A 72,089-nucleotide genomic window follows, 5' to 3' on the forward strand; every position below is an offset into this window, starting at 1 on the left:
AGCCTCAGTTCTTTTCTACCTACACGGGATGGCCATAACAGGAGTGACAGAGGTTAAATACAGAAAAACAGTAATGGCGTCTTTTTGTAGGCACTAACTCCTCCATGTCTCATTGGACAAAGTTTGTGTTTTTGTAGGTCTTTTAGATAAACTGTGAAAATAAGGTCTGTGCTAAACACAGGCTTAGGAGATCTTATACGTTTTCTTCTATGTGATCATCTTCATCAGCTAACGTCACTTTTTGTCAATTTTGAAGCATTTATGCAATAGAAAAAACACATAAAGCACATAAAGGCTTGATAATTCATAAAGGTCATAACTGAGTGATATTATCTCATAGAACAGAACATTTAAGATCTCCTAAGCCTGTGTTAACCTCAGACCTTATATTTGGCGTTAATCCCCAAACCCTATTCTTTCCCTATTCATTTTCCCCATAGGAATGGCTTTTAGGACTACAAGTTGGCAGGCTCATAGAGATTGATACAGGCCTCTAGTGGCCAAAAGGCCGTACTAGAAGGGACAGCGCCATTGAGGGCTTTCATCATTTCATAATGTAGTCAACTGGGCGGGACTTCCAACTTCATTGGCTGATCCCTCCTGGTGACCCTGTTGGAGTTATGTCCAACTGGGTCATCAGGTGGGATCAGCCAATCGTGAAGAAGAAAATTGACTACTTCAAAATGGAAACCGCCTCATTGTCGCTGCCCATGCTGTCACAGACGCTATAATGGCTCTACCTTTACCTCAAGGCCTCACCTTGGAAGATGCCATTATTAACCAATCAGAAATAAATGGTCATAAATACACTAACCATATAAAGGTACATATAAATTCCTAAAAACATGCACATTTCAATTATAAGTGTAGAACCCTGCATTAAGTAGAAATATACCGGCAGGGTACATATTAGGCTACTCTCCTTGGGATTTAGCTACATTGCATCCCTCAAACACACAGGATAATTGGCGCTCCCGAATGTCGATGCTCTGGTTGACACCCCCCCACCCGAGCATGGTAGAAGGAACAAACAATTCACCTCTTCACTTAAGAGGAATAAAGGTCAATTTTCAAACATTTCTTAATGTCAAAATAGCAATCTAATTATCAAAACATGCACTTTGTAGTGGTTCAATTTAATGACAACGGGCATGATAAGAAAGAAAGAGTAGTCTAGCTTAAATAGCCTACAGCCTACACTGAGCAACAAACAAATGGTTTGTGTTCTAAAACCAAATGCCGTCATCCAACTACAAATTCTAAAGCTGCGTTTTTTTACTCTTTTACAGGTAATGATCAACAGCACCGGGAACAGCACTACACTTATGAAATAATCAATTATTAAATGTGCTTCTAATTAAGCAATAAGGCCAGAGGGGGTGTGGTATATGGCCAATATACCCCGGCTAAGGGCTGTTCTTAGCACAACGCAACACGAGTACCTGGATACAGCCCTTAGCCGTGGTATATTGGCCTTATACCACAAACCCAGGAGGTGCCTTATTGCTATTATAAACTGGTTTCCAACGTAATTAGAGCAGCAAAAATAAATGTGCTATACGGTCTGAAATACCACGGCTTTCAGCCAATCAGCATTCAGGGCTTGAACCACCCAGTTTATAATAATCAATAAACCGTTGCAATGTCTGGTTATTCAATAAAAGGCTATTAAATAACAGAGAGAGAGAGAGAGAGAGAGAGAGAGAGAAAGAGAGAGAGAGAGAGAGAGAGAGAGAGAGAGAGAGAGAGAGAGAGAGAGAGAGAGAGAGAGAGAGAGAGAGAGAGAGAGAGAGGGCAAGATGACAAACTCATGGGGGGATGGATGGAGAGAGAGAGAGAGAGAGAGAGAGAGAGAGAGAGAGAGAGAGAGAGAGAGAGAGAGAGAGAGAGAGAGAGAGAGAGAGAGAGAGAGAGAGAGAGAGAGAGAGAGAGAGAGAGAGAGAGAGAGAGAGAGAGGGCAAGATGACAAACTCATGGGGGATGGATGGAGAGAGAGATTCCAAATAGAGCAGCAGCTGCTGAAAAATGAGCTCCTACAAATATTGAAATTTATATGGTTTTTAGAGTGAAGTACATCGAAAAATAACAAAAGAAAACTGCAAGACTGAATAACAGACAAAACAAGCAACAAACAAAGAAGAAAGGCTTTTGAAAAAGTAACTATTTTTCATAAAATTATCTTAGCTAGCTGAATTGTTTACCAGTTGCTAAGCAGTTGCTAGGGACTCTCCTGGAAGAAGCTAGCTAGCTAACAAATAATATCTAGTTAACAGAAGAAAAGAAAGACAAAATAAGACAAAATAAGGACAGAAGACAAAGGACATCAAAGTAAAACAGTTCTCTAAAAGACACAAGAATAATACAAGAATAATACAAGAAACAACGCTTATATTGCAACATTGTGTACAGCGTTGCTATGGAAATTGTTTACCCACCAGGCATCCAGACAGAGAAAGCTAAGAAAAGTTTCAAAGGTTTGATGATGGGACAGAACCATGAATGCCTGTTTGCAGATCTTACCAGTTGCAAAACAAGAACAAATTTAATATTTAATACCAAACGAGGGCACATATGGAAAAGAGTTATTTGCAACACTTTCCCTTTCTCAAAAAAGAGAGGCATCAGCCAAGGATGTCAGATCAGCATTTTTGAAGAAGCTAACCAGAGCAACACGTATCAAACAGTAAACTTATATAATAATGGAACTGTATTGATACAAGGCAATGATTCAAGCCTCCAGGCTTTTGAGAATATGTTTGCTACCCTAAAAGCAGAAGCTGAACTCATCTCAGAAACTGGGGAACAAGTCAAGGAGGGAGATGGAGAAAAGCAGGCCCCAACAGTCTCTGTGACCCAGCAAGAAGCCCTCAGTGTCCCTCTACCTACCTCACCTGCAGCAGACAAAGCCAAGGACATGCCTATAACACCAAGAACACCTGCTATGCAACGTTTCCACAACACCCTCTCTCTCGTCGAAGCAGAGGTCATAGAACTCAGAGAGAACAAGCTTCAAGAGGACAACACTGTCCAGAAACTAAAAGAAGAGATGAAACAGTTCAGGGAGGAGAGCAGAGCATCTATTGCTAAATTAGAAAGCAGAATGGACAAACTGAGTCAGACAAATGATGACCTCAGAGACCATCTGAGCACAACAAGAAAGGAGCTAGAGCAGAGAGAGAGGTACATTGACACCCTCAACCAGCAGCTAGTCAATATGTCCTCTGCATCTAGAGAACATGTCCACCAGCCTGGTACAACACAAGCAGAACCTGAGACCAGCATGGCCTCCACCACACAGCCTGATGACACTGCACCCGCCTACCAGTCTGCTCCAGTCCAGATCAGCCAACCAGCGTCCCAGTGTGCTCCAGCCCAGGTCAACCTATCAGCCTCTAAGTCTGCAGCCCAGGTCAGCCAACCAGCCACCCAGTCTTCTCCAGCCCAGGTCAGCCAACCAGCCTCCCAGTCTGCTCCAGCCCAGGTCAGAATACCAGTCTCCCAGTCTGCTCCACCCAGACAGTCACCCACAACTGCAATCCTTATTGATTCAAATGGGAAGTTCTTAGTCCAGGAAAGATTATTCCCTAGACACCAGGTGTATAAGTTCTGGTGTCCTACAACTGACAGTGCAATGCAGCTACTCAGTCAGATCAGGATTGACACCCCCGACAACATCATCATCCACACTGGCACAAACGACCTTCATGCCAAAGGTGAAAATGTATCTGGGGCAGTGAGAAGAGTAGCAGAACGGGCACAGGCTATGTTCCCAACAACCAATATAGTTGTGTCCACCCTCCTACCAAGAAAAGACTTCCCAGGACAGTTGATCGACAAAATAAATCAACAGATCACTGTGGACTGTGCCTCACTGCTCAACGTTAGAATGGCTCACCATCCCACTCTGACATGTGAACACTTATACGATAATGTACACCTTGATCAGGACAGTGTCAGAACTTTTGCTAAGGACCTAAAGGATGCAACACTTGGCAGGGACCCACACACCCATCACCCCAGCAGCAGAGCCCCCCTGCCCCACCGTCTGAAACAACAGTACCCCCACCATCCCCAGGAGAGAAGAGCCAGACACGGCTTATTACAGCACAGCTCTACAAGACCGGGCCCAACACAGCATAGATTTACCAGACCAGACCCTCCTCAGGACAGCACGACCAGACGGGGCCCGCCTCAGGACAGCACGACCAGACCCGTCCCATTACAACACAGCTCTACTAGACCCGGCCCATCACAACACAGCTCTACCAGACCCAGCCCATCACAACACAGTTCTACTGGACCCGGTCCATCACAACACAGCACTGACCACTACTCCAGGGTCGGGCAGAACACTGTCCTTCAGAGAAGTACACCACATGATGCAGTCCACACCATGTATCATTCAGATCATCAGCCTACATATGCTGAGGTAACCTCTGGCAAAAGACACCTAGAACAATCAGAGATAGGAGAGGTGCGCCAACTACTGCATCTAATATGCAGACTACTGGGCTAGACAGACCCTTTAATTCACACACACACACACACACACAGGGTTGCAGATTGCATTGTACTTATTTTTTGGGCCATTCTTATTAAGTTGTTTACAACTATCCTTTATTTTATTGGCACTGGTATTATAATAATAGTGATGTGTAATGGTGTGTGTGTGTGTGTGTGTATATATATGTATGTATATGTATATATGTATGTATGTATGTATGTATGTATATGTATATATATATGTATGTATATGTGTATGTATGTGTATGTGTATGTATGTATGTATGTATGTATGTATGTATGTATGTATGTATGTATGTATGTATGTATGTATGTATGTATGTATGTATGTATGTATGTATGTATGTATGTATGTATGTATGTATGTATGTATGTATGTATGTAAGTATGTATGCATGTATGTATGTATGTATGTATGTATGTATGTATGTATGTATGTATGTGTATATATGTATGTATGTATGTATATATATATATATATATATATATATATATATATATATATATATACTATTATTATTATATATATATTTTTTCAATGTACTTTACTCAAACCAGTGAATATCACTTACTATAAATGAGATCATTAACTATCAGCTCTTGGAATATCCAGGGCCTGTACTCTTCACATTTTGGTTATAAAACAACAAATCCAGAATTGATTAAAAACATCAAGGGACAGGACATCATAATCCTACTGGAAACATGGTGTCGTGGAGACATAGGTACTCAGTGTCCCTCAGGCTATAGAGAAAGTTTACTACCATCAATCAAGCGTAAAAATGTTAAACGGGGCCGAGACTCAGGTGGAATCATCATTTGGCATAAGCAGGACTTAGCACTGAATGAAATGAAAAAAGGTACTAATCACATTTGGTTAAAACTTAACAAAGGTACAATCTATTGTGACAATGATGTATACATATGTGCAGCTTATGCTCCTCCTTCAGATTCATCATATTATGATGATCAGTTTTTTGACAATCTCCATACAGAAATCATTCAATTTCAGGCAGAGGGTAAAGTGCTTCTTTGTGGAGATTTCAATGCGAGAACAGGTTCTGAGCCTGACTACACTGATGCGGGAGGTAACCACCACATATTGGGACACCCCTCCTTGTACAGTAGCCCAATTATAAATAATAGAAACAGTCCTGACCAAATACTGAACAAAAATGGGAAGGAGTTAGTGCATCTCTGTCGAGCCTTAGGCCTGTACATGCTTAATGGTAGAATCAGAGGGGACTCTTTAGGTCAGTTTACTTACTGCTCAGCTCTTGGGACAAGTGTAGTCGATTATGCCATCACTGACATTGACCCCTCCTCCATTAGTGCATTCACTGTCAGACCACAGACACCATTGTCAGATCACAGTCAGATCAACGTGTTTCTGAAGAAATTAACCGGCAATATTCATTCAAAAAACAGCCGAATAAACTCTACAACATGAACCAATCGTACAGATGGGCTCAAAACAGTGCAGAGAGATTCATTGAAACATTGAACTCAAATGAAATGATGAACTCTATACAGTTTTTCAATTACTCACAATACCAAAACAATAAAGAAGGTGTCAATTCGGCTACTCAAAACATAAATAACATTTTCCAAAAAGCAGCATCGAAAGCAAATTTGAGAAAACCAAAGAAATGCAACATCAGAAACAAAAAACAAAATGTTTCTGAAAAATGGTTTGATAACGAATGTAAAACAATTAGAAAACACCTAAGACAAATTTCAAATGAAAAACATAAGCAGCAAAACAACCCAGATCTACGCTATGAATACTTTGAAACTCTGAAACAGTATAAACATACACTAAAACGCAAGAAATTGAATTATACCAACAAGACACTTGATGAAATTGAAAGTGCAATTGACCAAAATCAGTTCTGGGACATGTGGAACAATTTAAGCATGACAAAGCCACAAGAATTAGCCATACAAGATGAAGGAATTTGGAAAACTTATTTTGATAATCTATACAAAAACATCCCACAAAAAGAATTACAACAGAACCAATTAGAAATTCAAGAAAAATTGAACATCCTTGAATCGGTCATTAAAAACAACCAAAATCCATTAGATTACCCAATAACCCAACAAGAACTAAATGAAAAGCTAAAATCTATAAAATCAAAGAAGGCTTGTGGTCTAGATAACATCAGAAATGAAATGCTGAAAAACAGCACACCTGAGTTGCAAAATGCTGTGCTTAAGTTGTTCAACATAGTTTTATCTTCTGGCTGCTTCCCTGATATCTGGAACCAGGGGCTCATCTCCCCTATCCACAAATGTGGAGACAAATCAGACCCCAATAATTACAGGGGAATTTGCGTAAACAGCAACTTGGGAAAGGTTTTCTGTAGCATTTTGAATTCAAGAATTCAAACCTTTCTTCAAGAGAAAAATGTAATAAGTAAATGTCAAATTGGCTTTCTCCCTAACCATCGCACTACTGACCATATATACACCTTACATACACTAATTAATAAACACGTACACCAAAAAAAAGAGGGCAAAATATTTGCTTGCTTTATTGACTTTAAAAAAGCATTTGATTCTATTTGGCATGAAGGGCTATTCTACAAAATTCTCCAAAGTGGGCTTGGTGGTAAGGTGTATGACTTAATAAAATGTATGTACACAGAAAACAAGTGTGCAATAAAAATCAAAAACCAAAGAACAGAATTCTTTTCACAACGTCGAGGTGTGAGACAAGGCTGCAGTTTGAGTCCAAATCTTTTCAACATTTATATCAATGAGTTAGCAGACATGTTAGACCATTCTCCAGCCCCAGGACTTACACTATTTGACACAGAGGTAAAATACCTGCTATATGCTGATGACTTGGTACTTCTATCACCAACCAAAGAAGGTCTTCAACAGAACCTTAACATTCTAGAGCAATATTGCAATAATTGGGCCCTGGCAGTAAATTTCAAAAAAACTAAAATCATGATTTTCCAAAAAAAAAAACAGATGTCAGAAACACAAATATAAATTCACCCTGAACAACACCATAATTGAACACACTAAAAATTACACATACCTTGGTCTGACCATATCTGCATCGGGAAACTTTAAATTTGGCAGTGAATGCACTCAAAGAAAAAGCCCGCAGAGCATTGTATGCAATAAAAATGAAATTATTCAAAATCAATATCCCAATTAGAATTTGGACCAAAATATTTGACAGTGTAATCCTACCAATAGCTCTTTACGGAAGTGAGGTTTGGGGGCCACTCAATAAACTGGACTTTAAAATATGGGACAAACATCCAATTGAAGCCCTACATGCAGAATTCTGTCGGAATATTCTTCAAGTCCAGAGAAATACACCAACTAATGCATGTAGGGCAGAATTGGGCCGCTTTCCAGTAGTAATAAAAATACAGAAAAGATCATTAAAATTTTGGCTACATCTAAATTCAAGTCCAAATTCAAGTCTGCAATTTAAAGCACTTCAAACCCAAGAGCTGAGCCCAGAAACGAGCCCTCTCAGTCAGCTGGTGTTGGACCTAACCAACCAAGCTGACACCAGCACTGCTTCAAAAGAAAGAATTCTAATGAACAAAATCATGAACCAATCAAAGGACTCATATTTACAACATTGGAAAAACAAAACAAAATCCCAAAGCCGACTAAATTGCTATCTGACCCTAAACAGAGAATATGAATTGGCTGATTATCTCTACTCTGTCAGAGATACGAAGCAGAGACAGATCCTTACCAAGTACAGGCTGAGTGACCACCAATTGGCAATAGAAACCGGCAGACATAAAAAGACATGGCTACCCAAAGAGGAGCGTATATGTGGTCACTGCATGACAGGGGAGGTAGAAACAGAAATGCACTTTCTCCTTTACTGTGATAAATATTCCTCACAAAGACATTCATTATTCACAGAAATGACTAGAATTGTTCCAAATTTTAACTTATTAAACCCAGAGGAAAAACTAAAAATACTCATGGGCGAAGGAGCTATGGCTCCTCTTGCAGCCAAATATGTATTTGCCTGCCATAGCCTGAGGGACACTGAATAATAACATCTGCATAGTAAATAGTAACGTACTTAATATTGTTATTTAGTTATAAGTTAGTTATAGTTTCATTTTCCATATTTAGATTTGTATATTTATTATATTTATACTATTGACTGTTACCATTTTATTGTTGTTTTTTATTTATCATTATTTACTACCATTTTTATTATTATTTGTTATTATTTATTATTATTTTTTTACAATGTATATTGTATACATTGTTGCTTTGGCAATATTGACGCAATGTTTTTCATGCCAATAAAGCAGCTTGAATTGAATTGAATTGAATTGAGAGAGAGAGAGAGAGAGAGAGAGAGAGAGAGAGAGAGAGAGAGAGAGAGAGAGAGAGAGAGAGAGAGAGAGAGAGAGGGAGAGCAAGAGAGAGGAGAGAGAGAGAGAGAGAGAGAGAGAGAGAGAGAGAGAGAGAGAGAGAGAGAGAGAGAGAGAGAGAGGAGAGAGAAGAGAGAGTGAGAGAGAGAGCAGAGAGAGAGAGAGAGAGAGAGAAGTGAGAGAGAGGGCAGATGACAACTCATGGGATGGAGAGAGAGTGAGAGAGAGAGAGAGAGAGAGAGAGAGAGAGAGAGAGAGAGAGAGAGAGAGAGAGAGAGAGAGAGAGAGAGAGAGAGAGAGAGAGAGAGAGAGAGAGAGAGAGAGAGAGAGAGAGAGAGGGAGAGAGAGAGAGAGAGGAGAGAGAGAGAGGAGAGAGAGAGAGAGAGGGCAAGATGACAAACTCATGGGGGGTGGATGGAGAGAGAGAGAGAGAGAGAGAGAGAGAGAGAGAGAGAGAGAGAGAGAGAGAGAGAGAGAGAGAGAGAGAGAGAGAGAGAGAGAGAGAGAGAGAGAGAGAGAGCGAGAGAGAGAGAGAGAGGGCAAGATGACAAACTCATGGGGGTGGATGGAGAGAGAGAGAGAGAGAGAGAGAGAGAGAGAGAGAGAGAGAGAGAGAGAGCAGGAGAGAGGAGAGAGAGAGAGAGAGAGAGAGAGAGAGAGAGAGAGAGAGAGAGAGAGAGAGAGAGAGAGAGAGAGAGTGAGAGGAGAGAGAGGGCAAGATGACAAACTCATGGGGGATGGAGAGAGAGAGAGTGAGAGAGAGAGAGAGAGAGAGAGAGAGAGAGAGAGAGAGAGAGAGAGAGAGAGAGAGAGAGAGAGAAAGAGAGAGAGAGAGAGGGAAAGACGGTAGGAAAGGGAAGAGAGAGGACTGGGGGAGAGAAGAGGCAGAGAAAAGAGAGCAGGAAGACAGTGGGTAAGACAGGGGAGACAGAGAAAGAGGGGGAGAAAAGAGGGAAACAGTGATGCCAACTTAGCAATTTTGTTGTTAGATTTAGCAACTTCTTAGACTACCCTGGCAACTTTGTTTTCAAACAGCACCTAGCAACAAATGTAGCTACTTTAAAAAATGTATTTGGAACATTTAGCAACTTTTGAAAAGTGACTCAAACGCTAAAATGCACACATTTTCCCTTTAAATAACACAAAAATATTTTTTCTGTCACAACACACGTGCCTGGCTGCAAAAGTGCATTGTGAGTGACGTCAGCAGCAGGCGCTCAGCTCGTGCACAGGCAGCAGCAGGCTTGCCAAGCAGCACAACAACCTGGAGAGAGCTGGAGAGAGATGCCTAGGGAACACATCATTAAGTTGCCTGTTCAATAAGATAGCATATATACTATACTGTAAGTGAATTTGTCCTGAAACTTTGGTCCCCTAAAATGGGGGGCTATGTACAAAAAGTGCAGTTCACCCGATATGGATGAAAATACCCTCAAATTAAAGCTGACAGTCTGTACTTTAAACCTCATAGTCATTGTATAATTTCAAATCCAAAGTACTGGAGTACTGAGACAAAACAACAAAAAATGTGTCACTGTCCCAATACTTTTGGAGCTCACTGTATATGAGCCCTGGATTGCTGATGCTATGTATTGGTCAATGAAGTGTTGAAGCCACTGGTCGGCCATATTGTCACTCCCCAGAAGGAGCAGTCCTCCATAGGAATGAATGGAACTGTGCAGTATTTAAATTAAATGTTTCAAGGACAAAATTACATTTTTCTTGTTGTAGTGGGGAAAGTAACATTAGAACTTTCAAAAAAAGTATACTTTAAGGAAAAAAAATTCAGACATTTATTAATTTCTTATTTTTATATTTAGCTTCCTGGGGTCCAGCAAAATTAAGGCAGTTATAAAGTAAAGGTGTCTGTAATAGAATAAACGTGGCAAAAACCAATGTAGACATTAATAAATGCATTTATATAGCTTCCAAAATATTTTTTACAACGGTGGGGGAGTGCCAAGATGGAGGCGTGGTGGCTTCAAAACAGCGCCCCCTGTCAGTCATCTAGTGTATATATAAATTATTGGTTCAATCCCAAAAACCTTAACTGTTACTTTAAACATTCAGAATTAATGCCTAAACTTAACCCTCAAGTTTTTTCTGTTGTAGACCTATCCTGAACCTTAACCCTTAACTTAACCATTAGGTAATAATGCCTCAACTTAACCTTCCAGTTGTTTCTTTTGTAACTGTAACTCTATCCCAAACTTAACCGTTGAAATGTAACATTTGGAAAAACTTTAAAATGTGAATTTTGGAGAAACATCGACAAACGTCGAAAATCTGAAGTGAAATTGGTAAAACCGTGAGATCTTGTTAGCATATGTTTGTGTGTGCGTGTGTGTGTGTGTGCGCGTGAATGCGTGCGTGTGTAATTTAGGCCCTGCTCTTATAGATGGATAATGTTTGTGTTTGCTCCTCTATCCTTCTCCCTCCCACACCACCAGTCTGCTAGCTCTGGCTTACTGGGTGTCTAAAGAAGCACACACACACCAACTCTGGGATAAAAGCCTATAATGCTATTCTCCACCTCCCTTCTACTCTTTAGAAGGCCAGTGAAAAAAAAGTGTCTGGTTGTGTTGAGATCGGTAGAAAAGCTGAGTTTTAAGCGCTGTTTGACGAGACTGAAGTGTGTGTGTGAAAGAGCGAAGGGGTCATGAACACAACATGCTCTCACAGTCTCACTGCAGAATTAGACGTTTCTCCACGTTTCCCAGAATATCAAATTCCTAAGTTGCTCCAAACATCAAATTTCAAAGTGTTTTTGACATCCTGCGTTGACTCCTCCTCACAGTATCGTTCCGTTTCTCCAAATGTCAAATTTCGAAGTTGCTCCAAACGTCAAATTTAGAAGGTTAAGAGTTAAGGTTTTGGATAGGGTTAAAACATTACGTTTAGTCACTCATTCTGAATGGTTAAGGTAAGGGTTAAGGTTTGGGATAGGCTTGAAACAAAAAAAAATGTACGAGTGTCCACCACTGGGATGGAACACGTGACCTTCTGATCCAGAGTCATGGGCTAGGCTTAAAACAAAAAACATTAAAACCAGTGTCCACCGCTGGGATTGAACATGGTCAGTCATGGGATTACGCCCATCCTCCACCCCATCCACAATGCCCTAGCAAAACCCAAGCCTACTTGATGGTAATAGTGCTCACTATTGCCCCCAGTGGCTGGTTTTGAAGGCATTTCCCGACATCCTCAAGACAAGGATAGACGTCCAATTTCGAAGTCACTCTTGAGCGATCTGCCTGCATAAACAGGCACAATAGTGCTACTGCTCTCCCTTGGGGAAAGGAAGAGGGGGAAGAAAGGGAGGCGATGGGGAGGAGGGGAGGGAAAGATGAAAGAAACTGCCACCTCCCTGTCAGGGGGTGAGGCGAGGGGGAGTGGGGGGCTATTTAAGACCCCAAAGTGCCATCAATACACCTCCCCTTTTATCTCCTGCCCTCCCTCTCTTTTCCTCTCTTCCTCTCCTTTTAAAAACCCTCCATTCTGTGATTTTAGAGGTGTGATGATGACGTCTTGCTCTGGTCATTTCACTGTTTAGTATTCCTTCTCTTCCTCATAGACTGGCCCAGTGTATTAAACCTCAGCAGAAAGTAGCATTACACATATGTGTGTGCCCGTGTGTGTGCTCGTATGTGCATCTGTCCGTGCGTTCGTATGTGTGTGTCTTTCATCTTGTGTTGTAGTAGTCTTTAATAGTGCATTGTAGTAGTCTGTAATAGTGAGTTGTAGTAGTCTTTAATAGTGAGTTGTAGTAGTCTGTAATAGTGAGTTGTAGTAGTCTGTAATAGTGAGTGTATGTAGTGAGTTGTAGTAGTCTGTAATAGTGAGTTGTAGTAGTCTGTAGTAGTGACTGTATATACAGTGCCTTCAGAAAGTATTCACACCCCTTGACTTTTACCACATTTTGTGGTGTTACAGCCTGAATTTAAAATGGATTAAATTGAGATTATTTGTCACTGGCCTACACACAATTCCCCATAATGTCAAAGTGGATTATTATTATTTTTTTATTTTTTACAAATTAATAAAAATAAAAATAAGCAAGCCTAAATAAGTTCAGTAGTAACATTCTGCTTAACAAGTCACATAATAAGTTGCATGGACTTACTCTGTGTACAATAATAGTGCTTAACATGATTTTTGAATGACTACCTCATCTCTGTACCCCACACATACAACTATCTGTAAGGTCCCTCAGTCGAGCAGTGAATTTGAAACACAGATTCAACCACAAAGACCAGGGAGGTTTTTCAATGCCTCTTAAAGAAGAGCACCTATTGGTAGATGGGTAAAACAATTTTAAAAAGCAGACATTGAATATCCCTTTGAGCATGGTGAAGTTATTAATTTGGATTGTGCATCAATACACCCAGTCACTAAAAAGATATAGGTGTCCTTTCTAACTCAGTTGCCGGAGAGGAAGGAAACCACTCAGGGATTTCACCATGAGGCCAATGGTGACTTTAAAACAGTTACAGAGTTTAATGGCTGTGATAGGAGACAACTGAGGATGGATCAACAACATTGTAGTACTCCACAATACTAACCTAAATGACAGAGTGAAAAGAATGAAACCTGTACAGAATCAAAATATTCCAAAACATGCACCTGTTTGCAACAAGGCACTAAAATAATACAGCAAAAATTGTGGCAAAGCAATTCACTTTTTGTCCTTAATACAAAGTGTTATGTTTGGGGCAAATCCAATACAACATTTTCCATATTTTCAAGCATAGTGGTGGCTGCATCATGTTATGGGTATGCTTTGAATTGTTAAGGACTGGGGAGTTGTTCAGGATAAAAATAAATAAATGGAATGGAGCTAAGCACAGGTAAAATCTTAGAGGAAAACCTGGTTCAGTCTGCTTTCCACCAGACACTGGGAGATTAATTCACCTTTCAGCAGGACAATAACGTAAAACACAAGGCCAAATTTACACTTGAGTTGCTTACCAAGTAGACAGTTAATGTTCCTGAGTGGCTGAGTTACTTAAATCTATTTTAAAATCTATGGCAAGACCTGAAAATGGTTGTCTAGCAATGATAAACAACCAATTTGACAGAGCTTCAAGAATTTTGAAAATAATAATGGGCAAATGTTGCAGAATCCAGGTGTGGAAAGCTCTTAGAGACTTACCCAGAAAGACTCACAGCTGTAATCGCTGCCAAAGGCACTTCTACAAAGTATTGACTCAGGGGTGTGAATACTTATGTAAATTAGATGTTTATGTATTTCATTTTCAATACATTTGCTAAAATTTCTACAAACATGTTTTCAATTTGTCATTATGGGGTATTGTGGGTGGATAGGTGAGAATAAAAAAAGTTAATTATAATAATACATTTAATCCATTTTGAATTCAGGCTGTAACACATTTTTGTATATATATATATATATATATATATATATATATATATATATATATATATATATATATATATATATATATAAGTCATGGGGTATGAATTTTTCTGAAGGCACTGTAGTAATTTTAGTAGTCTGCAGTAGTGAGTGTACAGTATATAGTGTAATATGTAGTGAGTTGTAGTAGTCTGTAATAGTGAGTTGTAGTGGTCTGTAATAGTGAGTTGTAGTAGTCTGTAATAATGACTTGTAGTAGTCTGTAATGCTGGCCATGGTCACTCATTAGTGCTTTCTTTGTTTACCCATGCTGCTAAGCTGAGTTTAGCCGTCAATTTGTGTGTGTGTGTGAGTGTGTGTGTGTGTGAGTGTGTGTGAGTGTGTGGTGGGGGCGAGCCAAGCCGAGTAGGCGGTCTAGGTCAGGACGACCTGACTGTGACTGTGGAGCTGATTGTTTATTGAGCTGGAGATTGTGTGTGTGTGTGTGTGTGTGTGTGTGTGTGTGTGTGTGTGTGTGTGTGTGTGTGTGTGTGTGTGTGTGTGTGTGTGTGTGTGTGTGTGTGTGTGTGTGTGTGTGTGTGTGTGTGTGTGTGTGTGTGTGTGTGTGTGTGTGTGTGTGTGTGTGTGCCAGAGTCCTTTTCTGAGGAAAGGGAAGTCTTTAAAAGCTGATCGTAAAGACCTTGCTTTTTTCCCCTATTCTCTCTCTCTCTCTCTCTCTCTCTCTCTCTCTCTCTCTCTCTCTCTCTCTCTCTCTCTCTCTCTCTCTCAATTCAATTTTCAATTCAATTTCAATTTCAATTTAAGGGCTTTATTGGCATGGGAAACGTATGTTAACATTGCCAAAGCAAGTGAAGTAAATAGTAAACAAAAGTGAAATAAACAATAAATATTAACAGTAAACATTACACTCAGAAGTTCCAAAAGAATAAAGACATTTCAAAGGTCATATTATGTCTATATACAGTGTTGTAACAATGTGCAAATAGTTAAAGTACAAATGGGAAAATAAATAAACATAAATATGGGTTGTATTTACAATGGTGTTTGTTCTTCACTAGTTGCCCTTTTCTTGTGGCAACAGGTCTTTTGGTTTTTCACCCAGTAGATAATTGGGTTTGTTTTCGAATTATTTGTGGATCTCTGTAATCTGAGGTAAATATGTGTCTCTAATATGGTCATACATTTGGCAGGAGGTTAGGAAGTGCAGCTCAGTTTCCACCTCATTTTGTGGGCAGTGTGCACATAGCCTGTCTTCTCTTGAGAGCCAGGTCTGCCTACATCGGCCTTTCTCAATAGCAAGGCTCACTGAGTCTGTACATAGTCAAAGCTTTCCTTAAGTTTGGGTCAGTCACAGTGGTCAGGTATTCTGCCACTGTGTACTCTCTGTTTAGGGCCAAATAGCATTCTAGTTTGCTCTGTTTTTTTGTTAATTATTTCCAATGTGTCAAGTAATTTTTCTTTTTGTTTTCTCATGATTTGGTTGAGTCTAATTGTGTTGTTGTTGTTGTCCTGGGGCTCTGTGGGGTCTGTTTGTGTTTGTGAACAGAGCCCCAGGACCAGCTTACTTAGGGGACTCTTCTCCAAGTTCATCTCTCTGTAGGTGATGGCTTTGTTATGGAAGGTTTGGGAATCACTTCCTTTTAAGTGGTTATAGAATTTAAAGGCTCTTTTCTGGATTTTGATCATTAGCGGGTATCGGCCTAATTCTGCTCTGCATGCATTATTTGGTGTTTTTTGTTGTACACAGAGGATATTTTTGCAGAATTCTGCATGCTGAGTCTCTCTCTCTCTCTCTCTCTCTCTCGCTCTCCACCTCGCTCTCTCTCTCTCTCTCTCTCTCCACCTCTCTCTCTCTCTCTCTCTCTCTCTCTCTCTCTCTCTCTCTCTCTCTCTCTCTCTCTCTCTCTCTCTCACGCTCTCTCTGTCTCTCTCTCTTTCCACCACTCTCTCACTCTCTCTCTCTCTCCCCCCCCCCCATTCAATTAAATTCAAGGGGCTTTATTGGCATGGGAAACATGTTTACATTGCCAAAGCATGTGAAACAGATAATAAACAAAAGTGAAATAAACTATCAAAAACGAACAGTAAACATTACACTCTCAGAGGTCAGCTGACCAAGGCAGGGGTCACAGAGCTGTCCTGAAGTGACCTTTTATCTGACCTCTTGTCATTCGGGCCAAACACACTGTGCTGCAAGGAAGTTGTCTTCACAGAATTGTCAACATATCTAACGAAGAAAATCACATGAAGAAAATGACATTTATTTGACATGTTTTGAATGTTTATGTTTTCTTTCTTTTTTTCTTTCTTTCTGGGTTCTAGTTCTGAAAGATATTTTGCTTCTGGCTCTGCTCTTTGTGTCTGTCTCCTATTGCTCTACTGACCTGAAAAGGTGTTAGTTACTGGTTCACCTTCTCACCCTGTCTAAGTATTGATAGGGGGAATTATGACATGCCACAAAGGTTGCCATAGGTGACAGATGAAGTGACAACAGCGCCATATGTATTATTGAGAGAGAGAGAGAGAGAGAGAGAGAGAGAGAGATGATTCTGGAGGAGTGTGGTCATGTGCGTGCGTGTGTGTGTGTGTGTGTGTGTGCATGTGTGTGTAGGTGGGTTATGGTAAACTGTTAGCAGTAATGTACGAGGTCATGTTGAACTTGTGTGTTTCATCCTGTGTGTCTAGGTGTGCGATGGGGAACTCGTATGCGGGCCAGCTGAGGACCACGCGTTTCCAGGAGGTGCTTCATAACTCCATCGAGGCTTCGCTCCGCTCCATCACTGTGGTCTTCTCACAGCTCTACCTGGAGGCAAAGCACCCACCCCCATACAACGGTGTGTGTGTAGGTGTGTGTGTGTATATGTGTGTGCTGCATGTGTGTGTTTGTGTGTGTATATGTGTGCCACAGGGGGTTGGTGGCACCATAATTGGGGAGGATGGGCTCGTGGTAATGGCTGGAGCTGAATAGGTGGAATGGTATCAAATACATTAAACACATGGTTTGATACCATTCCATTTGCTCCGTTCCAGACATCATTATGAGCCGTCTTCCCCTCAGCAGCCTCCACTGGTGTATGTGTGTGTGTGTGTGTTATAACACTGTAATGAGAATGTGTGTGTCAGTAGGCCAGGTGGAGAATGAGGATGTGGAGGAGGAAGATGGCTCGGAGTCCAACAGCCCCCCCGTCCCGTACCAGACGAAGCCCCCGCCAGAGGGATGCTGCACCACGGACGGTACAAACACACAAACGGTTCCCTCAGTTCTGCCCCCTCACTGTCTTAGGCTGCCTGGCCTGCTTAGGCTTCTGTCTGGTGGAAAGAGATCTCTGTCTGTCTGGTTACAGGTCAGGGTAACATTGTTTAACAGTTTGTGTGTGTCTGTGTGTGCATGCCTACCTAAGCGTCCGTGTGTGTGTCCCTCTCAGGGTTCTGCCAGGCGGGTTGAGACCTGCGTCTGTCCTCCCTGGTGTCAGAGCCTCGAGACGTGCCCCCAGGGTTCCTGCTGGTAGGGGCCAAGTCTGCAGGCGCACCAGACACCCTGCTGGTGTGTGCAGTCGACCGTAGGTTCCTGCCCGATGAATGGGGGCGCAACGCACTGCTAGGTGAGACACACACATACAGATACACACACACACATAGGCATGCACACACACACACACACACACATTCACACACACACACACACACACACACACACACACACACACACACACACACACACACACACACACACACACACACACACACACACACATAGAAATCCAAGTCTATAGCAGGGCTAGGCAACCCCTGGTCCAGAGGAAGGGAAATGGAAAAGTAAGGGTGAGAGGATAGATGGATAGGTTTGCAGTTAGATGGATGGAGAGAGGGAGAGTGGGGTTAGCAGGAGATACAGTGAAAGAGGGAGGGAGAGTGGGGGCTGAAGAAGGAAAGGGAGTGAGTGAGGCATTGAGGAAGCTGAAATGAGAGAGGCAGAGAGACAAAAAGTAAGAAAGAGAGAATAACACAGAAAAAGAGAGAGAAAGAAAGAGAGAGGTTATAGAGAACAGGGTCAGGGTACCCTGACTGCAGTCACACACACATTATTAGTCCCTCTACCTGGGCTCTGCTACACACATACACACACACACACCCGGAACACCGACCCACAGCACAGCTGTAACCATGGAAAAATCATCACTCACACACTCTTTCTCTCGCTACAGGAGAAAAGGGTTATTGTTACTCCACTGAGTCACCACATGATATACACACACACACACACACACACTGACCCAGTGTTTGTGTGGTCCTCCTCAGGGTTCTCGGGGAACTGTATGGGTTGTGGAGAGAAGGGTTTCCGCTACTTCACAGAATTCTCCAACCACATCAACCTGAAGCTGAGCACCCAGCCAAAGAAACAGAAGACCTTAAAGTACCACCTGTACAGGAACAACCAGCGACAGCTGGTCAGAGGGGCTGCTATCTGCTAAGACGGGGGGAGGTGGATCCTCTGCATTATCATTAACAGCAGACTCGTACATTTCCTCAGTGAAAACAATATACTGAGCAAATGTCAAATTGGCTTTTTACCAAATTACCGTACGACAGACCACGTATTCACCCTGAACACCTTAATTGACAAACAAACAAAAACAAAACAAAGGTATTTGGTATTTTATTAGGATCCCCATTAGCTGTTGCAAAAGCAGCAGCTACTCTTCCTGGGGTCCACACAAAATATGAAACATGACATAATACAGAACATTACTAGCCAAGAACAGCTCAAGGACAGAACTACATAAAACATTTTAAAGGCACACGTAGCCTAGATATCAATACATACACACAAACTATCTAGGTCAAATAGGGGACAGGCTTCTCATGCTTTGTCGATTTCAAAGATCTTTTGACTCAATTTGGCACGAGGGTCTGCTATACAAATTGATGGAAACCAGTGTTGGGGGAAAAACATACAACATTATAAAATCCATGTACACAAACAATAAGTGCGCAGTTAAAATTGGCAAAAAAACACACATTTCTTTCCACAGGGCCGTGGGGTGAGACAGGGATGCATCTTGAGCCCCACCCTCTTCAACATATATATTAACAAATTGGCGAGGGCACTAGAACAATCTGCAGCACCCGGCTTCACCATACTAGAATCTGAAGTCAAACGTCTACTGTTTTGCTGATGATCTGATATTTCTGTCCCCAACCAAGGGCCTACAGCAGCACCTAGATCTTCTGCACAGATTCTGTCTGACCTGGGCCCTGACAGTAAATCTCAGTAAGACAAAAATAATGGTGTTCCAAAAAAGGTCCAGTTGCCAGGACCACAAACACAAATTCCATCTAGACACTGTTGCCCTAGAGCATACAACAACAAAAAAATACTCGGCCTAAACATCAGCGCCACAGGAAACTTCCACAAAGCTGTGAACGATCAGAGAGACAAGGCAAGAAGGGCCTTCATTGCCATCAAAAGGAACATAAAATTCAACATACCAATTAGGAACTGGCTAAAAATACTTGAATCAGTTATAGAACCTATTGCCCTTTATGGTTGGGCGGTCTGGGGTCCGCTCACCAACCAAGAATTCGCAAAATGGGACAAACACCAAATTGAGACTCTGCATGCAGAATTCTGCAAAAATATCCTCAGTGCGCAACAAAAAACACCAAATAATGCATGCAGAGTATAATTAGGCCGATACCCACTACTTATCAAAATCCAGAAAAGAGCAGTTACATTTGAGGTGGAAACTGAGGTGGAAACTGAGTTGCACTTCTGTCACGCTCTGGCTCCGGGACTCTGTAATTTGAGCCAGGGTGTGTTCATTCGTTGGGTGTATTTCTATGTTTGTATTTCTGTTGGGTTTATTTCTATGTTTGGTCAATGACTCCCAATCGGAGGTAACGAGTGTCAGCTGTCGGCTCGTTATCTCTGATTGGGAGCCATATTTAATCTGTATGTTTTCCTGTGGGTGTTGTGGGTTTTTGTTCCGTTTCGGTATGTTTAACCGTTGGACTTCACGAGTCGTGTTTTGGTTTGTTCGTTAATTAAAATAAAGTCATGTTTGTATCACACGCTGCGCCTTGGTCCGCTTCCTGTAACGACGATCGTGACAGAAAAACCCACCAAGATGGGACCAAGCAGCGTGTCCAGGAGCCATCGCGGGGAGATCCCTCACAGATCTCCTTCGCCTCCTGGACTGGGTCAAGCCGAGTGAGGAAGAGAGGGGCTTGACATTATGGCAGAAGGGCGAGAAGCTGGCGAGGGACATGGAGACCTGGGCCACGGGTAGGAGAGACGCCCGAAAATTTTTAGGGGGGCTCACGACGGCGGACCAGCAGGAGGCCGCGATAGAGCGGTCCAGTGGGTTGCCGGAGAAGGCCGCCGGGTTACGGGGGCCACTGGTCAAAGAGGGGATGGAGGAAGTAGAGGCACGGCGAGAGGTACTGGCGTGTGTTGCCAGTCCGGTCCGGCCCGTTCCAGATCCCGGTGTAGGGCCAGTGGTGTGTGTCGTCAGTCCAGTCCGGGCCATTCCTGCTCCCCGCATCAAGTCTGTGGTGCGTCTCGTCAGCCCGGCTCTGCCCGTTCCTGCTCTCCGCACCAGGTCTGTGGTGCGCGTCGCCAGTTCAGCCCGGCCTGTCCCTGCTCCCCGCATCAAGTCTGTGGTGCGTCTCGTCAGCCCGGCTCTGCCCGTTCCTGCTCCCGCACCAGGTCTGTGGTGCGCCGTCAGCCCTGTCCGGCCCAGTCCTGCTCCCCGCACCAAGTCTGTGGTGCGTTTCGTCAGCCCTGTCCGGCCCGGTTCCGCTCTCCGCACCAAGTCAGGGGTGCGCCCGTCAGCCCGGTCCGGCCCATTCCTGCTCCCCGCGCCAAGGCAGTGGTGCGCGTCGTCAGCCTGGTAAGGCCCGTTCGTCCTCCACGCACCAAGCCAGGGGCGCGTGTCGTCAGTCCGGCTCCGGCCAGCGGGGCTAGACAGGACCAGGGGTACTTTGGGGGGTGGGAGAGGAGGTGGGGATCAAGGCCAGAGCCAGAGCCACCGCCGAGGAGGTATGCCCACCCAGCCCTCCCTTGTTTAGCCCGTATTGAGGCGCGGTCGCAGTCCGCGCCTTTAGGGGGGGGTACTGTCACGCTCTGGCTCCGGGACTCTGTAATTTGAGCCAGGGTGTGTTCATTCGTTGGGTGTATTTCTATGTTTGTATTTCTGTTGGGTTTATTTCTATGTTTGGTCAATGACTCCCAATCGGAGGTAACGAGTGTCAGCTGTCGGCTCGTTATCTCTGATTGGGAGCCATATTTAATCTGTATGTTTTCCTGTGGGTGTTGTGGGTTTTTGTTCCGTTTCGGTATGTTTAACCGTTGGACTTCACGAGTCGTGTTTTGGTTTGTTCGTTAATTAAAATAAAGTCATGTTTGTATCACACGCTGCGCCTTGGTCCGCTTCCTGTAACGACGATCGTGACAACTTCCTAACCTCCTGCCAAATGTATGACCATATTAGAGACACATATTTCCCTCAGAATACACAGACCCACAAAGAAATGGAAAACAAATCCAATTTTAATAAACTTCCATATCTATTGGGTGAAATACCACAGTGTGCCATCACAGCTGCAAGATTTGTGACCTGTTGCCACAAGAAAAGGGCAACCAGTGGACAACACACACCTTTGGAAATACAACCCATATTTATGTTTATTTATTTTCCCTTTTGTACTTGAACTATTTGCACGTCGTTATAACACTGTACATAGCCATAATAGAACATTTGAAATGTCTCTATTCCTTTGGAACTTTTGTGAGTGTAATGTTTACTGTTCATTTTTGATTGTTTATTTCACTTTTGTTTATTATCTATTTCACTTGCTTTGGCAATGTAAACATATGTTTCCCATGCCAATAAAGCCCTTTGAATTGAGAATGAGAGAGAGAATGAGAGAGAGAATGAGAGAGAGAGAGAGAGAGAGAGAGATAGAGAGAGAGAGAGAGAGAGCGAGAGAGAGAGAGAGAGAGAGAGAGAGAGATAGAGAGAGAGAGAAAAGAGAGAGAGAGAGAGAGAGAGAGAGAGAGAGAGAGAGAGAGAGAGAGAGAGAGAGAGAGAGAGAGAGAGAGAGAGAGAGAGAGAGAGAGAGAGAGAGAGAGAGAGAGAGAGAGAGAGAGAGAGAGAGAGAGACAGAGAGAGAGAGAGAGAGAGAGAGAGAGAAAGAGAAAGAGAGAGAGAGAGAGAGAGAGAGAAAGAGAGAGAGAGAAAGAGAGAGAGAGAGAGAGAGAGAGAGAGAGAGAGAGAGAGAGAGAGAGAGAGAGAGAGAGAGTGGTTTAGTGGTTTACGCTCTCCATGTGTATCTCTGCTGTAGTTTTGTAGACAGGGCTTGTCTGGGGGAGGTGTGTTTAGGAGAGGAGGGGTCTGTGACCCTACCTGTCTGTCCAGGTGTGGAGGGCAGAGGTCTGGGGTCAGAGTTCAGGACAGGGGTCAGAGGGAAAATAGGGGTCGGGGTCAGTGTCAGAGCCTGTGGCTAGACTTACTGTGTTATTGATAAAGCCTGTGGTATTTCTGAAGGACAGATACAGTTAGTCCAGCTATAGTTACAGGCAGTCTTCTTTACCCTGGCTGATCAGGAAGGGGGTTTGGGATGAGTCTCTACTCTACAGTAACTAGAGTAGAGGAAGTACAATTAACATTACCATAATCACTGGAGGGACTCATGGAGAAACTTGAGTCAACTTAGTACAGGACCATTGACTGTGTTTTAATGGTTTTGACTGTGTGTGTGTAGCCAAATGCTAATCTGTACGTGAGTGTGTGTGTGTGTGTGTGTGTGTGTGTGTGTGTGTGTTGCTGTGTGGCTGACTATTTGTTCTGTCTTTACAGAGAGCAGAGGGAGACAGACAGTGCCCAATGCCTCTGACGGGCATGTAACCTCAGACGATCACCTCCTCAACCCAGCGGTCACCGCTCACTCTGCACACACACCCAGCAGCTACACAGGTACACACGTGCACGCAGGCACACACACACAAATACACACACGCACACACACACAAATACACACACACACAAATACACACTCACACTCACAGACATACCCACACACATACACATACCGTACACACACACACATACACACTCACATGCATACCCCCCCACACACACACACACACACACACACATACTACATACAGTTGAAGTCAGAAGTTTACATACACCTTAAACTCAGTTTTTCACAATTCCTGACATTTAATCCTAGTAAAAATTCCCTGTCTTAGGTCAGTTAGGATCACCACTTTATTTTAACAATGTGAAATGTCAGAATAATAGTAGAGAGAATTATTTATTTCAGCTTTTATTTATTTCATCACATTCCCAGTGAGTCAGAAGTCTACATACACTCAATTAGTATTTGCTAGCATTGCCTTTAAATTGTTTAACTTGGGTCAAACATTTCAGGTAGCCTTCCACAAGCTTTCCACAATAAGTTGGGTGAATTTTGGCCCATTCCTCCTGACAGAGCTTGTGTAACTGAGTCAGGTTTGTAGGCCTCCTTGCTCGCAAACGCTTTTTCAGTTCTGCCAAAACATTTTCTATAGGCTTTTCTATAGCCCCGTGTAGCTCAGTTGGTAGAGCATGGCGCTTGCAACGCCAGGGTTGTGGGTTCGATTCCCATGGGGGGCCAGTATGAAAATGTATGCACTCACTAACTGTAAGTCGCTCTGGATAAGAGCGTCTGCTAAATGACTAAAATGTAAAATGATTCAGGTCAGGGCTTTGTGATGGCCACTCCAATACCTTGACTTTGTTGTCCTTAAGGCATTTTACCACAACATTGGAAGTATGCTTGGGGTCATTGTCCATTTGGAAGACCATTTGCGACCAAGCTTTAACTTTCTGACTGATGTCTTGAGATGTTGCTTCAATATATCCACATCATTTTCCAACTGCACATGGATCTTTGTCCCCATGTGCAGTTGCAAACCGTAGTCTGGCTTTTTTTTTATGGCACGCAGTGGCTTCTTTGCTGAGCGGCCTTTCAGGTTATGTCGATATAGGACTCGTTTTGCTGTGGATATAGATACTTTTGTACCTGTTTCCTCCAGCATCTTCACAAGGTCCATTGCTGTTGTTCTGGTATTGATTTACACTTTTCGCACCAAAGCACGTTCATCTCTAGGAGACAGAACGCGTCTCCTTCCTGAGCGGCATGACGGCTGCGTGGTCCCATGGTGTTTATACTTGCGTACTATTGTTTGTACAGATGAACGTGGTATCTTCAGGCGTTTCGAAATTGCTCCCAAGGATGAACCAGACTTGTGGAGGTCTACCATTTTTTTTCTGAGGTCTTGGCTGATTTCTTTTCATTTTCCCATGATGTCAAGCAAAGAGGCACTGAGGTTCAAGGTAGGCCTTGAAATACATCCACAGGTACACCTCCAATTGACTCAAATGATGCCAATTAGCCTATCAGAAGCTTCTAAAGCCATGACATCATTTTCTGGAATTTTCCAAGCTGTTTAAAGGCACAGTCAACTTAGTGTATGTACATTTCCGACTTCAACTGTAAGTGTCAACTAGATTACCATTGTTGTTGTTGGTCTGTGAGTGTGAGTGTGTATTTGTGTGTGTGTGTAATACTGAGCTATGGTTATACTGCAGTGGCTGGCTGACTGGCTGGTTGGCTGGTTGACTGGCTGGCTGGTTGACTGGCTGGCTGATTGACTGGCTGGCTGGCTGACTGGCTGGCTGGTTGACTGTGTCTGGCTGGTTGACTGGCTGGCTGGTTGACTGGCTGGCTGATTGACTGGCTGGCTGGCTGACTGGCTGGCTGGTTGACTGTGTCTGGCTGGTTGACTGGCTGGCTGGCTGGTTGACTGGCTGGCTGATTGACTGGCTGGCTGGCTGATTGACTGTCTAGCTGGCTGGTTGACTGCCTGGCTGGCTGGCTGGTTGACTGGCTGGCATGCTGGCTGGCTGTTGACTGGCTGGCTGGCTGGATGACATGGCTGGCTGATCTGTTGGATAAAAGTAATATAAATGAATGAACAAACAAACAAAGAAACAGAATGCACTGTATTTAGGGTGTCTGTATGATGTAATGAATGAATGTCAGTTGTCATTCAAGAGGACATTATTCTGTGCATTGTGAAACATCCCCCACCCCAAGACATACATAACAGTGCGTTGCTTGTCCTGTCAGGTACACTCAATGCGGGACCACCTAAAAAGAGACAAAGGCTGGTCTCCTGAGTCTTCTGCTGTAGCTGAGTCTGCTGTGAAGACCCCCCATCTTCCTCTTCTTCCTCCTCTTCCTCATCACTCACCAATTGGACCAAACCAGGTAGGAGAGCTCAGAGAGAGAGAGAGTGAGAGAGAGAAAGGGTGAGATGGTGTGTGTGTGTGTGTGTGTGTGTGTGTGTGTGTGTGTGTGTGTGTGTGTGTGTGTGTGTGTGTGTGTGTGTGTGTGTGTGTGTGTGTGTGTGTGTGTGCGTGTGTGCGTGCGTGCGTGTGCGTGCACGTGCAAGCGTGTGTTAGACAGCCTATAGGGAGGAGGTCAGAGACCTGGCAGTGTGGTGCCAGGATAACAACCTCTCCCTTAACGTGACCAAGACAAAGGAGATGATTGTGGACTACAGGGAAAACTGAGCACGCCCCCATTCTCATCGACAGGGCTGTAGTGGAACAGGTTGAGAGCTTCAAGTTCCTTGGTGTCCACATCACCAACGAACTATCATGGTCCAAACACACCAAGACAGTCGTGAAGAGGGCACGGCAAAGCCTATTCCCCCTCAGGAGACTGAAAAGATTTGGCATGGGTCCTCAGATCCTCAAAAAATTCTACAGCTGCACCATCGAGAGCATCCTGACTGGTTGCATCACCGCCTGGTATGGCAACTGCTCAGTCTCCGACCGCAAGGCACTACAGAGGGTAGTGCGTACGGCCCAGTACATCACTGGGGCCAAGCTTCCTGCCATCCAGGACCTCTATACCAGGCAGTGTCAGAGCAAGGCCCTCAAAATTGTAAAAGACTCCAGCCACCCTAGTCATAGACTGTTCTCTCTGCTACTGCACGGCAAGCGGTACCGGAGTGCCAAGTCTAGGTCCAAAAGACTTCTCAACAGCTTCTACCCCCAAGCCATAATACTCCTGAACAGCTAATCACGGCTACCCGGACTATTTGCACTGCCCCCCCACCCCATATTTTTACGCTGCTGCTACTCTGTCAATTATTTATGCATAGTCACTTTAACTCTACCCACATGTACATATTACTTCAACTACCTCAACTAGCCGGGGCCCCCGCACATTGACTCTGCACCGGTACCCCCCTGTATATATAGCCTCCCTACTGTTATTTTATTTTACTTCTGCTCTTTTTTTCTCAACACTTTTTTGTTGTTGTTTTATTCTCCTTTTTATTAAAAAATAAATGCACTGTTGGTTAAGGGCTGTAAGTAAGCATTTCACTGTAATGTCTGCACCTGTTGTATCCGGCGCATGTGGCCAATAAAATGTGATTTGATTTGATTTGATTTGATGTCGGAAGCTACCTAGAATACCACTGTATCAGTCTTCTACAGGGTGTAGTTACCACTGTATCAGTCTTCTGCAGGGTGTAGTTACCACAGGATCAGTCTTCTACAGGGTGTAGTTACCACTGTATCAGTCTTCTACAGGGTGTAGTTACCACTGTATCAGTCTACTACAGGGTGTAGTTACCACTGTATCAGTCTTCTACAGGGTGTAGTTACCACAGGATCAGTCTTCTGCAGGGTGTAGTTACCACAGGATCAGTCTTCTACAGGGTGTAGTTACCACAGTATCAGTCTTCTGCAGGGTGTAGTTACCACTGTATCAGTCTTCTACAGGGTGTATTTACCACTGTATCAGTCTTCTTCAGGGTGTAGTTACCACAGGATCAGTCTTCTGCAGGGTGTAGTTACCACAGGATCAGTCTTCTACAGGGTGTAGTTACCACTGTATCAGTCTTCTACAGGGTGTAGTTACCACTGTATCAGTCTTCTGCAGGGTGTAGTTACCACTGTATCAGTCTTCTACAGGGTGTAGTTACCACTGTATCAGTCTTCTGCAGGGTGTAGTTACCACTGTATCAGTCTTCAGCAGGGTGTAGTTACCACAGGATCAGTCTTCTGCAGGGTGTAGTTACCATAGGATCAGTCTTCTGCAGGGTGTAGTTACCACAGGATCAGTCTTCTACAGGGTGTAGTTACCACTGTATCAGTCTTCTACAGGGTGTAGTTACCACTGTATCAGTCTTCTGCAGGGTGTAGTTACCACAGGATCAGTCTTCTGCAGGGTGTAGTTACCACAGGATCAGTCTTCTGCAGGGTGTAGTTACCACTGTATCAGTCTTCTGCAGGGTGTAGTTACCACTGTATCAGTCTTCTGCAGGGTGTAGTTACCACAGGATCAGTCTTCTGCAGGGTGTAGTTACCACTGTATCAGTCTTCTGCAGGGTGTAGTTACCACTGTATCAGTCTTCTGCAGGGTGTAGTTACCACTGTATCAGTCTTCTACAGGGTGTAGTTACCACTGTATCAGTCTTCTACAGGGTGTAGTTACCACTGTATCAGTCTTCTGCAGGGTGTAGTTACCACTGTATCAGTCTTCTGCAGGGTGTAGTTACCACAGGATCAGTCTTCTGCAGGGTGTAGTTACCACTGTATCAGTCATCTGCAGGGTGTAGTTACCACAGTATCAGTGTCTCTGCTTTGTTTCTGCTACTTGCTGAGTGTGTTCCTGCGCCTACAGACAATGCCCCCCCAGTGAGTGTGTTCCAGGGGTCCTCCAACCCCCCCTCTACCCTCGGGCCGTCAGTCACAGTGCCTGATCAGCTGCTGCACACCTGCAGACTTCAGCCAGTCATCTTCAGAGGTCAAACTGAGTGTGTGTGTGTGTGTGTGTGTGTGTGTGTGTGTGTGTGTGTGTGTGTGTGTGTGTGTGTGTGTGTGTGTGTGTGTGTGTGTGTGTGTGTGTGTGTGTGTGTGTGTGTGTGTGTGTGTGTGTGTGTGTGTGTGTGTGTGTGTGTGGGTGTGTGGGTGTGGGTGTGCGTGCGTGCGTGCGTGTGTGCATGTGTGTGTGTGATGTTCCTGTACCTCAGTGATATTAAATGCAAGTTTGCAACAAAACCCAGCAGACACTGATGCCCTCGAGGACTGGAGTCTGAGCCACTGTCTTAAAGCCCCCTAGCTTAGCAGTGGAAAGAAAGGTCCTCTGCTATAGCTCACCCCTTCACCTCAATATGTTACTCCACCTCTCTCTCTCTCTCTCTCTCTCTCTCTCTCTCTCTCTCTCTCTCTCTCTCTCTCAACCACCCCTTCACCCGGATCAATTAACACTTATCCCACCTCTCACCCTTCCATCTTTTCACCTGTATCCTCTTTACTACCCTCCACTCCTCCATCTCTCCACCTCTCCACCTCTCCACCTTTCCCCCTCCTCCTCATCCCTCCACCTCTCATCCTATCCCCCCTTATCCCTCCATCCCTCCACTCCTTAGGTGTATCCATTAGCTCTTTCTTCATTTTCCCACAATCTGATCCTGTGTGTGTGACCTGTGTGTGTTGTGTGTCCGGTCCCCAAGTCATGGTAGCCTACCCCAGCTGAGTGGTAAGGTGTCTGATGTGCAGGTCAGTTCCCTGCTCCAGAGCTGCTATCAGAACAACCGGGCCCTGCCCAGGGTCTACCAACACTACGGACCCTCTCCTATACAGCCCCTGTCTGTAGAGATGCAGATACTACTCACTGTATACTACCTGGTGCAACTAGGTGAGAGAGAGAGAGAGAGAGAGAGAGAGAGAGAGAGAGAGAGAGAGAGAGAGAGAGAGAGAGAGAGAGAGAGAGAGAGAGAGAGAGAGAGAGAGAGAGAGAGAGAGAGAGAGAGAGAGAGAGCGAGGAGAGAGAGAGAGAGAGAGAGCAATCCGTAAAGCTTCAGCGATGCTGATTGAATAGAACTCTAAATTGTGCAGAACGTACTATTACATTGAGACAGTCAATAAAAACCTAGTTGGTAGTAACTGGTTATTGTCGTTTCCCCCCAGGCCCAGACCAGGTCCCGCTTATTGAGGACCTGGAGCAGATCTTCATGCGTTCCTGGAGAGAGTCCCACCTCAGTAGGATCCGCCAGTACCAGCAGCCCCAGCCCCAGCCTGGCCTCTCCCTCCCCCAGGCTTCCTCCACCCTGCCTGGGCTTCCAATGCCCCATGCCCAGCCCCTCACCCCCTCCCAGCTGCCCTGGCTGGCCCAGCTGGCAGCCTTGTCATGTGGGGAGGGAGTGGTGGTTCTGGGAGAGAAGGCCTCAATGGCTCTGGGGCTGGCTGACACCTTCACTAAGCTGATGGAGGGACAGCTGGCCAACTATGTGGTCATCATCTGTACAGCCAAGGGACAGGAGACAGAGTCCTGCATGGTGGTGACAGGTGTGTGTGTAAAGGGGTTGGGAGGGGGGGTGTAATACGTTTTGTGGGTGCCTGTGTCTGTAAGTGTGCTGTGTGTGTGTTTGTCTCACATCGACTGAAGTTACAGAACTTTTGTTTGTGCATGCGTGTGTACGTGCGTGTGTGTGTGCATGTAATACCTGTTTGTGTGTGTGTGTGTGTGTGTGTGTGTGTGTGTGTGTGTTGTAGGTCAACACCAGTGTCGTGCCCTGACCGAGGGGATGTTCAGTCCCAGTGAAGGTCTGAGAGAGATCAGTCAACAGCTGTCCTCTGGAATGACCCACGAGCTCACTACCTTCTGCAACTCTCTGAGACCTGGTAAGTGAGTGAGAGAGAGAGAGAGAGAGAGAGAGAGAGAGAGAGAGAGAGAGAGAGAGAGAGAGAGAGAGAGAGAGAGAGAGAGAGAGAGAGAGAGAGAGAGAGAGAGAGACCCAGAAAACCTGAGCCTACGCCTTCACTATGGGGAATCACTAAAACAATACAGAAATACACAATGGAAAAAGAAGGAACAGCATGTCAAAAATCAGCTCAATGTAATTGAAGAATCCATAGACTGGGAAAATTGGAAAACACTAAACAAACAACAACACGAAGAGCTATCTATCCAAAACGGAGATGTATGGGTACACCACTTCTCCAATCTTTTTGGCCCTATAACAAAGAACAAACTGCAAAAAAATGTACATGATCAAATGCAAATCTTAGAATCAACTATTAAAGACTACCAGAACCCACTGGATTCTCCAATTACATTGAATGAACTACAGGACAAAATACAAACCCTCCAACCCAAAAAGGCCTGTTGATGGTATCCTCAACGAAATGATAAAATATACAGACCACAAATTCCAATTGGCTATACTTAAACTCTTTAACATCATCCTTAGCTCTGGCATCTTCCCCAATATTTGGAACCAAGCACTGATCACCCCTATCCACAAAAGTGGAGACAAATTTGACCCCAATAATTACCGTGGGATATGCGTCAACAGCAACCTTGGGAAAATCCTCTGCATTATCATTAACGGCAGACTAGTTCATTTCCTCAGTGAAAACAATGTACTGAGCAAATGTGAAATTGGCTTTTCACCAAATTACCATACGACAGACCACGTATTCACCCTGCACACCCTAACTGACAAATAAACAAACCAAAACAAAGGCAAAGTCTTCTCATGCTTTGTTGATTTCAAAAAAGCTTTTGACTCAATTTGGCATGAGGGTCTGCTATACAAATTGATGGAAAGTGGGGTTGGGGAAAAAACATGCGACTTTATAAAATCCATGTACACAAACAACAAGTGTGTGGTGAGAATTGGCAAAAAACACACATTTCTTTCCACAGGGCCGTGGGATGCAGTTTAAGCCCCACCCTCTTCAACATGTATATCAACGAATTGGCGAGGGCACTAGAACAGTCTGCAGCACCCGGCCTCACCCTACTAGAATCTGAAGTCAAATGTCTACTGTTTGCTGATGATCTGGTGCTTCTGTCACCAACCAAGGAGGGCCTACAGCAGCACCTAGATCTTCTGCACAGATTATGTCAGACCTGGGCCCTGACAGTAAATCTCAGTAAGACAAAAATAATGGTGTTCCAAAAAAGGTCCAGTTGCCAGGACAACAAATACAAATTCCATCTAGACACCGTTGCCCTAGAGCACACAAAAAAACTATACATACCTCGGCCTAAACATCAGCGCCACAGGTAACTTCCACAAAGCTGTGAATGATTTGAGAGACAAGGCAAGAAGGGCCTTCTATGCCATCAAAAGGAACATAAAATTTGACATACCAATTAGGATCTGGCAAAAAATACTTCAATCAGTTATAGAACCCATTGCCCTTTATGGTTGTGAGGTCTGGGGTCCGCTCACCGACCAAATTGAGACTCTGCATACAGAATTCTGCAAAAATATCCTCTGTGTACAACAAAAAAAAAACGAATAATGCATGCAGAGCAGAATTAGGCCGATACCCGCTAATTATCCAAATCCAGAAAAGAGCCGTTAAATTCTATAACCACTTAAAAGGAAGTGATTCCCAAACCTTCCATAACAAAGCCACCTACAGAGAGATGAACTTGGAGAAGAGTCCCCTAAATAAGCTGGTCCTGGGGCTCTGTTCACAAACACAAACAGACCCCACAGAGCCCCAGGACAACAACAACAACAACACAATTAGACCCAACCAAATCGTGAGAAAACAAAAATAATTATTTGACATATTGGAAAGAATTAACAAAAAAACTGAGCAAACTAAAATGCTATTTGGCCCTAAACAGAGAGTACACAGTGGCAGAATACCTGACCACTGTGACTGACCTAAACTTAAGGAAAGCTTTGACTATGTACAGACTCAGTGAGCATAGCCTTGCTATTGAGAAAGGCCGCCGTAGGCAGACCTGGCTCTCAAGAGAAGACAAGCTATGTGCACACTGCCCACAAAATGAGGTGGAAACTGAGCTGCACTTCCTAACCTCCTGCCAAATGTATGACCATATTAGAGACACATATTTCCCTCAGATTACAGAGATCCACAAAGAATTCGAAAACAAACCCAATTATCTACTGGTTGAAAAACCATAAGACCTGTTGCCACAAGAAAAGGGCAACTAGTGAAGAACAAACACCATTGTAAATACAACCCATATTTATGTTTATTTATTTTCCCATTTGTACTTTAACTATTTGCACATTATTACAACACTGTATATAGACATAATATGACATTTGAAATGTCTTTATTCTTTTGGAACTTCTGAGTGTAATGTTTACTGTTAATATCTATTGTTTATTTCACTTTTGTTTACTATCTACTTCACTTGCTTTGGCAATGTTAACATACGTTTCCCATGCCAATAAAGCCCTTAAATTGAAATTGAAATTGAATTGAGAGAGAGAGAGCGAGAGAGAGAGAGAGAGAGAGAGAGAGAGAGAGAGAGAGAGAGAGAGCGAGAGAGAGAGAGAGAGAGAGAGAGAGAGAGAAAGACGGACAGAGAGAGCTACAGGCAGCCCCCAAAAACCAGCCACAGACAGACACACAGACAGAGCAGAGAGCCCTAAGGACTCCTGCTCAAGTGAGACATACACACTGATCAGAAAATGTTTGTTGTCTGACTGAGCTACATGCTGTATGTGTGTGTAGAATTAAATTTGTATCTGTGTGTGTGGGGGTGATTTTGTGTCCATGCGTGCGCATACATGCATTGTGTATATACATTGTGTCTAATATGTGTGTTTCCACATGTGTGTGTAGAATACCGTGTGGAGTGGTGGGAGGTACGGCCCATCCAGTTGGTGGTTGCCAGGAAGCTGCTGTCCCATGTGTGTGCCATCGCTGACTCCAGCACTCAGAACCTGGACCTGGGCTCCTTTGACAGGGTCAACTTCCTCATCTGTGTCCCTCCTTCTGAGGTCACCTTCCAACAGACTGTACTGCATCTCTGGAACTCAGGTAACTGTCACTCCTCTCTTCCCTCCTCTCTTCCCTCCTCTCTTCCCTCCTCTCCTCTTCCCTCCTCTTTCTCCTCCTCTCTTCCCTCCTCTCTTCCCTCCTCTCTTCCCTCCTCTTCCCTCCTCTTTCTCCTCCTCTCTTCCCTCCTCTCTTCCCTCCTCTCTTCCCTCCTCTCCTCTCTTCCCTCCTCTTTATTTTACTTCTATCCCACCTTTCATCAGACTCTTCTTCTTCTACTTCTTCTTCTTCTTCTTCTTCTTCTTCTTCTTCTTCTTCTTCTTCTTCTTCTTCTTCTTCTTCTTCCCGCTCGTCCTCCTCCCCCTTCTTTCCTCCACCTCCATCCCTCCTGAGGTGACTTCCAGGAAGTTGTCTTCAGGTCTTGTTCTCCTCTGTCTGATGTCTGTTGTGTAGCAGGCTGAAGACACAGAGCCCCCTGCTGGTGTGTTTTATAAATTCAGAGATGTGTTGGCTCTCGTTACTCAAACTTTCACCTGAAACACATTGTTGCCATGTGTGTGAAGGGAAAGGGGATACCTAGTCAGTTACAAAACTGAATACATACAACAAAATGTGTCTTCTGCATTTAACCCAACCCTCTGAATCAGAGAGGTGCAGGGGGCTGCCTTAATCAACATCCACGGGGAGCAATTGTTGTTGGGGTTAACTGTCTTGCTCAAGGGCAGAACGGCTGATTTTTACACCTTGCCAGCTCTGGGATTCGAACTAGTTACCTTCTGGTTACTGGCCCAGAGCTCTTCACCACTAGGCTACCTGTCGTGTGTGTGTGTGTGTGTATATACAGTGGGGGGAAAAGTATTTAGTCAGCCACCAATTGTGCAAGTTCTCCCACTTAAAAAGATGAGAGAGGCCTGTAATTTTCATCATAGGTACACGTCAACTATGACAGACAAAATGAGATTTTTTTTTCCAGAAAATCACATTGTAGGATTTTTTATGAATTTATTTGCAAATTATGGTGGAAAATAAGTATTTGGTCAATAACAAAAGTTTCTCAATACTTTGTTATATACCCTTTGTTGGCAATGACACAGGTCGAACATTTTCTGTAAGTCTTCACAAGGTTTTCACACACTGTTGCTGATATTTTGGCCCATTCCTCCATGCAGATCTCCTCTAGAGCAGTGATGTTTTGGGGCTGTCGCTGGGCAACACGGACTTTCAACTCCCTCCAAAGATTTTCTATGGGGTTGAGATCTGGAGACTGGCTAGGCCACTCCAGGACCTTGAAATGCTTCTTACGAAGCCACTCCTTTGTTGCCCGGGTGGTGTGTTTGGGATCATTGTCATGCTGAAAGACCCAGCCACGTTTCATCTTCAATGCCCTTGCTGATGGAAGGAGGTTTTCACTCAAAATCTCACGATACATGGCCCCATTCATTCTTTCCTTTACACGGATCAGTCGTCCTGGTCCCTTTGCAGAAAAACAGCCCCAAAGCATGATGTTTCCACCCCCATGCTTCACAGTAGGTATGGTGTTCTTTGGATGCAACTCAGCATTCTTTGTCCTCCAAACACGCAGAGTTGAGTTTTTACCAAAAAGTTATATTTTGGTTTCATCTGACCATATGACATTCTCCCAATCCTCTTCTGGATCATCCAAATGCACTCTAGCAAACTTCAGACGGGCCTGGACATGTACTGGCTTAAGCAGGGGGACACGTCTGGCACTGCAGGATTTGAGTCCCTGGCGGCGTAGTGTGTTACTGATGGTAGGCTTTGTTACTTTGGTCCCAGCTCTCTGCAGGTCATTCACTAGGTCCCCCCGTGTGGTTCTGGGATTTTTGCTCACCATTCTTGTGATCATTTTGACCCCACGGGGTGAGATCTTGCATGGAGCCCTAGATCGAGGGAGATTATCAGTGGTCTTGTATGTCTTCCATTTCCTAATAATTGCTCCCACAGTTGATTTCTTCTAACCAAGCTGCTTACCTATTGCAGATTCAGTCTTCCCAGCCTGGTGCAGATCTACAATTTTGTTTCTGGTGTCCTTTGACAGCTCTTTGGTCTTGGCCATATTGGAGTTTGGAGTGTGACTGTTTGAGGTTGTGGACAGGTGTCTTTTATACTGATAACAAGTTCAAACAGGTGCCATTAATACAGGTAACGAGTGGAGGACAGAGGAGCCTCCTAAAGAAGAAGTTACAGGTCTGTGAGAGCCAGAAATCTTGCTTGTTTGTAGGTGACCAAATACTTATTTTCCACCATAATTTGCAAATAAATTCCTTAAAAATCCTACAATGTGATTTTCTGGATTTTTTTTCTCAATTTGTCTGTCATAGTTGACGTGTACCTATGATGAAAATTACAGGCCTCTCTCATCTTTTTAAGTGGGAGAACTTGCACAGTTGGTGGCTGACTAAATAAATTTTTTCCCCACTGTATGTGCACGTGTGTGTGTTTAATCCCTGTCTGTGTGTGTACTCTAGGTGTCCTCCAGGACCTGGGGTTGGAGCAAGAGTGTCTGTCTCAGAGAGAGGCAGAGCGCTACGTGGTGAAGATGGATCAGGAGGCCTAGGTGCACAAACTGGAACCCCAAGACACTCTACATCCTGGTTCATGACCACGCTCACTGGGACATCAGCAGGTGTGTGAATTTGATTGTGTTTGCGTGAATACTTGTGTATATGCGTGTGTGTGTGTGTCCTTGTGTTTCTAACATGACCATATGTACAGTTGAAGTCGGAAGTTTACATACACTTAGGTTGGAGTCACTTGTAACGCCAAGGTAGTGGGTTCGATCCCCGGGACCACCCATACACAAAAATGTATGCACGCATGACTGTAAGTCGCTTTGGATAAAAGCGTCTGCTAAATGGCATATTATATTATTATTATTATATTAAAACTCGTTTTTCAACCACTCCATACATTTCTTGTTAACAAACTATAGTTTTGGCAAGTCGGTTAGCACATCTACTTTGTGCATGACACAAGACATTTTTCCAACAATTGTTTACAGACAGATTATTTCACTTATAATTCACTGTATCACAATTCCAGTGGGTCAGAAGTTTACATACACTAAGTTGACTGTGCCTTTAAACAGCTTGGAAAATTCCAGAAAATGATTTAGAAGCAAAAAGATAGGCTAATTGACATCATTTGAGTCAATTGGAGGTGTACCTGTGGATGTATTTCAAGGATTACCTTCAAACTTAGTGCCTCTTTGCTTGACATGAGGGGAAAATCAAAAGAAATCAGCCAAGACCTCAGAAAAAAATGGTAGACCTCCACAAGTCTGGTTCATCCTTGGGAGCAATTTCCAAATGCCTGAAGGTACCACGTTCATCTGTACAAACAATAGTACGCAAGTATAAACACCATGGGACCACGCAGCCATCATACCGCTCAGGAAGGAGACGCATTCTGTCTCCTAGAGATGAACGTACTTTGGTGCGAAAAGTGCAAATCAATCGGAGAACAACAGCAAAGGACCTTGGGAAGATGCTGGAGAAAACAGGTACAAAAGTATCTATATCCACAGTAAAACGAGTCCTATATCGACATAACCTGAAAGGCCGCTCAGCAAGGAAGAAGCCACTACTCCAAATCCACCATAAAAAAGCCAGACTACGGTTTGCAACTGCACATGGGGACAAAGATCTTACTTTTTGGAGAAATGTCCTCTGGTCTGATGAATCAAAAATAGAACTGTTTGGCCATAATGACCATCATTATGTTTGGAGGAAAAAGGGGGTCGCTTGCAAGCCGAAGAACACCATCCCAACCATGAAGCACAGAGTTTGCAGTATCATGCTGTGGGGGTGCTTTGCTGCAGGAGGGACTGGTGCACTTCACAAAATAGATGGCATTATGAGGAAGGAAAATTATGTGGATATATTGAAGCAACATCTCAAGACATCAGTCAGGAAGTTAAAGCTTGGTCGCAAATGGGTCTTCCAAATGGACAATGACCCCAAGCATACTTCCAAAGTTGTGGCAAAATGGCTTAAGGACAACAAAGTCAAGGCATTGGAGTGGCCATCACAAAGCTCTGACCTCTATCCTATAGAGATTTTGTGGGCAGAACTGAAAAAGTGTGTGCGAGCAAGGAGGCCTACAAACCTGACTCAGTTACACCAGCTCTGTCAGGAGGAATGGGCCAAAATTCACCCAACTTATTGTGGGAAGCTTGTGGAAGGCTACCCAAAACGTTTGGCCCAAGTTAAACAAAGTTAAAGGCAATGCTACCTAATACTAATTGAGTGTATGTCAATTTCGGACCCACTGGGAATGTGATGAAATAAATAAAAGCTGAAATAAATCATTCTCTCTACTATTATTCTGACATTTCACCTTCTTAAAATATAGTGGTGATCCTAACTGACCTAAAACAGGGAATTTTTACTAGGATTAAATGTCAGGAATTGTGAAAAACTGAGTTTAAATGTATTTGGCTAAGGTGTATGCAAACTTCCGACTTCAACTGTATCCTATGGTTCCTAGTGGATCGTATGGTGCCAGCGGTGGTGACTCCGGCGGTGGATTGGTGGACAGCCCGCTCAACTCCCGTCAGATCAGAGACGCCACCAACATCTTGACTCTCCACGTCACCTCATTCCCCTTCGCCCTGCAGACACAACACACACGCATCAGCCCTTACAACGAGATTCACTGGCCCTCTGCTTTCACTAAAGTTAGACACTCTCTCACACACACACACACACACACACACAGAGTCACACACACACATACACAGTTGTCTCAAACTCTTGTGTGTGTGTGTGTGTGTGTGTGTGTGTGTGTGTGTGTGTGTGTGTGTGTGTGTGTGTGTGTGTGTGTGTGTGTGTGTGTGTGTGTGTGTGTGTGTGTGTGTGTGTGTGTGTGTGTGTGTGTGTGTGTGTGTGTGTGTGTGTGTGTGTGTGTGTGTGTGTGTGTGTGTGAATGTGTGTGTGTGTGTATGTAGGACATGGATCTGTACCATGAGAAGACACGTTACTTTGGTGTGTCTGAGCTGCTGGACTCGACTCGTTCAGGCAGCGGCTTGCCTCTCCTCCGCTATGACAGCTCCTTCCAAAGCATGGCCTCTGCCCTGGAGGAGAGGTAACACACACATACGCACATAACACACACATATGATTTAATTTGGGCTATCGAAATGACACAAGCATGTAACTAATAACTCAATTCCTTGATCCCCCAGGTTCCCCAGGCTACACAGTGCAGTGATCAGGACCCAGGTTTTAAAACAACACTACTGTGTCGCCCTGATGGCTGTGTCGGGCCGGCCTGGCTCAGGGGGGCGAAACCTACATAAACACACCTCTGTCGAGATGCTGGAGATCGTCCAGAGCCTGCTCAGCTCCGCCCAGCGATGCCCCTCCCACCACAGTCACATGGTGCTGCTACGGCTCCCCTCATTGGCTCTGGCAGGGTGGGCCCACCAACGGCTGGTGCGGATCAGACAGAGACTGGGGCTGGGGGAGCGCTTTGAGATCATCCTGGGAAACCCCAGCCAAGCCCTTAGCATAGGACAGAGCTTCACTGAGCGCATCAAGGTAGGGTTAAACCACAGGACAACTGAGCCGTGTGTATCAAGGGTCTCAGAGTAGGAGTACTGATTTAGGCTCAGTTTAGCCTTTTAGATCACATGAACAGGGATAAGGATCCTGGTTAGCTTCTGCTTGTTACATCACGTGACAGTTAGCTACAGTAGATTCCTTAGTTGACAGCATTGTAAAACAATCTCAAAGTAAGGCAGGTGACATATACTTTAACCTTATTAGATCTATTTTTGTCTTAGTACTTGTCTTAAGCATGTGTGCGTGTGTGTGTGTGTGTGTGTGTGTGTGTGTGTGTGTGTGTGTGTGTGTGTGTGTGTGTGTGTGTGTGTGTGTGTGTGTGTGTGTGTGTGTGTGTGTGTGTGTGTGTGTGTGTGTGTGTGTGTGTGTGTGTGTGTGTGTGTGTGTGTGTGTGTGTGTGTGTGTGTGTGTGTGTGTGTCCAGGCGTGGCTGAAGATCCAGGAGACAGACTGGGTTCCCTACCCTGCATCCTCATCCTCTCTGGGGTGGATAAGAGCGTCTGCTAAAATGACTAAAATGTAAATGTAAATGTAGACTCCCTGGGAGTGTCCCTACCCAGGTACGCACGCACACACATACACAGACACACATACACAAACATTGGTTGATTGATTGATGTATCTTCTCTCTCCTCCAACCAGATCGTTGAAGTACTGTGACCTGCATGTGATAAGCTCTTCCTACCTGCAGCGCACAGCGTTGGAGCAAGAGCTTGGATTGGCTGCCTACCTGGTGAGGGTGGAGTCCCAGGGGTCACAACCCCACGGCCACGCCTCCGGCCTGGGCAGTGACCTATCACACAAACTCATCAGAACCGACAACGAGGAGGAGGAGGGGGGAGAGAACGGTGAGCAATGGTGCGCCATCCACTGGCCACGTTCAATTAAATTAAATACAACTAAATTCTAGCAATTCAATAAGACAATTTCATTTCAATGTGGGTGTTTCTAACACTAAACAACAAATGTGACTGTTTATATATCAACAGTATAACTCACCTCTTCCTCTTCTCTTCCCTCTGCTCCTGGGGGGTGAGCCGCCCCCCTTCCCTGCTGCTGCCCCGGGGACTCTATGACATCATCAATGCGTGCGACGGGAGTGGGCTCCCTCGCTGCACCTCTTTCTTGCCACACCTGTCTGTGGCCTGGGCCAGCTCCTTCAGGTAGGAACAGTCTCACACACACACACACACACACACACACACACACACACACACACTGTTGAGTAAGATGATGCTGTATATCAACGTTTCTAATTAAGCTTTCCTTTCCTCTGTGTCAGACCTCTGCTGAGTAAGATGATGACCTGTACAGAACAGTCTCTGTACTACCGCCAGTGGACCATCCCACGGCCTCACCACATGGACAGCAGCAACCGCCCTGCAGAGGGGCGCACTGACAACTTCCATCCCCGCAGACTGCTGCTCAGTGGACCCCCACAGGTATACACACACACACACATGCATGCATGCACACACACTTGACAGACACACACACACATGCAGACTACTGCTCAGTGGAAACACACACACACAGACAAGTACATAGCCTTACACACACACACACACACACCCAAACACACGCCATACTGACTCCTGTAACCTGTTCAGGTGGGGAAGACAGGGGCGTACCTCCAGTTTCTGGGCATCCTGTCTCGTATGCTGATCAGACTGATGGAGGTGGACATCTATGATGAGGACGATATCAACTACAGTGAGTTACCATGACAACACTCCCCTGCCCTCTTTCCGTTACGACTACACTCTTCAGACCCACAGCCTCAGAGCCGTAATAGTCCAGCGGCTCATTGAGCACCTCCCATTCAACTGAATGTGATGACAGATAGATACATCACCTGAGCCGTGCTGAGAATTCAAAACTATAAAGGCCAACGGTCCAATATTCTAGAAAATGGCTGTGAAGACGAGGACGTGGTTTGGACTCTGATAACCCTACATGAGGTTGTTTTAAGGCGCTATTAGCTGTTATGAATAGGTGGTCAGCTGGAGTGTGTCCAGTACCAGCCAGCCTGTGCCTCCTGGCCAGTCACAGACACACTGAGGGGCATGCCGTTCGACTACACCATCCACGACCCCAAATATGACGACATCAGCACTGTCTACTGCCCTGACTACTGCCCCAACACTGATGGTAGGACGGGACGTCTCTCTAGGACCATAACATTATCATAGGCAGTCTTACTAGATCATTGTCTTGGACCTCCTGATCTCTTGTTCTACGATTGTAGAAAAACCAAACTAGATAAATAATGCTAAACTCTGTAGCTGTGTACAGTATGTGGTTGTGGTTTTCAGATGCTCCATGGTTATTCCATGGTTATAGACTGGTGTTCTCCTGGTCGACTGACCCCCAGCCCCTGCTCTCTCCCCAGGAAACCCCAGACATCAGGAGGACGTGTATCTGCAGAGGCGTACGGCCAGAAATCTGCTAGGGGGAGTGAGCAGGTAGGTACACGTGTCAAAGAGAAGAGTAGAGAAATGGACCATAGCCATACTCTACTAATCCCTTCCTCGAACCCACAATCTTTCTCAGTGAAGTGAGGATGCACTGCGTAATCTCACCACCAGGGAGCTCCCAAGAGCCTATTTTTCCTCTCTTACCCTTTCTTTCCTATAATACTTCCATATCTGAAACCTCCACTAACATATACAGTCAACATAATACATAGTATAGAAACCCTGAGAAGATCAAATCTTTGCAGAACCCACTCAACCATGTATATGTTTCTCCTTCCCCCTCAATTGGTAGAGCATGGCGCTTGTAACGCCAGGATTGTGGGTTCGATCCCCGGGACCACCCATACGTAAAAATGTATGCACACATGACTGTAAGTCGCTTTGGATAAAAGCGTCTGCTAAATGGCATTATTATTATTATTATTATTATTATTATTATTATTATCAGAACCCTGACTGTATCAAGAGTCCCATCTTCACCCCGACAACAGGTCGTCATGAGCATTTACTGTTCAACCTGTACCACGCCATGGATGGGGCGGCCCACCTCCACGTCTTGGTCATCAAGGAGTACGAGATGGCTGTCTATAAGAAGTACTGGCCCAACCACATTATGCTGGTGCTGCCCACCGTCTTCAATGGAGCTGGGATCGGTACACTATTACCACCTCCAGCTCCACTCTCTTTCTCACTAACAGACTCATTCTCTCACTCACTCTCACTCCCCGTCCCTTCATCTATCTCTCACCCTCTCCCGCCACACAACAGACAAACTAACTAACTTACTGACTAACTAACTAACTAACTAACTAACTAACTAACTAACTAACTAACTAACTAACTAACTAATTAACTAACTAACTAACTAACTAACTAACTAACTAACTAACTAACTAACTAACTAACTAACTAACTAACGTACACTATGAAACACAGAGACAATGTTTCCTGATGTCTCCCTCTCTGACCTCTGACCTCTGCCCCCTCCCCCAGGTGCAGCCCACTTCCTGATCAAGGAGCTGTCCTACAACAACCTAGAGTTGGAACGCAGCCGCATGGTGGAGGGAGGGGGGCCGCCAGCAGACGTCTGGCCCGTCATCATCCTCTCTGACGACTCCTGCGTCATGTGGAACGATGTGGACCTGGACTCACACAGGTTCACACTCACACACACACACACTCACACACAAGGAATGATTCTCAGATACACACACATCAACACAATGGGTTTTTATTTATATTGATGTTTTCAAAGTGTTGTCCTCGCAGAGCTCTGTAATCATCTCTCTCTCTCTCTCTCTCTCTCTCTCTCTCTCTCTCTCTCTCTCTCTCCCCAGTCGCTCCCCAGGTCAGTGTCAGGGGAAGGAGCTCATCACAGGGAGCCTTTCTCCAGAGGACACCTCCACGACTTCCTGCTTCTTAACGTGGACCTGACCCAGGACATCCAGTACAACAAGAACAGGTGAGACAATAGAATAGAATAGAAAAACATAGAATAGAATGACATAGAATAGAATAGTATAACATAGAATAACATAGAATATGCTAGAATAGTCCAGTACAACCAGAATGGATTAGAGAGGACAGACACTTGACTTTAGATAAGTCATTTGTATTGGAAGAAGAGCGTGGTGGCTAGGTTGAAATGGTTTCTATGTCAACCATCCCTCTTTCTCTATGCCTCTTCTCTTTCCCTTCGCTCCTCTTCTCCCTCTCTCCTCTCTTCCTCTCTTCCCTCTCTCCTCCTCTTCCTCCTCAGGTTTATGTGTGATGATGTGAACTTCACCCTGCGAGTCCACAGTGCTGGTCTGCTCATCTGTCGTTTCAACAACTTCAGTGTGATGAAAAAACAGATCTCTATCGGAGGATACCGCACCTACATCATCAAGAACAAGGTACAGTCTTACACAAGCACACCCATGCACGAGCACAGACACACACACACAGACAAAACCACACACCCACACACAACCAGACACACACACACTCACAACATCATTTGAGGGTCCAAACCGAAGTGGTTCTAATCCCGGGGAAAATCTGTCGATGTGCCCTTGAGCAAGGAATTGCTCCCCGGGCGCCAAGCGTGGATGTCGATAAGGCACCCCCGCTTTGATTCAGAGGGGTTGAAAAATCAGTGAATGATTATTGTAAACTGACTAGATATCTCCTTTCCCCTTTCCCCTTCAAATCAAATGTGGTGTTCCGCAGGGATCGATTCATATCCCTCTGTAATGTGATGTCTCAGTTGTAATGTTGTTGTAACGTTCATGCTAGGACCATTGTAATGTTGATGTAATGTGTGGTTTCAGATGACTGACGTCCCCACCTCGGTCCAGCCGTCTCAGTATATCGGTGCCCCGGACAGCAAGCATCCATTCCTGGCCACGCCTGCACACCTACTGCTGGAGAAATACCTGCAACACACCAGCCAACGCCTGTTCCCCCTCAGCACACGCAACTACACACACCCCATACTGTCTGTGGACTGCTACCTCAACCTGGGGCCTGAGGTACACACACACCCCATACTGTCTGTGGACTGCTACCTCAACCTGGGGCCTGAGGTACACACACACCCCATACTGTCTGTGGACTGCTACCTCAACCTGGGGCCTGAGGTACACACACACCCCATACTGTCTGTGGACTGCTACCTCAACCTGGGGCCTGAGGTACACACACACCCCATACTGTCTGTGGACTGCTACCTCAACCTGGGGCCTGAGGTACACACACACCCCATACTGTCTGTGGACTGCTACCTCAACCTGGGGCCTGAGGTACACACACACCCCATACTGTCTGTGGACTGCTACCTCAACCTGGGGCCTGAGGTACACACACACCCCATACTGTCTGTGGACTGCTACCTCAACCTGGGGCCTGAGGTACACACACACCCCATACTGTCTGTGGACTGCTACCTCAACCTGGGGCCTGAGGTACACACACACCCGCACACACACACACAAATACATATGTGATTGTTTCGATGTCAGATCAGTCATTGGTGCGTCTCTCTTTCCCTCCCTCCTTCCTTCCCTCCATCCTTTCCTCTCTCTCTCTCTCTCTCTCTCTCTCTCTCTCTCTCTCTCTCTCTCTCTCTCTCTCTCTCTCCAGGTGACGGTGTGTTTTGTGAGTTCCAGACCTCACTCCATCAACATCTGTACTACAGGGCTGCTGTTCAGTGGCCTGCTGCTCTGCTTTTGGGATTCCTTTGTCACGCCACGATTCCTCAAGAGCTTTCACTTCCTCAAAGGTACATGCACACAGACCCATGCAGACACACACACACACACAGAGAGAAGTCATCACTTCTTCAACGGTATTCTCTCGTCCCTCCTCCAGGGGCGAATCTGTGTGTGATATGTGCTCGACCGCAGCTCTCCGAGACAGACGGTGGTGAGGCTGGAGCTCGAGGACGAGTGGAGGTTCCGGCTGAGTGACGAGTTCCAGACAGCCAACGCTAAAGAGGACCGCCCCCTCTTCTTCCTCACAGGGAAACACATATGAACCCCTCTAACTCCTAAACCCATGAATCTCAACCCGTACCCCTCATCTTGAACCCTGCTGTAGGTTCAAAACAGAAAGCCAAAAACGGTCTGTACTCTTCTGATCAGGCCAATAACCCATAGAGACAGTAGCTGCTAGTGAATACAGCTATGAGTCTGTGACTGGTATGCCTCTGTTTACTGTAGTATTGCTGTAGTATTTACTACAATACTCCAATACTCCAATCAACCCTCCACCTCTCTGTTGTGATGTGTTAAAAGTCATCATTCCACAGTGTATGCCACCGTTCTTATTGTAGTTAATGAGGTATAGTTTCTTTGTAAACGTTTTTTGTGATATACAGTGATTAAATATTTTGCATGTATGTTGACAGTTTTGTGTCATGTAAAAAGTACTTATATATGCAAAAGAGGACGTTTTCTTTAGTGATTTCACGCCAATGTTTTTTAAGAGGTGTTACATGTGTATGTGGTTTTAATTTCTGACGCTCCATGTTTGTGGTTTCCTGATGATCAATATGTTGAGAAACATGAATTGATGGTGTCATGTTCTATAGACACAATGTCCTGTGTACTGTATGTTTTACTATGTATACATGTGCATATTCTGAAAACAGTCTCAATCTATTTTACAGTATCTGCTGTTGGTTATACTGTACATCCGTAGAGGTTGGTGCTCTTCTGAATTATGTTTTTTACCATCAGGTCCTGGAGAGCCACTGGGAGTGCAGGCTTTCATTCCAGCCCAGCACTAACACACCTGTTTAAAATAATCAACTAAACACAGGCTTCAGTCTGGACCAGGATTAGTTGATGCAGGGCTGGAACAAAAGCCTATGCACCCATTTGCTGTCCAAGTACTGGAGTCAAAAAACCCTGCTCTAAACATTGACTCTGCACGTCACACATCTCTCACTGCAACTCTAGTTTACCGCCACTAGGGGGTAGTGTCTCCCTCTTTATTCCTTCGCATTCTTCGCGCTACACACAGGAGACTCAACACTATCTGTGGCCAGCAGAGGGAAGCACACATTATACATTTAAACTGACAGTCGGTGGAAGCTATCGCCACTGGGCTCAAATTGAGGACAGCATGTGAACAGTAAATCAAGTCCAATTGAAATGTGCCTTACTGACACCAAACAGTGTTACCTTACACCTACGTTTTTCCTCTTATCGAATCACTAAGAGAATCTGTCATTATGTAGGAGTCTTGTGTCCTACTGTAGTTATACAGTAGTATTCACCTGCAGTAGATAGTGATGAAACATGGTGCAGTGCTGTACCAGCTAGGGCCGGAGGGGGGAGGAGGGGGGAAGTGGACAGGGGTTCCAAGGGGGCAGACAGGGACGTCTATGGCCATTCAACTGAGCTGTGTACCCTGGGTTGGAGGGACATGTTGAGCTGACCTACCCGTCTTGCAGCCCTTGAGCTAGGGGTAGAGATGAGGGGATAGATGCAGCCAGGTCACCTGTGATACAAGATAGTATTAGACATACATCCAAGTCTGAAGATGTTGGGAGATGACATGGAAATCTGCCACTAGGGGCAACAGTGAGCGCTATTACCTTCAACTAGGTTACAGTTTTAAACATCTGCTTCTTGTGCAAAAGGTTGCATGTTCGAATCCAGCAACATAACATTTTTATTTTTATTTTATTTTTTTAAGCCTATCCCAAACCTTAACCCTTACCTTAACCATTCGGAGTTCATCCCTAACCTTAAGATTTCAGAGTTAATGCCTAAACTTAACCCTAACCATTTGACATTTGAGAAACATGGATGAACATCTAATTCTGGCGTGAGACTGTGAGAGCTTGTTGGATAGAGGAGGGGGTCTAGAGCAGAGGGCAGAACTTAGTGGACACCGGGTCTCTCTCCCAAGTGGCTGTGATGATGTCACTGAGAGAGCTGAGAGTCGGGTAGCAAACAAGTTCCAGGAATTACTGCCCCAATAGATGTCTCACTCATGACGGGCCTGTGTGTGTGTGTGTGTGTGTGTGTGTACTTGCTTGTGTGTGTGTGCTGTCCTAGCCTAAAGGAGCTGGGATAAGATCTGGTGGGTCCTCTAATATTTAGTTTTGGAACGTGGTTCTCAGAACACGCTCGGTAAAATTAGTCCCACAATATCTCCAGAAACATTATATAGACAGTTTGACCAGTGAGGACACACAGTATTACAGTCTTACAGAGAATCGCTAGGATCACTACGTGCTTTTAACGTCTGAACACACGTCGGACAACCGGGTTTCTACCGTCTGAACACACTTCTACCGCCTGAACACACTTCTACCGCCTGAACACACTTCTACCGCCTGAACACACTTCTACCGCCTGAACACACTTCTACCGCCTGAACACACTTCTACCGTCTGAACACACTTCTACCGTCTGAACACACTTCTACCGCCTGAACACACTTGTCTGTCGGATCACCAAGTGTCTAACACACACACACACTTCAGTTGGATCACCAGGTTTTTGTCACAGAAACACACCTTTCGGATCCTACACCTGCGTTGGGATCAAGCCGTGTCATGGAATCATGACCCCAGAGGAACATCTGGAAGTATTCTGCAACAACGCCAGTCCCAACTGGTCCTGGGTAGGGTGGCCTGTCTGTCTGTCCGCCTGCTTGTCTGTCTGTCTGCCTGTCCGTCTGTAGTCTATCTCAGATAGTGACATACTCAGAGAGAGTATGGTTGGTAAACAACTGTATTAGGTCATTATCTGACTGTCTGTCTGTCTGTCTGTGTATGTCTGCGTGTCTGTCTGTCTTCAGTCACTCTCTCTGTTTCTCGCTCTCATCTCTCTCTATCATACCATGGACAGACAGACAGACAGTCAGATAATGACCTAATACAGTTGTTTACCAACCATACTCTCTCTGAGTATGTCACTATCTGAGATAGACTACTACTATAACCTCAATCTAGACAGACTGTTATGTTGCTGAATATCCATCTGTATGACAGCCAGTGGCCGGCAGTTGAGACTATATGATTCTGAGAAAGCGAGGGAGAGGCAGAGAGAGAGGGAGAGAGTGGGATGAGGGAGAGGATAGGGGAGCTGTGGGAACGTCTCAGATTGCACTGTCCATTCAAAAGGCTTCCTTGGCCACACATAAGAATATGGGCGCCGATGATGTGGATGATGTCGATTAAGGCAGCCCCCCCATAGCTCTCTGATTCAGAGGGTTGGGTTAAATGAGGAAGACACATTTCGGTTGAATGCATTCAATTGTGCAACTGACTAGGTATCCCCCTTTCCCTATACTGGTGGTACTGAAAGTGTGACTCTGGGTATGAACCCGAGTCATCTGTGTGCCACAAGATTGTGGTAACCCGCTGAGCCAAAGTCTAGGCATTAGCTAGGGGAGCAAACGCCAGTCTGAGACCCGATTCATACAATTGGCCGACCTGAACTGTACCATGCTGGCTCAGATATTTTCTTTCCAGTATGGTTCCAGCAACTATGGTGGATGCGTAACCAGGCCAGCCCAGTTCAGCTCGGCTCGGCCCAGTTTGGCCCTATAGTGTGAATCAGTCCTCAGGTTTCAGGCAAGGTGACTCATGACGTGAGCTTGGTTCCCCCAACCACCTCTGTTACAAAGGCACCTGTTCTTTCTACGTGGGGTTTAGATCTCCCTATATGGCTGCAGGGTACATGGTCAGGGCCTGGGGTGTTATTCAAGGTCTCTGCTTGCCCAGGCAGCACAGCTTGTTATTTCATATTAACATGAGGGGAACCCACCATCAAAAGAAATGTATACCCTGTGGATCTATATGGACCGTATATGGAAGACACTGAACAAATCGGCCTAGCCTGTGTTATGTGTCTCAAGACACTGCCTGTGTGTGTGTGTGTGTGTGTGTGTGTGTGTGTGTGTGTGTGTGTGTGTGTGTGTGTGTGTGTGTGTGTGTGTGTGTGTGTGTGTGTGTGTGTGTGTGTGCGTGTGTATGTGTGTCTCAGTCACATTACGAGAGTGTGATCTTTCTTGACTACCTGCAGGATTGGAACAGCATTACAGCAACATGATGGCAGTAAAGTAGTAAAGCATGGTATTTTCCACCACTCAGTAATGTCTCATGGCCGGTAAATACCCATGCAGGGGCGGGTTGAGTGTTCACTCCTTACGTGCTCCTCAGCAGCTCTCTAGAAGTGTGAAATGCAGATCTTACTTCAGGCTGTTCGAATTCTCCAAAGCACTTTCTAGTCTTGTCCGATCGATTAAGTTTGAATGATAAAAGCACAACGAGAGTCTCTCAGTCAGACTTTCTCTCCTTTAGTCATAGCTACTTCCTAGTTGACCCTAACCGCTGTCCCCTAGCTATCCTCAGAAGTCATATATTAATTCAGGGGAGGCCCGGAGACAAAAGAGTCACCTTCCTCTGGTATTACATTTGACATTTTAGTAATTTAGCAGACACTCTTTTCCAGAAGAACTTACAGTTGTGAATGCATACATTTTCGTACTGGTCCCCCATGGGAATCAATGCCACAACCCTGGCGTTGCTCTACCAACTGAGCCACATGGGACACTCACTGACAATTCTAATAGTTCCTAGAAACAATAATAGTTCTAATAGTTCCTAGAAACACTGCACTTGAGTATTATTGTCTGTTCCAGGCCGTGTGGGCCTCTTATGTCACCAGGTGAATGAAATAAATACAGACTGTTACGAAATCAGTGTGTGTGTGTGTGTGTGTGTGTGTGTGTGTGTGTGTGTGTGTGTGTGTGTGTGTGTGTGTGTGTGTGTGTGTGTGTGTGTGTGTGTGTGTGTGTGCCCAGAACGTCTGTACAGACAGGGACGCATTTGGCAAGAGAGGCACACACACAGCCCGCCTCTGAGTTATCTGTTTACATTGGGCCCCAATTCCTGGAGAAACGACATTCCTACAGTGGCCTCTGCTACTACTTCTGTAACAGCGATCACATGCTGCAACAGATACAGATACTGTACTCACTGTGCTGCTTTCTATATTTCCCTCTGGCAGCCCAACCCTTACGAAGCCCAGGGTGACTCCAGGACCCAATGGGTGGAAAACGTGCTGTAATGTCATAATGAGTGGAATTCTGGGGCTGTTCTTGGAATTCTTGAGCAATAACAAACAGCTTGCTGAGTTTGGACAGGATGTGCAGAAATCAATCTGTGTGTGAAATAAATGTGGGGTATGCCAAGAGAGAGAGAGAGAGAGAGAGAGAGAGAGAGAGAGAGAGAGAGAGTGTGTGTGTGTGTGTGTGTGTGTGTGTGTGTGTGTGTGTGTGTGTGTGTGTGTGTGTGTGTGTGTGTGTGTGTGTTTATAGCCTAGTTGGTGACAGGTCAATGGTTGCATTGCCAGGCAGGCATCCATATATACAAGCAGATTATATAATTTCACTGCTGACAGGGGTAGAAGAAACCGGGACACTCCAATTATTATCATATGTTGCGTTTCGTATGGTATCTATTGATTTGTGGATGTCCATCATCCATTTCGTATGATATGTTACGAATTACAATTTGTATGATACGTTACGAATTGCAATTCGTTCAATATGTTAGGAATTGCAATTCATACAATATTTTTTGAATTTGCAAAAGGTATGATATGTTACGAATTCCAATTTGTTGTTGCTAACGTTAGCTAGGTGGCTAACACTAGCTAGGTGGCTAACATTAGCTAGGCTATGTGTGTTAAGGTTAGGAGCTAGGCTATGTTTGTTAGGTTAAAGGGTTAGGAGTTATTACGGTTAGGGTTAGCTAACATGCTAAGTATTCGCAAAGTAGCTAATTAGTTTAAATGCTAAAGTTGTCCGTGATGAGATTTGAATACACAACCTTGCGTTATACATCTACCCATCCACCCCGACCAACCACCCTACTTTAGTTTTTGACTTAAAGTTCCTGAATAGTGGAAATCATGTTTTTCATCAAATGTGATGATATTTGGATGAAACCAGTTCATAGTAGATTGACCCAAGTATGAAAAATGACTGTAGCTGGTACATTGACAAAGTTGATCATAAAGTTAATGGTCCCCTCCCCCCATGTCAATGTTAGCGTCTCATAATTGTAACCTCTTAAGGATCGGACCCTTTCTTTCAATTTTCTCCTAAAATTACATACCCAAATCTAACTGCCTGTAGCTCAGGACCCGAAGCAAGGATATGCATATTCTTGATATCATTTGAAAGGAAACACTTTGAAGTTTGTGTAAATGTGAAATTAATGTAGGAGAATTAGCTCTGGTAAAAGACAATACAAATTTAAAAAACATGCGTATCTTTTTATTTATTTATTTTTTATCATCTTTGAAATGCAAGAGAAAGGCCACAATATAATATTGCAGTTTAGGCGCAATTTAGATTTTGGCCACTACATAGCAGCAGTGCGTATGCAAAGTTTCAGAATGATCCAGTGAAGCATTGCAATAGTGGACTATTTTGTATCAAGTCTGCCCAAATGTGCCGAATTGGTCAATTGATACATTTTCAAGTACATAACTATAGAGAACATACAAAAATGATATGGTAATGCAAAATGTAAGTTTACACACTCCCAGGAATGTCATACATGATGGATCATTAGCTTATACACTAACTTTCACACATCTAGATGGCCGGGTGTGGCCGGGTGTGGAGCCAGAGACAGCAGGGGTTCAAACTGTAGAACCCAGTTCCTACATTTGAATTTAAAAATTGATTTTATCAAACAAAACTATGCTACATTTTATCTCTGGGACCCTTAGGATGACAAATCAGAGCAAGATTACTGAATTTAAGTACATTATTTACCTTCAGAGGTGAAACCAGTTGCCGTGATAAGTTTTTTGTTGTTGTGCACTCTCCTCAAACAATAGCATGGTATTTTTTCACTGTAAAAGCTACTGTAAATTGGACAGTGCAGTTAGATTAACAATAATGTAAGCTTTCTGCCCATATAACACATATCTATGTCCTGGAAAGTTTGCTGTTACTTATAACAGTGATGCTAATCACATTAGCACACGTTCGCTCAACCGTCCCGTATACGGGACACCGATCCCATAGAGGTTAACTAATTTAAATATATAACGCCTTGTGCGCATCACATGGCTTTGTTTACAAACCGTAAGATAGCTCAAGCAGAACAATACTGGTAACTAACCCCTTCATCCGTGTTGTGACTTTTAGCTAGCAGACTACCTACCAGCATGCCAGAAAAAGCACACTGTGTTGTAACTGGATGCCATAGTGTTAATTTAATGTTACACTATTTTCCAAAGAACTAAGACATCTGACAGTAGTGGCTGCTTTTTATTTCCGGTGGAAAGGCTGCACCGAAAATGGTGTCTGTAACTGTGGCTGCTTTGACTTGTGAACGGTATAATTTCTGTAACACACCTGATAGTCACTATATGGTTTTTGTTCTTCCACCCCTAAGCCCACTGCGCTGACACGAAGGAATTTTGTCCACTAAAGGAGTTGTGGTGTGTATAGTACTTGTAATTTACCCCTAAAAATCCTATTTTGCCATTCTATTGTGTGGATTGTTGTCTTACAGTTGATGTAGCTTGTGTCATTTCCTAAACCCTAAGTAATTCACTTTTACGTCATATGATATCACATTTTGTTATTTTGTATTGTTTTTTTCAAGCATTCGGACGGTACGATGTGTGTAATGTATACGCTAGGAGTCAAGAAGCAGGTGCAGAAGGTACGTTTAATAATGAGAATAAGGGCCTCCCGAGTGGCGCAGCGGTCTAAGGCACTGCATCGCAGCGCTAGAGGCGTCACAACAGACCCGGGTTTGATCCCAGACTGTGTCGCGCCACCGGGAGACCCATGAGGCGGCGCACAATTGGCCCAGCGTCGTCCGGGTTAAGGGGTTGTCCGGATTAGGGGAGGGTTTGGCTGGCCGGGATGTCCTTGTCCCATTGCGCTCTAGTGACACCTTGTGGCAGGCCGGGTGCATGCACGCTGACTTCGGTCACCAGCTGTACAGCGTTTCATTTACATTTACATTTTAGTCATTTAGCAGACGCTCTTATCCAGAGCGACTTACAGGAGCAATTAGGGTTAAGTGCCTTGCTCAAGGGCACATTTACATCATTTAGCAGACGCTCTTATCCAGAGCGACTTACAAATTGGTGCATTCACCCTATAGCCAGTGGGAAAACCACTTTACACTTTTTTTTAGAAGGATTACTTTATAAGTAGAAGGATTACTTTATCCTATCCCAGGTATTCCTTAAAGAGGTGGGGTTTCAAATGTCTCCGGAAGGTGGTGAGTGACTCCGCTGTCCTGGCGTCGTGAGGGAGCTTGTTCCACCATTGGGGTGCCAGAGCAGCGAACAGTTTTGACTGGGCTGAGCGGGGAACTATGCTTCCGCAGAGGAAGGGAGCCAGCAGGCCAGAGGTGGATGAACGCAATGCCCTCGTTTGGGTGTAGGGACTGATCAGAGCCCGAAGGTACGGAGGTGCCGTTCCCCCTCACTGCTCCATAGGCAAGCACCATGGTCTTGTAACGGATGCGAGCTTCAACTGGAAGCCAGTGGAGTGTGCGGAGGAGGGGGTGACGTGAGAGAACTTGGGAAGGTTGAACACCAGACGGGCTGCGGCATTCTGGATGAGTTGTAGGGGTTTAATGGCACAGGCAGGGAGGCCAGCCAACAGCGAGTTGCAGTAATCCAGACGGGAGATGACAAGTGCCTGGATTAGGACCTGTGCCGCTTCCTGTGTAAGGCAGGGTCGTACTCTCCGAATGTTGTAGAGCATGAACCTGCAGGATCGGGTCACCGCCTTGATGTTAGCGGAGAACGACAGGGTGTTGTCCAGGGTCACGCCAAGGCTCTTCGCACTCTGGGAGGAGGACACAACGGAGTTGTCAACCGTGATGGCGAGATCATGGAACGGGCAGTCCTTCCCCAGGAGGAAGAGCAGCTCCGTCTTGCCAGGGTTCAGCTTGAGGTGGTGATCCGTCATCCATACTGATATGTCTGCCAGACATGCAGAGATGCGATTCGCCACCTGGTTATCAGAAGGGGGAAAGGAGAAGATTAGTTGTGTATCGTCAGCGTAGCAATGATAGGAGAGGCCATGTGAGGATATGACAGAGCCAAGTGACTTGGTGTATAGGGAGAATAGGAGAGGGCCTAGAACTGAGCCCTGGGGGACACCAGTGGTGAGAGCACGTGGTGCGGAGACAGCTTCTCGCCACGCCACTTGGTAGGAGCGACCGGTCAGGTAGGACGCAATCCAGGAGTGAGCCGCGCCGGAGATGCCCAGCTCGGAGAGGGTGGAGAGGAGGATCTGATGGTTCACAGTATCAAAGGCAGCAGACAGGTCTAGAAGGACAAGAGCAGAGGAGAGAGAGTTAGCTTTAGCAGTGCGGAGAGCCTCCGTGACACAGAGAAGAGCAGTCTCAGTTGAATGACCAGTCCTGAAACCTGACTGGTTTGGATCAAGAAGGTCATTCTGAGAGAGATAGCAAGAGAGTTGGCTAAAGCGGCACGCTCAATAGTTTTGGAAAGAAAAGAAAGAAGGGATACTGGTCTGTAGTTGTTGACATCAGTGGGATCGAGTGTTGGTTTTTTGAGAAGGGGTGCAACTCTCGCTCTCTTGAAGACGGAAGGGACATGGCCAGCGGTCAAGGATGAGTTGATCAGCGAGGTGAGGTAGGGGAGAAGGTCACCGGAGATGGTCTGGAGAAGAGAGGAGGGGATGGGGTCAAGCGGGCAGGTTGTTGGGCGGCCTGCAGTCACAAGTCGCAGGATTTTATCTGGAGAGAGAGGGAGAAAGAAGTCAAAGCATAGGGTAGGGCAGTGTGAGTAGGACCAGCAGTGTCATTAGACTTAACAAACGAGGATCGGATGTCGTCAACCTTCTTTTCAAAGTGGTTGACGAAGTCATCCACAGAGAGAGAGGAGGGGGGGAGGATTCAGCAGGGAGGAAAATGTGGCAAAGAGCTTCCTAGGGTTAGAGGCAGATGCTTGGAATTTAGAGTGGTAGAAAGTGGCCTTAGCAGCAGAAACAGATGAAGAAAATGTAGAGAGGAGGGAGTGAAAAGATGCCAGGTCGGCAGTGAGTTTAGTTTTCTTCCATTTCCGCTCCGCTGCCCGGAGCTCTGTTCTGTGAGCTCGCAATGAGTCATCAAGCCACGGAGCTGGAGGAGGACCGAGCCGGCCGGGAGGATAGGGGACACAGAGAGTCAAAGGATGCAGAAAGGGAGGAGAGGAGGGTTGAGGAGGCAGAATCAGGAGATTGGAGGGAGAAGGATTGAGCAGAGGGAAGAGATGATAGGATGGAAGAGGAGAGAGATGTGGGAGAGAGAGAGCGAAGGTTGCGGCGGCGCATTACCATCTGTGTAGGGGCAGAGTGAGTAATGTTGGAGGAGAGCGAGAGAGAAAAAGGATACTAAGTAGTGGTCGGAGACATGGAGGGGAGTTGCAGTGAGATTAGTAGAAGAGCAGCATCTAGTAAAGATGAGGTCAAGCGTATTGCCTGCCTTGTGAGTAGGGGGACGGTGAGGGGTGAGGTGAAAAGAGGAGAGGAGTGGAAAGAAGGAGGCAGAGAGAAATGAGTCAAATGTGGACGTAGGGAGGTTGAAATCCCCCAAAACTGTGAGGGGTGAGCCATCCTCAGGAAAGGAACTTATCAAGGCGTCAAGCTCATTGATGAACTCTCCAAGGGAACCTGGAGGGCGATAGATGACAAGGATATTAAGCTTAAATGGGCTAGTGACTGTGACAGCATGGAATTCAAATGAGGGAGATAGACAGATGGGTTAGGGGAAAAATTGAGAATGTCCACTTGGGAGAGATGAGGATTCCTGTGCCACCACCCCCTCTGACCAGATGCTCTCGGGGTATGCGAGAACACATGGTCAGACGAGGAGAGAGCAGTAGGAGTAGCAGTGTTTTCAGTGGTAATCCATGTTTCCGTCAGCGCCAGGGAAGTCGAGGGACTGGAGGTTAGCATAGGCTGGGATGAAGTCAGCTTTGTTGGCAGCAGAACGGCAGTTCCAGAGGCTGCCTGAGACCTGGAACTCCAGGTGTGGGGTGCGTGCAGGGACCACCAGGTTAGAGAGGCAGCAGCCACGCGGTGTGAGGCGTTTGTGTAGCCTGTGCAGAGAGGAGAGAACAGGGATAGGCAGAGGCATAGTTGACAGGCTGTAGCAAATGGCTACAATAATGCAGAGGAGATCGGAATGAAATGAACTAAACATCTGGGAGAGGAGAGAGCAGGGCCTCCCTCACCAAAACTTCCACCTCAGAAACTATAATTGTTTCACTGAACCACCCGAACAAAAACTCTCCCAACTTCCACCTTTAGAAATCAGAATTGTTGTGAACCACAGCGGTTCAATGTTTCAAGGAATAGACTCAACCCACTTTATTCAGCTAGCTAACTATGACACCATAGCTAACTAGCATGCTAGCATCCAATAACACACAGTTTAGCACCAACACTTGGTCACAACAAACCACCAATAGTGTGTTAACACACTAAACAGATAATTCGTGTCCGTGTCTAGTTCCTTTCATAACGCAGCAATAATTAAACGTTGGCTAGCTAGCACAAATAAATTGTATTTAGCTGCCACAGTACAGCACACAATGGCTACTGTGTTGACTCTGTTCGAAAAAACGGCTAGCTAGCTAGCTTCGTGCTACACCCGGCACCGCCGAAAACAATGCTAACCTACAATAACTACCCACAACAGCCCACGATGCCTAACTATGACACCATAGCTAACTAGCATGCTGGCATCCAATAACACACAGTTTAGCACCAATACTTGGTTACAACAAACTACCAATAGTGTGTTAACACACTAAACAGATAATTCGTGTCCGTGTCTAGTTCCTTTCATAACGCAGCAATAATTAAACGTTGGCTAGCTAGCACAAGTATATTGTATTTAGCTACTACAGTACAGTTAGCTGGTCGTGTTGGCTAGCTAGCAATGGCTACTGTGTTGACTTTGTTTGAAAAGCGGCTAGCTAGCTAGCTTCGTGCTACACCCGGCACCGCCGAAAACAATGCTAACCTACAATAACTACCCACAACAGCCCACGATGCCTAACTATGACGCCATAGCTAACTAGCATGCTAGCATCCAATAACACACAGTTTAGCACCAATACTTGGTTACAACAAACTACCAATAGTGTGTTAACACACTAAACAGATAATTCGTGTCCGTGTCTAGTTCCTTTCATAACGCAGCAAAAATTAAACGTTGGCTAGCTAGCACAAATATATTGTATTTAGCTACTGCAGTACAGTTAGCTGGTCGTGTTGGCTAGCTAACAATGGCTACTGTGTTGACTTTGTTTGAAAAAAACGGCTAGCTAGCTAGCTTCGTGCTGCGGGCCTATCTACAATACCTAACTACAATCTAAATACATAATTAAGCCTTACTCGACAAAGCCCAAGCTATGTATAACGCCAAACTTACCCGACGCCAGCTAACATTTGTCTTCTGCAATCAGTAGGTGTAATTAAGTACAGTAGCTACTAACTACCTAACGTTGATGGCTCAGATAATGAGGTTAGAAAAACGGCTGAATGGTAGGTAGCTAGCTGGCTTAATTACAGGTACTCTTAAGCGTGAAATAACATTGGAAACAACTCTCCACCGTTGCTAAACGTTACCAGTAGCTACCCGCTAGCTAGCTAGCCTCGTGCTTCGCCGGGCTCCGCCGTAAACAATACTTACCTACAATAATTACCTACAATAATAAGTTTCCTCCAACACATTGGTGTGGCTGGCTTCCGGTTTAAGCAAGCAGTGTGGCTTGGCGGGGTCATGTTTCGGAGGACGCATGGCTCTCGACCTTCGCCTCTCCCGAGTCCGTATGGGAGTTGCAGCGATGGGACAAGACCGTAACTACCAGTTGGTATAATGAGAATAAGCAGATAAACAAAACAGGAGCCGCTTACTGAACGTGAACAAAACCAATACTGACTGAAGACTGAGGCTACTGAGGGCTAAATAAAGTAATCAAGGTAATAATGAAGTCCAGGTGTGTGTAATGATGGTTGCCAGGTGTGCATCATGTGGGTTGCCAGGACCGGTGGTTAGTAGACCGGATGTTGCTGGAGAGAGGGAACGGGAGTAGGTGTGACAATGTGTTACAAATTGTACGAATCAATGGGGTCCTGCACACTGTGGGACAGCCGGGTGCCTATATTAGCCTTATGGCTCTAATTATTTTTTTATGTTAAATTATGTCTCGCCATTATTTCTCACCTTTAATTCTCATGAGTGTTCATGTTGATCAAAATTTCATATTTTCTGGCCTATTGTAAATTATCAAATAAATGTCTGATCAATACATACAATTCTGAACATATTTGTCATTTATAATGCTAATGCAGAAGCACCAATACATTTTACACTTATTTTATGCTGTTTTCATGTACATTCCCTTATGTCTAAGCTTCTAAGGTTACTCAGGCTTTACTACTTCTTGTGAAGAAGTGTATCAGTGAACTGTATTCTGTAATTAGCTACAAAACAATAGAAATGCTATTGTGGATTGCTGCTGTTTGTCTGATATCCAGCAGTCCATGGTCAGCTCTGTTGAACATGAGAGCATTTTGCAGAGAAAATGGGGTGAGACATACTATTTAGGCTCGGAATGACGTGGCCCATTGTTTACCTGGTCATCAATGGCTTGTGGCCCATTGTTTACCTTGTTATCTGGCAATGACCACAAAGGGTGTTTCAAAGCGCTGTCAGTCAAGGTGAACTCATGAATATAAGCTCCCCGCCCACTGAGCCTGTTCTTTCAGGATTTCTGATAGTTAGAGATGAGGGAAGGTACAATTTCTTCAATTCTGAGCATTTTAATAGAGTAAAAATATTTTGGGTAATGTTTTGGTCATTCAAAAGCAATTTTTACTTGGGAAAAAGGATGACTGTGCGGGATCTTTAAGTAAGCTGTCTTATGTAACCATATAAAATGTAACATACTGTATCATCCTAATTTGAACATCTCGGGTTTGTGTTTACTATGTTATGTCTAGTCTATGAGACCCCCATCACCACATCTCTAACATTCTGAAAATATGTGAATTCACCTTTATAAATGAAGAAATCAAAGCCTACACAGGTTACTGTTTTGAGCTTTAAAGGTGCAATACGGAGAAATATGTCTGGCATTTCCTGGTTGCTTACATTCTAATAGTTTGCCTAATTTCAGTTTATGTGACAAAACAAGTAATGAAGATCATTGTCCCATCTAAACCACTGTGAACTACATTTTCAATAACCAAAAATATTGTATTTTCAGCTGTTTGAAGCTGGTGTACAAACTTGAAAGTAAAAGATGCAAAAACAAAACTTAAGAACAGGAAGCATAGAAATATTGCACATAGAACAGATCTATCACTTCTTAGACTTGCTTTCATTGAGAATGACAGATCCATAACTCATATTTCTATGTGAATTTGGTCAGGTGGGTCTTCCAAAAAGTTATGTATTGCAGCTTTAAAAGCAACACAGGTCAGCAAATGTTTTACTTTGTAACCAGCTAGTGGGCTGCTACTGTTATTAATAGTGTGCAACTGCAGCCTGCAAATCGGGGCGGTCCTAAATGTGGGCATTCCTGCATAAAGTATTATCTGAGTTTTTTCGCCACCGTCTACTGTATACTAGACACTCTAATGTATTTTTCCTCTTGCTCAGTTGTGCACCGGGGCCTCCCACTCCTCTTTCTATTCTGGTTAGAGCCAGTTTGCGCTGTTCTGTGAAGGGAGTAGTACACAGCGTTGTATGAGATCTTCAGTTTCTTGGCAATTTCTCGCATGGAATAGCCTTAATTTCTCAGAACAAGAATAGACTGAAGAGTTTCAGAAGAAAGTTATTTGTTTCTGGCCATTTTGATCCTGTAATCAAACCCACAATTGCTGATGCTCCAGATACTCAACTAGTCTCAAGAAGGCCAGTTTTATTGCTTCTTTGATAAGCACAACAGTTTTCAACTGTGCTAATATCGTATCTGAAGATTATGCCTTTGTTAAATGTTTTCATGAAGAAATGGAATGTGTTTATGTTAGTATCAAGAGGGAATGTTTTAGGTGTAACGCCATATACAACAGACCGGAAGTGTCTTGTAGACAGGGGAGACTGGGGATTGGCCAGAAGAGGGAGCTTCATTGTTTATAAATAGGGGGGTTAAACGAAGAAGAAAGTGAGAACGAGCAGCCATTCTGAGGCATCGCTCCCCGGGTGTCATGTCACCTGTCATTTATGCTGTAACCTCGTGATTTTAATAAAAGCCTCTAACACGATGCAGCATAGACGGACTCTTTGTTGACAGCAATAATGGCCACCACTCATCCGATACGACACTAACATAATGCAAAATAGTTTTCTAATGATCAATTAGCCAGTTTAAAATGATAAACTTGGATTAACAAACACAACGTGCCATTGGAGCACAGGACTGATGGTTGCTGATAATGGGCCTCTGTATGCCTATGTAGATATCCCATTAAAAATCAGCCGTTTCCAGCTACAATAGCAATTTACAACATTAACAATGTCTACACTGTATTTCTGTTTGATGTTATTTTAATGGACAAAAAAAAAATGCTTTTCTTTCGAAAACAAGGACATTTCTAAGTGACTCCAAACTTTTGAATGGTAGTGTATATAATTTATGTATGGTTTTTTTCTTCGGGACCTGTGGTCCGCATTGACCCCGTTCTGGGTCCGGATCTGGTCCGCCAGTTGAGTATTGATGACATAGGCTGTAGCAAAAACAAGCCAAAGAGCCATTATACTGGTTGAAATTGAAGTATTTTTAAAAGTATAATACAATTGATTTGCGATGATGACAAAAACATATTAAGCAGGACATTCATACGAGCCTTAAAATCGAATTATAATCCAAAAGTAGTGTGAAATGCGCTCATAAATAGTATGTAAATATAGGCTTTTTTTGCTGGCGTTCTTTAACTCCCTCTTGTTCTGCCACAAACTTGTGCGCATCGCCCTCGTACGTCAATGTTTGCAAACACAGAAAGTCCTCAGCTAGCTAGTGGGATTGACACCGGTAGACCGAACACCTGCCCTCGCCATCATTAACAGGAACTGTGAGAAAACAGTGCCCGACAGGCGGGGGCGAAGGACACAGTCTACCGGTCGCCCCCAGCTAGTACAGCAGGCGGGAGGCTGGAGAGACACCGTGTGCTAACTAGCTAGCTAGCGACACCATGTGCTAGCTTGCTAGTTAGCTAGCACACGGTGTCGCCCCTACCTCCCGCCTGCTGTGTACCCGAGAAAACCGTGCCCAACAGGCGGGAGGCTGGGGCAACACCGTGTGCTAACTAGCTAGCTAGCACATGGTGTAGCTCCCGCTTGCTGGAGAAAACTGTCTACCGGTAGCCCCACCGCTCGTTGCTAGCTTGCTCTTCTTCTGTGGGGTTTATCTACGGTTATGATTCATTACCTCCATCTACTGTAGTGGAGCGCCCCTGCCTCTCGCCTATGTACTGGAGTCATATTTTAAAGATTGACAATATAAATATAAAGAGGGGTTCATATATGCAGGAACACCCCGAATTGCGGGCTGCAGTTGCACCCTTCTCACTGTTATGGGTGGTGTCGTCTCTCATTGGTCCGGGTGAGGGTTTATGCGGTGCTATGTCACCAGCCGAGTGAGTATAGGATGTTTTTTTCTCTTCAGTGACAGGATTATCTTCACAGCGCTTTAACACACCGCCAAGCAGGAGATCAAATGTCGGGAAAGGTTCTGTTCACAATTACAATGTAATAGTTAATTGTAATAAGAAAAACAGCTTTACCTATACAACGGAAGGTATTTCCCAGAAGCGACAACTCGTCATCAATAATGTATGTATGAATATGATTCGGAATTTTAGGCGATTTATCAATGTGATATTCTTAATATTTCTGTGGTCTATCATTTCTTTTCAACGGATAGCTGCACCCAGATCATCTCGGCATGGATTGTGATTAGCCTAGCTTGTTTTTGTGAAGCAATTGCCAAGCATTATGGTAAGGACAGCATATTGAGACTACAGTTATATTCATATGATACAATTGAGACTGAAATAGGCTATGGACATAAACACAACAACAGCTCATTTTCACAAAGTCGTTATTTAGAATGTGAAAGATTCTGCCTGTGCAGTGTTTGATAGGCTATAAACTGCAGTTTATGTCCGGTCATGCCTGTCTTCTGCTACAGAACATGAGGTGTATTATGCATCAGTATAGCTCACAATTATTCCAATGGCATATATTGAAAATATATCTGAAACATATTTGAAATACATGCAGTTGATGAGAACCCGTGTTGGACAAATGTGGCCACCTGAATGTGTTCTCACTACCCATTCATTTGGCAGCCTTGACTGCCAGCCAGACAGCTTTGGGTTGGATCCATATGTCATATCCCACTGGGCAGAGGTCAATTCAACATCTATTCCAAGTTGGTTCAACATAATTTCATTTAAATGACATGGAAACAATGTTGATTCAACCAGTGTATGCCCAGTGGGATGACTTATACTTCTAGTATATCAATAAGGTCCTCAGCCAATGGGAATATTGTTGTTGTGTGTGTATGTGTGTGTATATTTATGTGTGTGTGTGTGTGTGTGTGTGTGCATGCTTCCATGCATGTATGCGTGATGTCTGTTAGGTGAGATAAGATGATAAACTAGGTACAGTTAATGCAGTTAATTGACTAATCCTATGGAAGATGTGACTGTATTAAAGGTTACCTTTCTCCCCGACCTGGCTGTCAGTGAATGGGCACCTAAACCTCACCTCTAATCTGAGTGTCCCTAGGATGTAATGGTACTACTATGACATGTGTCTTATATTGTGGAGTAGAATGAAGTTACCCCTGATCTAGGGTTTGTGTAGTTTTATTTTATTAACCCTAACCCTGGGCCTATATTGTGAGTATCTTGTGATTGGTTGTAAACCAGGAAGCAGGTTATGTCCTTGGGGGGGGGTGAATGAGTTCCTTTAACACGTGGCCTTGTGTTTGAATGAGGGGGGATGGCAGAATGTGTCGGGGGTGGGGCGGGGTAATTATGTAATTGTTCTGAAATGCCACTGATACTGGCTCTGTAATGTTGTCACATTGAGGGAGAGAGAGGTGGGGCATGAGGAGAGAGCGGTGGGGCATGAGGAGAGAGAGGGCAAGAAAGAGAGAGAGAGTGAGAGAGAGAGAGAGAGAGAGAGAGAGAGAGACTTTATGCTTCCATTGTTTGCGTAGTGTTTAAGTATGTTAGTCAGGTATGTACTGTTTAATCGAGTGCAAAGATTAAACTGGTTATTTTCAGAAGGGAATACAATATAAGAAAATACATTTGAAAACGACAACAACGTGAAAAACAGGATTCATAGATTCAAACATCCATACTTTACCTCAATATATCGGTTCTCCAACTTCTATTTATCCTGTCAGCAGGATATTAAGCTATCTATCCTCTAGGCACGTGTGTGTGTATGTGTGTGTGTGTATGTGTGTCCCTGACTCAGCAGAAACAGGGGAATATCAAGAGGAGAGTTTACAGCCAACAAATCAAGCCTTCCTCTCCCTCTCACTGTTTTGCATTGTTAGGGCCAAATCCTATCTTGAAAACTGCTGACTTTCAGGTAAATCATGCCTTGTCAATGGGAGATTTTACCAAAAATAATTGTAGGTGTGTGGTTAAGACTTTTGCAAGACAGGATAGTGCACATTTTGTCTCTGTCTTTTGCACTGTTAGTGAATAGTTAGGTCTGAATCCTAACTTTGTTCAAATTGGGCCTCCAGTGAAATGGCTTCCTCTCCCTCCCCTGTTGGTTCTAGTCAGAAGGCGTTAGTGGTGCTGCCCTCCCTGTGACTGAGAGACTGGCATGGCATGCAGATGAATCCCCCTTCAAATGCCAGTGCAGCAGAGGGCACTGTGCACTGGGCACCAAGCGTGTTCATGCATGTGTGCGTGTGTGTGTGTGTGTGTGTCTGTGCATCAGTGTCTGTGTGTGTGTGTGTGTATGTGTGTGTGTGTGTTTGTGTGTGTGTGATATGCAGAGAGCAGGCATGTGTTTGAATGAGAATGTCAGTGTGTTTATTGCAAGCACCGTATCATGCAATTTCAGCCGTATTCCTTTGTTTCTGCTGCACAGGGCAGTGGGGCTTTGGAGGCCCGGTTGGTTGCTGTTCAGCACTATGTGACGAATGCATCAGTAAAAAGCCTTATAAAGACCTGATGTGCGGGGAATGAGGACGGGCGGTCAGAGAGGAATGTTAATCACAGAGTCAGAGAGATAACCCAGCTGATCCATCCAGGCAATAACATCACTCTGGTGTATCATGATATCATCTAGATTCTATTTATATGATCACGCCCTCATCGCTCCACAGGATCATCAAGAGTCATCATCTGACTGCCCAGCAAGCGTTTGGGAAATTACATATTTTGTGTCTTTCTCTCTCCCTCCTATCCCTCTCGCCCTCATCCCTCCCCCCTCATTTCCCCCTCCCCTCCACAAACCCACCCCTCCCCTCCCCTCCACCCTCTAACCCCCTCAGTCTCAGACCATGAACTACGTGGGCCAGTTGGCAGGCCAGGTGTTTGTGCAGGTGAAGGAGCTGTACCGGGGCCTGAACCCGGCCACCCTGTCGGGCTGCATCGATGTCATCGTGGTGCGTCAGCCCGACGGCACCCTGCAGTGCTCGCCCTTCCACGTCCGCTTCGGCAAGATGGGCGTGCTGCGCTCCCGAGAGAAAGTGGTGAGAGGACACAGGGAGGCTGTGTGCAGTGGGGGTGGAAGGGGAACTGGGTTAAGGGGCACTGGGGCAGAGGGCATGGGGTAGAAGAGGGTGATGGGTGATTACAGTACTGGCAGGAGAGAGGGAGGGTCATCCTGTCTCAGTTTGAGATGGAGAGAGAGGGAGAGAGAGGGGGAGAATAGGAGGATGAAGGGAGAGAGAGGGGGAGAATAGGAGGATGAAGGGGGAGAGAGGGGGAGAATAGGAGGATGAAGGGAGAGAGAGGGGGAGAATAGGAGGATGAAGGGAGAGAGAGGGGGAGAATATGAGGATGAAGGGAGAGAGAGGGGAGAATAGGAGGATGAAGGGAGAGAGAGGGGGAGAATAGGAGGATGAAGGGAGAGAGAGGGGAGAATAGGAGGATGAAGGGAGAGAGAGGGGGAGAATAGGAGGATGAAGGGAGAGAGAGGGGGAGAATAGGAGGATGAAGGGAGAGAGAGGGGGAGAATAGGAGGATGAAGGGAGAGAGAGGGGGAGAATAGGAGGATGAAGGGAGAGAGAGGGGGAGAATAGGAGGATGAAGGGAGAGAGAGGGGGAGAATAGGAGGATGAAGGGAGAGAGAGGTGGAGAATAGGAGGATGAAGGGAGAGAGAGGGGGAGAATAGGAGGATGAAGGGAGAGAGAGGGGAGAATAGGAGGATGAAGGGAGAGAGAGGGGGGAGAATAGGAGGATGAAGGGAGAGAGGGGGAGAATAGGAGGATGAAGGGAGAGAGAGGTGGAGAATAGGAGGATGAAGGGAGAGAGGGGGAGAATAGGAGGATGAAGGGAGAGAGAGAAATGAATCATTCATCTTTCTGCCACGTATACCTGAGCTGACACAGAGAGAATGGACAATGACAGTTGCTGAGAGAAAGATTTACTGTAGATAGAAAATAGAAAAATAGAAAGAAAAAAATAGAGAAGGAGGGGTGGATGGGAGAGACAGAGTTGATGGTAGATTGGAGGGAAAAGAGAGACAGGATGGAGATGGAGATAGCGAAGTACAAATACAAAGAGAGATGGAGGGTAGAGCAGAGGAAAGAGAGAGAGAATGGGATGGAGTGGGAATGAAAGGTATAGTGATGGTTGGTGTCATCGGTGTCTCAGGTGGACATAGAGATCAATGGAGAGCCTGTGAGTCTACAAATGAAGCTGGGGGACAACGGAGAGGCCTTTTTCGTCAAGGAGACAGAGAACACACTGGTATGTACACACACACACACAACCATTGCCCGAAACCGTATTGTTCACAGGACAACGTGCTGAATGTCACTCAGCACAAAACTTAAAGAGAGAGAGAGAGAGAACAGAGAGAGAACAGAGAGAGAGAAGAGGGAGAGAACAGAGAGAGAACAGAGAGAGAACAGAGAGAGAACGGAGAGAGAACGGAGAGAGAACGGAGAGAGAGAAGATGTGCTTTGGCAACGTAAACATTCCCATGCCATTAAAGCCCTTTGAATTGAATTGAAGAGAGAAAGAGAGAGAGAGAGTAGAAGGAGTACATTCTTAGAAAAAAGGGTTCCAAAAGGGTTATTTGGCTGTCCCCATAGGAGAACCCTTTTTGGTTCCAGGTAGAACCCTTTTTGGTTCCAGGTAGAACCCTTTTTGGTTCCAGGTAGAACTATTTTGGGTTCCATGTAGAACCCTCTGTGTAAAGGGTTCTACATGGAACTGAAAAGGGTTCTACCTAGAACCCAAAAGGGTTCTTCAAAGGGTTATTCTATGGGGACAGCCGAAGAGCCCTTTTCGGTTCTAGATATAACCTTTTTTTCTAAGAGTGTAGCCTAGTGAACTGACTTGGTGCATGTTAGGTAATGTGAGCGGTGTTCCCTGTAAACAAACAATGAGGACACGCTGTAACTGGATCCTGGACAGGATGGGAACAGAATGGACTCCATGCCCAGAGAAGGCCACACACACACACAGCCTGGCCAAGAACCATGAAGAATCAATCAGGGGTCATGGCCAAAAGGTTTAAGACAGAAACTCAATCCCAGTAATGTGATCTCACACTACTTAGTATGAAGTGATGCAATAGCCATGCATACACCTAAGCCATGCATACTAAATAGTGTGCTAGTGTGAACTTTGAGACACCATCTTAGGCAACAGGAGGCAAGAAAAAATCATATAATAGATCTCATAGATTCTATAATAGAATCCTATAAATAATCATATGATAATGACATGTAAACTCAATTCATAACCATTAGTAAGGGGAAATGCCAAATTGAACAGTTCTGTTTGAAGTAAAGTCTACAGATTGTGTTTTTATAAGTTAACTACCTCACTCTTATTATCACTCTATTATTCATCTAGTATGTGGCTCTCTGAGCGCTCAGAATAACTGCTACACCCAGCTCTCAGCCCTTAGTAATAACATCACAGAGGAGAGGAGAAGAGAAGAGAAGAGAAGAGAAGAGAAGAGAAGAGAAGAGAAGAGAAGAGAAGAGAAGAGAAGAGAAGAGAAGAGAAGAGAAGAGAAGAGAAGAGAAGAGAAGAGAAGATGGGAGGGGAGAAGAGAGGATAGGAGAAGATGGGAGTGGAGAGGAGAAGATGGGAGAGGAGAAGAGGATAGGAGAAGATGGGAGAGGAGAGGAGAAGATGGGAGAGGAGAATAGAGGAGAGGAGAAGATAAGATGGGAGAGGAGAAGAGAAGATGGGGGAGTAGAAGAGAGGAGAGGAGAAGAGAAGATGGGAGAGGAGAAGAGAGGAGAGGAGAGGAGAGGAGAAGAGAAGAGGGGGGAGAGGAGAGAATTAATAATGGTGAGGGAGAAGAAAGAGAAGGAGAAGAATAATCATAAAGGGATAGAGGGATGATGCTTGATCTTTTCTCCTGTGAGGGATTCAACCAGAGCTGTTAAAATCTGGGGTTTAGATTAACTGGGCTGTCGTGACTGTCTGAGTCGGACTCCCATTCCTCCCTCCACCCCACTTTCCTGCTACATCCTCTCCTCTCAGCTCTCCTCTTCTCTCCTCCCTGCTACAACCGCTCCTTTCTGCTCATCTCTCCTCTTTCCTTACTCCCCCTCTTCTCCTCCCTCCCCTCCTCTCCTCTCCTCTCCTCCTCCCTGTCCTAGTCTATTCCCCTCTAACAATCAAGGGATTTCATGCAGAAACATGTTCTAAGAATCACTATTGAGCTTCCATGTTCCTGACAGTGGCTGTATATCTTTTCCATGTCCAGTTAGTTGTTCAGGTTACAGTGTGTGTTTTGGTTTTACTGTACAGATCTTGTTTCTCCTCTGGGATTAATCTCCCTCTTAAACCCAGCCGAAAAGAACAACCCTATTTATGGAACAAAATTCCCTTTTCTGCATTCCGCTGCACAGCACACACACACACACACACACACACACACACACACACACACACACACACACACACACACACACACGTTCAGGAGTCTGTCCTCTCCCTGATTCACAGTGTCTACCCTCTGAGTGGTCCATTTTATTTGGATAAAGCATATACAGTGTGTTATAAACCCATGTGGGCTGGGCATCATGAAGATGCATGACACTATAATAAAATAAATCAGCACTGAGATATCACTGTATCGCTCAATCTCTCCCTCTCTTTCTCTCTCCTACTCTCTCTCCCTTCAGATTATATGAACGAGGCAGGATCAACGATAACAGTGTCAAAGAGCCCACCGGCAGTGGCACGTAGCCAAGCTCTAAGCTGGTTGTCCTTTGGGTGGTGGAACATTCTTGATACACATGGGAAACTGTTGAGTGTGAAAAACCCAGCAGCATTGCAGTGATTGACACAAACAGTCTATGTCATGGAAAGAGCAGGTGTTCCTAATGTTTAGTACACTTGAACAACACAGCAGATTTTCGGCATGTTTCGTTATTTATGTATAACAAAAAATCAACGACTAAGCTCTTTTACAATAGGGGTCAATGGGAAATAATGTTTTAAGGGCTTGTTTGATAAGAATTCCATCTTATGACGTGAATATCTACTCGGAGTATGGGGACAGCCAAAGAACCCTTTTGGAACCCTTTTTTCTAAGAGTGTATAGATCAGGGGGACACGATCAACTCAATCAATAAATAGTTGGTTGAAAGTTAATATTAACCAAGGAGTAATCTCCATATCGACGTTGAACAGGCTTGAGACGTGATTCAGTTGTAGTTTAATTAGTTGTGTTTATTTCATATATTTTATTAGTTATTTCAGGCAGGGGTGTATTGTAGTAGGCAGAGTTGAGTGTGATGTAGGTTTTAGGGTCAGGATGTTAAGATGAATGGATGTGACCTGACATCTTGTGCCAAGAGCGCTGGCTGCTAATATGTCTGTGTCCATACAGCCATGAATTTGGTCTGCTATTAGCTTCTATGTGGGCATGTGCATTTGACTGCACGTGGCTTTGTGTGTTTACATGTGTGTGTCAGTGTGTAGTGTACTTTGATGGTCATTGCAGTATGCCTCAGGTTCTTAAATTGTGAGCGTATGTACACACACTCAGAACGTACACCAGGGGTCGGCAACAGGTGGCTCGTGGGACGTTTCCCCCCCAAAGTAAAACAAAAAAATATACACAGTGCATTCGGAAAGTATTCAGGCCCCTTGACTTTTACATTACAGCCTCATTCTAAAATGGATTTAAAAAATAACTCTCATCAATCTACACACAATACCCCATAATGACAAAGCAAAAACAGATTTATTACAAATAAAAAACGGAAATATCACATTTAAATAAGTATTCAGACCATTTACTCAGTGCTTTGTTGAAGCACCTTTGGCAGCGATTACAGCCTAGAGTCTTCTTGGGTATGACACTACAAGCTTGGCACACCTGTATTTGGGGAGTTTCTCCCATTCTTCTCTGCAGATCCTCTCAAGCTCCGTCAGGTTGGATGGGGAGCGTCGCAGCACAACTATTTTCAGGTCTCTCCAGAGATGTTCAATCAGGTTCAAGTCCGGGCTCTGGCTGGGCCACTCAAGGACATTGAGAGACTTGTCCCGAAGCCACTCCTGCGTTGTCTTGGCTGTGTGCTTAGGGTCGTTGTCCTGTTGGAAGGTGAACCTTCGCCCCAGCCTGAGGTCCTGAGCGCTCTGGAGCAGGTTTTCATCAAGGATCTCTCTGTACTTTGCTCCGTTCATCTTTCCCTCGATCCTGACTAGTTTCACAGTCCCTGCCACTGAAAAACATTCCCACAGCATGATGCTGCCACCACCATGCTTCACCGTAGGGATGGTGCCAGGTTTCCTCCAGACGTGACGCTTGGCATTCAGGCCAACGAGTTCAATCTTGGTTTCATCAGACCAGAAAAAAAATTTCTCATTATCTGAGAGTCCTTTAGGTGCCTTTTTGCAAACTCCAAGCAGGCTGTCATGTGCCTTTTACTGAGGAGTTGCTTCCATCTGGCCACTCTACCATAAAGGCCTGATTGGTGGAGTGCTGCAGAGATGGTTGTCCTTCTGGAAGGTTCTCCCATCTCCACAGAGGAACTCTGGAGCTCTGTCAGAGTGACCATTGGGTTCTTCGTCCCCTCCCTGACCAAGGCCCTTCTCCCCCGATTGCTCAGTTTGGCCGTGCGGCCAGTTCTAGGAAAAGTATTGGTGGTTCCAAACTTCTTCCATTTAAGAATGATGGAGGCCACAGTGTTCTTGGGGATTTTCAATGCTGCAGACATTTTTTGGTACCCTTACCCAGATCTTTGCCTCGACACAATCCTGTCTCGGAGCTCTACGGACAATTCCTTCAACCTCATGGCTTGGTTTTTGCTCTGACATGCATTGTCAACTGTGGGACCTTATATAGACAGGTGTGTGCCTTTCCAAATCATGTTTACCACAGGTGGACTCCAATCAAGTTGTAGAAACATCTCAAGGATGATCAATGGAAAGAGGATGCACCTGAGCTCAATTTCGAGTCTCATAGCAAAGGGTCTGAATATTTATGTAAATAAGGTATTTCTAGTTTTTTGCAAACATTTCTACAAACCTGTTTTTGCTTTGTCATTATGGGGAATTGTGTGTAGATTGATGAGGGGGAAAAAAACAATTTAATCCATTTTAGAATAAGGCTGTAATGTAACAAAATGTGTTTCCTGTCCCCAACAGGAAGTGATTCCGTCCTACCTGGCGACGTCACCCATTGTGTCCCAGGGGGCGGAGCTAATGGAAGCCCAGCTGGGGAGGGGCATGTCTCGCCTCTCTGACCCCGCCTCCCTCTCGGTCCAGACCCTGGGCTTCCAGCAGACCACAGGAGGAGGAGGGATGATGACGATTAAGAAGAGGAGGAAGAGGAGGAGGAAGGAGCGGGAGAGCGGAGGAGGGAGGCGGGAGGAGAGTGGGGAGTACTCAGAGGACGAGGACATGTTCACCATCGACATGAGCACTGATGAGGAGAGAGAGCAGGACAACACCACCAGCAGGTGATTACAGTAGATATAGTCTTTACATCAACACTATTTACACTAATCTACAACGTGTGTGTGTGTGTGTGTGTGTGTGTGTGTGTGTGTGTGTGTGTGTGTGTGTGTGTGTGTGTGTGTGTGTGTGTGTGTGTGTGTGTGTGTGTGTGTGTGTGCCCAGAACGTCTGTACAGACATGGACGCATTTGGCAAGAGAGGCACACACACAGCCCGCCTCTGAGTTATCTGTTTACATTGGGCCCCAATTCCTGGAGAAACGACATTCCTACAGTGGCCTCTGCTACTACTTCTGTAACAGCGATCACATGCTGCAACAGATACAGATACTGTACTCACTGTGCTGCTTTCTATATTTCCCTCTGGCAGCCCAACCCTCACGAAGCCCAGGGTGACTCCAGGACGCAATGGGTGGAAAACGTCCTGTAATGTCATAATGAGTGGAATTCTGGGGCTGTTCTTGGAATTCTTGAGCAATAACAAACAGCTTGCTGAGTTTGGACAGTGTCACGCCCTGGCTCTGGGACTCTGTTATGTTGAGCCAGGGTGTGTGGTTTCTATGTGTTTTGTGTGCTAGGGTTATTATCTAGTTCTTTTGTTTCTATGTTGGCCGGTGTGGTTCTCAATCAGAGGCAACGTGTATCAGCTGTTGCTTGTTGTCTCTGATTGGGAACCATACTTAGGCAGCCTGTTTTCCACAGTGTGTTGTGGGATCTTGTTCCGTTTGGTTTGTGTAACCGTAGGACTTCACGTTTCGTATCGTTTGTTGTTTTGTTCGTGTGATCATAAAAAATAAAAATATGTTCGCATTCCACGCTGCGCCTTGGTCCTCTCAGTTCGACGATCGTGACAGAAGATCCCACCATAACTGGACCAAGCAGCGTGTCCAGGAGCCAACGCCAGAGGTGACTCTGAAGGATATCAACCTCGACTGGGTCAAGCCACGGGAGGAGGAGAGAGGCTGGACTTTGGAGCAGAGGAGCGAGAGTCTGGCGAGAGCCATGGAGGCCTGGCCCACGGGGAGGAGAGACGCCCAGAAATTTTTTAGGGGGGGGCTCACGCCGTGGACGATGGGGCAGCAGGAGGCCGGGATAGAGTGGTTCAGCGGGTTGGCAAAGGAGGCCACCAGGTTACGGGAGTCACTGGTCACCAGGGGGAAGGAGAATGTGGAGGCACGGCGAGAGGTACTGGGGTGTGTTGCCAGTCCGGTCCGGCCCGTTCCTGATCCCCGCGTAG

The 72,089-nt window shown here is 45.0% G+C and overlaps 2 protein-coding genes across 4 annotated transcripts in view; both read left to right on the forward strand.

Moving 5' to 3' along the window:
• Positions 1-16,969: 16,969 nt before the first annotated feature.
• Positions 16,970-45,186, forward strand: LOC121539762 (protein GREB1-like). Its single transcript, XM_045207410.1, is given in 28 exon segments — positions 16,970-17,117; positions 17,404-17,511; positions 17,703-17,879; positions 18,577-18,744; positions 28,033-28,165; positions 28,865-29,049; positions 29,322-29,699; positions 29,907-30,035; positions 32,976-33,173; positions 35,621-35,705; positions 35,707-35,796; positions 37,659-37,830; positions 38,101-38,237; positions 38,338-38,692; positions 39,407-39,573; positions 39,705-39,878; positions 39,998-40,157; positions 40,326-40,428; positions 40,711-40,866; positions 41,108-41,172; positions 41,641-41,845; positions 42,186-42,422; positions 42,540-42,654; positions 42,952-43,087; positions 43,505-43,705; positions 44,316-44,454; positions 44,544-44,569; positions 44,571-45,186. Coding segments are annotated over 28 exon segments (4,485 nt in total). The 3' UTR covers positions 44,709-45,186.
• A 16,176-nt stretch (positions 45,187-61,362) lies between these two features.
• Positions 61,363-72,089, forward strand: part of LOC121539382 (phosphatidate phosphatase LPIN1) — a 25,293-nt gene continuing 14,566 nt past the window's right edge. For 2 of the 3 annotated variants that reach the window (XM_041847844.2, XM_041847845.2), the window contains exons 1-5: positions 61,450-61,539; positions 61,631-61,704; positions 64,241-64,441; positions 65,569-65,664; positions 70,543-70,856. In XM_041847844.2, coding sequence (XP_041703778.1) covers positions 61,702-61,704; positions 64,241-64,441; positions 65,569-65,664; positions 70,543-70,856 — 614 coding nt within the window. In that variant the 5' untranslated portion in view covers positions 61,450-61,539; positions 61,631-61,701. Of the gene's footprint in view, positions 61,540-61,630; positions 61,705-64,240; positions 64,442-65,568; positions 65,665-70,542; positions 70,857-72,089 lie in introns of all 3 variants that reach the window. The other variant, XM_041847846.2, reaches the window with a different exon arrangement.

Source organism: Coregonus clupeaformis, chromosome 25 (assembly GCF_020615455.1).
Source record: "Coregonus clupeaformis isolate EN_2021a chromosome 25, ASM2061545v1, whole genome shotgun sequence".
Classification (NCBI taxonomy): domain Eukaryota; kingdom Metazoa; phylum Chordata; class Actinopteri; order Salmoniformes; family Salmonidae; genus Coregonus; species Coregonus clupeaformis.